Source organism: Quercus suber, unplaced genomic scaffold, assembly GCF_002906115.3.
Source record: "Quercus suber isolate HL8 unplaced genomic scaffold, Cork oak 2.0 scaffold_152, whole genome shotgun sequence".
Lineage (NCBI taxonomy): Eukaryota > Viridiplantae > Streptophyta > Magnoliopsida > Fagales > Fagaceae > Quercus > Quercus suber.
The window spans coordinates 369,809-425,599 of record NW_027069613.1 but is presented as its reverse complement, the minus strand read 5'-3'; the positions used below and the strand labels follow the sequence as shown (position 1 = coordinate 425,599).

The 55,791-nt window shown below is 30.5% G+C and overlaps 1 protein-coding gene and 2 long non-coding RNA genes across 4 annotated transcripts; 1 reads left to right on the top strand and 2 right to left on the bottom strand.

The window, feature by feature from the left end:
• Nucleotides 1-21,020: 21,020 nt before the first annotated feature.
• On the bottom strand, nt 21,021-24,169 carry LOC112003787 (BTB/POZ domain-containing protein At1g55760). Its single transcript, XM_024035996.2, has 4 exons — nt 23,353-24,169; nt 22,670-22,815; nt 22,060-22,178; nt 21,021-21,866 (listed from the first exon to the last, which is right to left on the bottom strand). The coding sequence occupies exons 1-4, from the start codon at nt 23,472-23,474 to the stop codon at nt 21,264-21,266; spliced, it is 990 nt and encodes a 329-aa protein (XP_023891764.2). The 5' UTR covers nt 23,475-24,169; the 3' UTR covers nt 21,021-21,263.
• Nucleotides 24,170-27,371: 3,202 nt separating this feature from the next.
• Nucleotides 27,372-28,394, bottom strand: LOC136069103 (uncharacterized). The gene is made up of 4 exons (XR_010630383.1): nt 28,195-28,394; nt 28,038-28,112; nt 27,859-27,942; nt 27,372-27,747 (listed from the first exon to the last, which is right to left on the bottom strand). It is a non-coding gene; the product is annotated as an uncharacterized LOC136069103 (long non-coding RNA).
• Nucleotides 28,395-31,596: 3,202 nt separating this feature from the next.
• On the top strand, nt 31,597-34,955 carry LOC111992161 (uncharacterized). 2 transcript variants are annotated; one of them, XR_010630389.1, is made up of 2 exons: nt 31,597-31,796; nt 33,458-34,955. It is a non-coding gene; the product is annotated as an uncharacterized LOC111992161 (long non-coding RNA). The 2 variants fall into 2 exon arrangements; XR_002880813.2 differs by having other exon boundaries at nt 33,388-34,955.
• Nucleotides 34,956-55,791: the final 20,836 nt, after the last annotated feature.

The window sequence follows — 55,791 nt, the reverse complement described above, 5'->3', positions numbered from 1 at the left end:
CCTATTACATTGGGCCAATATGTCTAATATATCTCTAACAATTATTATTATTCTTTTTTGTTAATATAGGTCTCGAGAGTTCTTGGAGCATCTACTCTTCTAGGCATGTGTAGTCTCACAAGATTATTACAAGGAGAAATTTCTTGAGCATGGTATAAAATGCTTGCTATATAGGAGTTTTGATCTTAGGACCTCATGGATCTCATGAGGCCTTGACTTAGGTTAGGTAATTTATTATAATGTAATAGGAAGGGTGGAGGTGAAATTTCATGCATGAAGCTATGTAAATGGGTAAATACTAGCCCTAGTCTATTTATTGTTAATTTGTTTATGCCATTTGACCACACAAATTTTTATTTTTATTTTTTCCTTCGATAAGCAGGCACAAATGGGGGTTGTACATAAAAATAAAGCCATGTAAACATTCTAAAAGGATTGGAGTGACCCACAAAATAAGTACCCTATACGTAGTTAATTTGGCTTTACAACTAACAACTAACAAACCGTACGTATGGGTTTGATCATTAGAAGTTCAGAGCTATACCATGTTGAAAGTTCAAATAGCGTTGAAAACAATATGAACGTTTTGACCCCCAATAAAAAAAATATCAATTCAAGCTTATTATCAAACAATTAACATGCAGAACATGAACATAAACTAAACACAGAATTGATAAATAATCTAAACCAATTATAATCACATCTACAACAGAAAATAAAAAGGCAAAGATAAAGAAAGAAAGATACAAACACAAGGACAACATGTGATGTGTTATCAAAGAGGAAACCGAAGCCCTCGGCGTAAAACCTCTCCGCTGCCCTCCAAGTGGTAAATAATCCATTAGAAAATGTAGTTGGATACATGAACAGCAATAGACCCTCAAGCTAATCCCTAGTACTCTCAACTTCTTCTCCAAGAGGTTGCACGAACCTTTTTCTTTTCTAGCTTACCGGATTTCGCTACAAACCATAGCATCAACCAATAGTCATTGGTTCCTTCCAAATTGCTTTCCTTAGCACCAAAAGAACATTCTCACAGACGTGGGTATGGTGAGAAAAGGATTTGGTCAATAACCTCTCAAGGATGTATCAATGGAGAGGAAGAGAGTAGAGAAATTTGAAGAGTCTCTTAGTGAAGATTAGAGATGAGGCAATCTTGTTTTTCTCTAGGTTTCTCTCACAAAATTCTCTCTAGAATCTCTCTACATTTCATGGGTATAAGGGTCTATATATAGTGGTGTGTGTTTGGAATACGAAGAGTCAGTTTTTCCAAACAAGGCTGGTTGGCGGCTTGGCCTCGCGGTTGGTTCAAGTCGCAAGTTCAAGTCGCGAGGTAACGGCTGGCCAGCCTGGGACTTTTGTCCTGTAGTGTGACAGCTGCATGACCCTTCACCTTCCCGCATGCTTCTCACATGCACATCATTTGGCGGCTTACAAGCTGCGAATCAGTCACGAGTCCTAGCCGTGAGTCCCTGCTTCTTTGCACACAGATGAACAATTCTTTACACTCTCTTCACACACTACCCTTACATGAATCCTACCTAAATACAGGGTTACTAAGTGCTAAATTACAAGCAAATTGGCACGAATAAAACTAACAAGATGGTTGATAAATTTCAATCTTTGTTGACACCCCATTTTGCAACCCGTATTTAACCATGCATGGAGGGTAAAAGGGTAATTTTGCCTTGGAAATATGCATCTTGATTCTAGCATTAGATCCTTGGATTCATTTCACCAAAATGATCTTGATGTTGTAACGATCAAATCAACTGGTCATAAGCCCTAATCGGACCACCAGATTGAAAGTTATCATCAAATCAATTTTTAATGGCTAAGATGTACTATCACAAATTGAGTCCGACTATATATGATTATGAACAATTGATTTCAATTTGTTATAGGAGTGATCAATTTGAGATCAATGATGTGTCATAATTTGATTGGTTAGGACTACATTTTATGGTGAGGTTGCATACACCTAATTAATTAGATAGTTAAACATTAATTATTCAATGAGTAATTTGTGTAATTATCTTTTAATTAGAGTAAATTTGGAACCAATTAATTCTGAAATGGGAGTGATTGGAGCCATTTAATGTTAATTGGGAGCTAATTTGGAACCTATTAATGTTAATTGTGCTGAAACCATTTTCTAACAAATGACCTCTGCTCACCATTTCATCAATATCTCTCAGAATATTTTGAATCTGTGAATGAGGTTAATTTTCCAGAAACTAGACATCGGGGCTTCGATTTGAGCACAAGAACGAGACAATTCTGATCAGAATTGGATCAGATATGATTTTTCGAATTGGCTCTACAAGCTGTTACAGCAGCTACGGGAAAACCGAATTTTGGCTTGCTCCCCACTCCCACCAATCTCTCCATTTAATGCACCAGATTTTCCCAAGGCTAAAATGAGGTCTAGGTTCATAATCCTTGTCAACCCCCATTAAATGCCTTCCATTCATATTCCCTCCACCACTACTATATAAACCCTCCTCTCCTTCATTCCAGAGCACCAAAAAAATCCCTCTCTTCTCCTCTCTTGAGTTCTAGTGAAGTTGAGTAGTCTTGTCATATCTTGGTCTTCCGGAGACTCAAGGTATTGAGTGAGACTCACTCTTCCTCCCCTAACTCTTCTTTTCCTCCACCCTAAGACCTCCCTCAAGAGTCTCCTCTTCCATCATATGGATCTTGCATGAAGGTATAATCTCTTTCCCTAATTGTTTCTTGTGTTGCTATGATGAGAATTTAAGATTAAAGTATGATAATGATCATTTAAATTCTTTGAATATGTTTGAATGTTCTTAATTGTTCTAATATGTTCTTCACATGTTCTTGGTTGTTCATCACATGTTCATGCATATCACTAGTTTTAATCTTAAATCCATATCAAAAATATGAAAAACATGTTTGTTTAATAATTCTTTCAAATCCTTGACTCTAGGTTATCACCATCCACACACATTCACTAGAATTTATTTTTCAATCCAAATGTAATGCTCAATAAATTGAATTAGGGTAGAATTTATTTTTCAATCCAAATGTAATGCTCAATAAATTGAATTAGGGTTTATCACATGCACACACCCATCAAATTCAACATGCAAATTGATTGAATATTGGATGATATGATATGATTGTTGGCCACCATAGTCTAGAAGACCAGTTTCACCGGGCAAGGTGCGTGCCTAACACCTTCCCACCTTGTAACATAGCCTCCGAATTAGATCAAGGGTTAGTAGATCAAATGCTTATCCTTGTAATTTTCAATTTCTAGATTGTAACTAGGAAACAAAGCATGTACTTTATCTTAGATTGTATCTAGGACCAAAGCCATGTAATTTTCCTATGATCAATGTAAATTCAAATTTCAAATTAATAAAATGAGGAATTTTTCAATTATGGTTTTCTTATTTTTCAACAATTAAATAAGTGGCGACTCCATTGTAAAACCCTCAATCTAAAGGGGAAAATATAACTAGTGAACCTCCATTTTGAGAGGCAACACACGACTCCACCCATTCACGTGGGTTTGGCCCAACATTCATAAAAATGGGCCGGGGGCACGGTCTCTCACAATCTTACAATCTCTCCCTTTGGCTATTCCGTGACAAAACCCTATAATAAACTCTAAACTTAACGCGTGAGTAAGGAACAATTGGAAAACTCACTCACACCTAACTCTAGAATCTGTGAAGCTTTTGAACCATAAGAACAAGAACTCCTGAAACACAACAACACAATAAGTTCATTATATGCAGAAAACTTGTAATGCATATGGAGCAAGCACAATGCGATCAAGCACAATGGAATAAAGCAATAAACCATGGCAAGACCAAAACAAGCAATCACTATAAACAAGTGATCACTATAAACAAGTGATCACAATACTCATTCACACTTGGAAAACTCACTCACACCTAACTCTAAAATCTGTGAAACTTTTGAACCATAAGAACAAGAACTTCTGACACAACAACAACAATAAGTTCATTATATGTAGAAAATTGTAATGCATATGAAGCAAGCACAATGATTTAGTGTAAAAATGAGGAATCTAATATAAATAAACCTAGGTAATATATATATATATATATATATTTAAAACCAAAGCTTAGAGAAAATTGGATTGGAATTAAAATTAGATTTTGTCTTTGTTAGCTTTTCATACAAATCAAATTGTTTAGTTTTTTTTCTTCTTTTTTTTTTTCCCGAACTAATGTGTGTTTTTTCTTTTATACTGTTTCTATTTACATATTTTGTCTGTGAAAATCTTGAACGTAACAAACTGTAATTGAGTTAAGCGATTTCATGCACTTGTTTCTATTCAATTTATGAGATACTATTGAACCAATTCATTCTGCATTGTATTTAGTAGAATTTCACGGACAGTGATAGTCAATTGATATTATATATATAGTGTCCAATAGTGATTTTAAAAATTATATACATAACAGCAGTATAATGAAAAACTTGGCGTAACCAATATCATTAAATTGCAAGGGAAAATTATTTTAATATCTCCAAATGTCCTGGTTGAACCAATGTCTTATATATTTAATGACATAAACTAACATCGATAATACCATTATAATTTATCATTTTTGTGTGTAAGCACGGGTAACATGCTAGTATATATAGTATAGATGGTTCGATTTTAGTGGTTATACAAAATATACTTTATAAATGTGATTACCATTTCTTTTCTAGAATATGATAGTGTAATTTACCTGCTTATTTCAAGTGTATGATCTTCTAATTTTTGTGCTTTGGAAACTATTTCAGGACAATAGTATTACTATATATATATATATATTGAGAACTTAGTATTACAATATTTACAAAACAAAACTACCATAAAATTTAAAATTTTATATTTGTTCTTGGTCACCTACCACTTAAGTCTTAAGAGAATATATAAGCTACAACATAATATGATAAAAAAATTTAACTAATACTAATGAAATAGTACTAGAGACCAAAAAAAATCATATTTAAGAAAATCTAGGGAAAATTACACTATACCACCTTAAATTATACATCAGATTACACTTTGTATTCCAAACTATTTGAATGCACACTCTGCACCCTAAACTATAATCTTTGTTACACTTTGCACCCAACGTTAGTTCTACTATTAAGTTAGACATAATTTTTTTTTTGGATAACCAAATAAACTTCCTTTTCATTACACTTTCTAACATGACTTGCACATAATTTTTGCTCAAGTGAAACACTTTTTAAGTCTTCTCCTCATTTTCATTGTTCAGTTGCTCATCTCCTCAAATCCTGCCGAACATGTAATCATTGTTAATGTATATTATGTTATGGGCTTTAAACCCAGCTAGTTTACTTGTATAGCACACTTGTACTTATACTACACTTTACTTGTGCCGCACACATATGTCTCCTATATAAAGGCACACATGTATATTTTTTGATTACGAAATACAATACAATCATTCAGTATTTCTAACAATCATAAATGCCCAAAACAAAATCATCAACGACACCACCACCGCGACCCCACCGCTCCACTGCTTTAATGAAATCCCTAAGCCCCAAAATCAAAATTTGTTCAAAGCCCTAAATTACATCCCCAAACCAAACCATCGTCAACACCACCATCCGTAGCTTTTTTTCATTGTAGTATCAACTGATTGGGCCATTTGGTTTTTCCCCACCTTTTGATTCTACTGTGATAGTTTACATTCATATAAATAGAGAATTTGGTTGATAATGACAGATTTTGTTGTGGGCTGTTGACTTCAATTGCTAGTTTTAACAATCATGTCCCAGCAGGAAAGCGACAAAGGAGGGAGAGAGAGAGAGAGAGAGAGAGAGAGAGAAATAAGCTACGCACGAGAGAGATAGAAAGAGCTGGAAAATAAAAATAAAAAGCTTTTGTTTTTAATGGTTTGTGAAAATGGGATTTTGGTTTTTAAATAATATGCCACTAAGTAAAATTATGTGCAAGTCATGAGTTATTAATTTTTATCTAACTTAACAGTAGAATTAACGTTGGGGTGTAAAATGTAACAAAGGTCATAGTTTATGGTGCAAAGCGTGCATTCGAATAATTTGAGAGACAAAGTGTAATCTGGTGTATAATTCAGGTGGTAAGTATAATTTCCCTTAAAATCTAAGACAGATGTCGTTCTATTTACCCAACAATACCATTCTATTTAATGAAGAACTGACAAATTAAGTGATGCGATGTCGTTTAAGTAGTAACAAATTAATTAAAACTGTACACTACGTAAGACACGTGTGAAAGTCAAACTAGTTGTTGGTGTAAAAAATTAATAAACATTTGTAACTAATTTCCGTTTTATATTTCTGTTAATTCCAAGTTAGAAAGACTTAGAAAGTGAAGAAGGTAAAATTTTTGTGAGAGAGAATTAAGAAATTGCACATGGTGCAATACCTACCTATCTCAATCCGTATGTGTGTATATAATTAATCCAGAATCAATGAATCATGACAAAGAGCGTTATCATTTTTCAAATTTTCGTTCTCACTTCATCTTCTCTTTTGCTTCTTTGTGTTGGTTTGCAACTTTCTGTTTCACGCATTTCACATGGGTTCATGGTTGGCACCATTTTATGTTCTTTTTATAGTTGTTATTTTTATTGTTCATCAATCATAACATTACACTTCAATGATTATGAAAAAAAAAAAGAATTGAACTTTTTTGTATCACTCTTATTGATATAAGAAATTTAAGAATTATTAATGGCAGCAAGTTATTTAAAAACATTTTTTGTAATTATTTCTTTCGATTAAAATCCCAAATTCATCAATGAAAGAAGAGATGGTATTATTTTCCTTTTAGGAATTAGAAATCCCACATTCAACAATGAACCACCAGAAATAGAAAATATTGTGATTCAATGCATAGTACTTAACAAAATCATTGATTAGGTCCCTTTCAAAGTGTGGATTGCTGTTAACTCAACTAATGAAGTCTCTTATCAATGAATTAGAGATTTGGAGAAAAAAGAAATCCCAAGTTGTACTTTAGAATAATTTACTATATTGGCATTCACACTTTTTTTGGGGATAAAAGCTTAGAAGAATATTTATAACATTTGATGTTATCAATGAACCCCCCAAGGTTCGAGTTTTGTTCAAATATTATAATTTCCAGTATTGTTTATGGTATCTGCTACTTGGCACTTGAAAAAGAGTAAAAAAAAGAAAAGAAAAAAAGTCTTGAATTGTATTTTGGGAACAATGTACCATATTGATGCTATAGTTTTCACCATTGAGGTTGTTAACTTATTCCACACTCTTAACAATTTTTTAGGCACTGAATTCACACTAGCAAATTCATTCGTTTCAATCAAATTATTCATCAAGAAGTAAATTTTAGTGACGTGTTTGATCATTCATACTAACTTTGCTTTTAAAAAATGCCATTTGAAGTAACCTGGGTTACACCACTTAATATGAGAGTAACACTTGTATTTATCAAAACTTGTTTTTATTGATTTTTAAAGTACATAGTGTGTGTGTTTAACATAAATGGTCTTTCCCCCTCCAAAAAAAAAAGAAAAGAAAACATAAATGGTCTTTGTCATGTTATACATTGATGTGAGAGGAACCTAATCCTTCGCATCAACCTTGCATAGGTACAGGAGCACTCTTTTATGAATTAGTATTATTTTCCTAGTTGCTTGACTAATATTTTGCTTGCAAATGTGTAATTTTCCGTTGTTATTAGCATCAAAGTCCAACATCCGTATTTTATATATATAACCTTAAAAAAATCAATGATATTTTGCTTTTAGTTGACCTTATAGTATTTTGCCACATAATTTTTTGTCCTTACAGTTGTACAAGTCTATATTCCAATATATATTTAATAGTATGATTACGCCTATAATGCACCTTTGTGTTAAAACCAATGTTTTAAAAACCAGATTGGAGGCAAAACCAGATTTGACTCCGGTTCTCAGTTTTTGATCGGTTTTACCCCAATTTTAGCCATTTTTTTTGGGCCAGACTAGCCTTTGATTCCTTGTTCAACCGGTTGGACCGGCCAGTACTATCTAGTTTTTAAAACCTTGGTTAAAACTCTATTCCCTCTCCCTTGTGTGTGTTTGTTTCTCAAAATATATACATATATATATATATATATTTAAACCCTCAATTAAGTGATAGGAATTTATAGTTCAATATACAAACATAATCATAATAAATATCTATTAATTATTACCATAATTATATATTTAATAGTTTCATCTTTCATATAAAAAAACACAATCACAATAAATGCCTATTCATAAATATCATAATGATCAAATTTCATGTATTTCATATACAAATACAATCAAATACTAATGATCTATTAATAATTATCATAATTATCAAGTTTCATTTTTCAATACAATTAGTTAGTAGGATGAATTTTTGGTAACTTAATAAAATCACTTAGGGCATGTTTGGTAAACTGTAATAAACGCTGTAATGTAATAGTTATTCCTATGGTTTAGTTATTCTTTAGTTTGGTTATGTTTTTATTACAAGGAATAATAATTCCTTATGAATAGCTATTCTTCAAAATGAAGAATAACTATTCATCTTTAAAATGTTGTATTAGCTATTCCTTAGTAAGAGCAATAATTTCAAAACTTAATATATTTCCAAATAAACAAACTTTCCATATACATCTAACAATTATAAAAATAAAAAATCATAAAAAATAACACATATCTCTCTTAAATTTAATAATAACAATTTTCAAGGGGATATAATTGTATGAGTAAGAAATTTTCTAAAATAAATGTTAAGTTTCATTCTAATATTATAACTCACAACCAAACTAATGAATAGATTTAATTATTACATTACAACACATTTTATTCCTAGTAATGAAGATTACAATTCCTATCGTAATTCTCATTCAGTGTACCAAACGTATCCTTAATATGAGTCCTGTTAAGGAAATACAATTTATTTCATAGCTTATTGAGATGTCAAGTTCTGAGTGGTGTAACATTACTTTTAGGTTATCACAATTACTTTTAGGTAACTCAATAATTATCGTTGTTCTTCATTGGATTTCAGAGGAACATATTTGTTAGAATTGAGGAATTGCTGCGATTATTAATAATTATGAAAAACTCTTTTCAACAAATATATATATATATATATATGTAGGGGTGATGGGCCCGATAGTATATATCTATGTTTGGGTCGGGGGCCCAATCCGAGGACATCAAGTAGTCTGAGGACGGAAAAACACTATCATAGGAGTCTGTGTTAGTGAGTGAAGAGATGAGGTTTGGTCATAAGAGTCCAGAAAGGTGGACGAGGAGGAATGCCTCATCGACTGAGCAAAGCCGAGGTCTGAAGGTGTGATCTGCCATCCAGGGCAGCGTTCTGGGAGATTCTATTGATAAGGATACGAATCATAGAAGCACAGGATAGTGGGGAAGCCATAAAATATCTAAAAGAAAGCTGCTACTATCGCATTGAATACTTTGTAGCTAATTCTCTGGCCGCATTAATGAGAAAGTGTTCAGCACAAATCCAAGACACCAGCCAGCGAGTCCTACACTTATGAGGAGGAATCCCATCGTAAGAGACAACGTAGAAGTCCATCACACGAGGACATGGAGAACGATGCCATGAACAGGGCTCTGAACCAGATATCTAAGTCGCCCTTCACGCGCAGGATAGAGGAGGCTAGACTCCCTCGGCGTTTTAACTAGCCAACGTTTACCATCTATAATGGTAAAACTGACCCTACAAGTATTATTTTCCTAGTTGCTTGACTAATATTTTGCTTGCAAATGTGTAATTTTCCGTTGTTATTAGCATCAAAGTCCAACATCCGTATTTTATATATATAACCTTAAAAAAATCAATGATATTTTGCTTTTAGTTGACCTTATAGTATTTTGCCACATAATTTTTTGTCTTTACAGTTGTACAAGTCTATATTCCAATATATATTTAATAGTATGATTACGCCTATAATGCACCTTTGTGTTAAAACCAATGTTTTAAAAACCAGATTGGAGGCAAAACCGGATTTGACTCCGGTTCTCAGTTTTTGACCGGTTTTACCCCAATTTTAGCCATTTTTTTTGGGCCAGACTAGCCTTCAATTCCTTGTTCAACCGATTGGACCGGCCAGTACTATCTAGTTTTTAAAACCTTGGTTAAAACTCTATTCCCTCTCCCTTGTGTGTGTTTGTTTCTCAAAATATATACATATATATATATATATATTTAAACCCTCAATTAAGTGATAGGAATTTATAGTTCAATATACAAACATAATCATAATAAATATCTATTAATTATTACCATAATTATATATTTAATAGTTTCATCTTTCATATAAAAAAACACAATCACAATAAATGCCTATTCATAAATATCATAATGATCAAATTTCATGTATTTCATATACAAATACAATCAAATACTAATGATCTATTAATAATTATCATAATTATCAAGTTTCATTTTTCAATACAATTAGTTAGTAGGATGAATTTTTGGTAACTTAATAAAATCACTTAGGGCATGTTTGGTAAACTGTAATAAACGCTGTAATGTAATAGTTATTCCTATGGTTTAGTTATTCTTTAGTTTGGTTATGTTTTTATTACAAGGAATAATAATTCCTTATGAATAGCTATTCTTCAAAATGAAGAATAACTATTCATCTTTAAAATGTTGTATTAGCTATTCCTTAGTAAGAGCAATAATTTCAAAACTTAATATATTTCCAAATAAACAAACTTTCCATATACATCTAACAATTATAAAAATAAAAAATCATAAAAAATAACACATATCTCTCTTAAATTTAATAATAACAATTTTCAAGGGGATATAATTGTATGAGTAAGAAATTTTCTAAAATAAATGTTAAGTTTCATTCTAATATTATAACTCACAACCAAACTAATGAATAGATTTAATTATTACATTACAACACATTTTATTCCTAGTAATGAAGATTACAATTCCTATCGTAATTCTCATTCAGTGTACCAAACGTATCCTTAATATGAGTCCTGTTAAGGAAATACAATTTATTTCATAGCTTATTGAGATGTCAAGTTCTGAGTGGTGTAACATTACTTTTAGGTTATCACAATTACTTTTAGGTAACTCAATAATTATCGTTGTTCTTCATTGGATTTCAGAGGAACATATTTGTTAGAATTGAGGAATTGCTGCGATTATTAATAATTATGAAAAACTCTTTTCAACAAATATATATATATATATATATGTAGGGGTGATGGGCCCGATAGTATATATCTATGTTTGGGTCGGGGGCCCAATCCGAGGACATCAAGTAGTCTGAGGACGGAAAAACACTATCATAGGAGTCTGTGTTAGTGAGTGAAGAGATGAGGTTTGGTCATAAGAGTCCAGAAAGGTGGACGAGGAGGAATGCCTCATCGACTGAGCAAAGCCGAGGTCTGAAGGTGTGATCTGCCATCCAGGGCAGCGTTCTGGGAGATTCTATTGATAAGGATACGAATCATAGAAGCACAGGATAGTGGGGAAGCCATAAAATATCTAAAAGAAAGCTGCTACTATCGCATTGAATACTTTGTAGCTAATTCTCTGGCCGCATTAATGAGAAAGTGATACCTGAACGATAATTTTTAGCCTTACAGCTACTCCCAAAGACTTCAGGAATGTGCTGATGGGATAAGGATCAACACCAACAATCTAATCTACACGTGGAGGGTAGAGATGAAAGAAGGAAGATAGTATCAAATAGAAAGAAGACCCTAGGTAAAAGGGATCGGAGAATTAAGAGAAAAATACTATAGTAACAAGAACTGTGCTTGTAATCAAATTCAAGAGATATGTACAAAGACTGATCTCCTCGGATTGTGTCGAGAACAATTTTTTTTAGATAAAACCAGTTTATCTTTACTTTATTGTCATTTGGATCCATTATAATCAAGGTTGTCAAAATCGGGATTCTACGTAGGATCGTGAGAGCTAGGTAGGATCGTGGATTGTAGGATTGAATCGTGAATCGTAAGATCCTATCTATTTTCAGATTTTAAGCAAAAAACCTATTGATAGTGACTTTGTATGTTATATAATCACTTAAAATATGAATCTATCATTTTAAAAAAAGTTTGTATCATAAAATGTAATTTGCACGCACTATATTGTTCTTATGTCATTCTAACAAAATAAAATATATTTAACTTTTGACATAATGTATCTAAAAAGTCCAGTATATGTTTAATTAGTAACTAAGTACCAAAATATTATCTACACATATGGAAAATGTTTTTCAAATTCTAAGTTCCAAATCCAAAATAAGTTAGGCTAGTTAGCATATAAAAACTAGCTAACTGCAAATTTACAATATGTAATCCAAAAGAGAATTCTCAATTTAAGGTAAAACTAGCTAATTACAAATATGAAATCCAAAAGAGAATTCCCATTCTAAGGTTCTTCTAATCTAATCACTGTCATTGTCATATCTCATTTCATCATCTATATCCTTCATAGTATCAACATCCAAAACATTAAACTTAAGTACTATAGTTTTTTTGAGATTTTATGTTGACATAGGGGTAAATTTGGGATTTCAATTCATTATTGGGCTTCTGATAACCCATTGGGCTTGTGAGTTTAGGTGGATTATCTTACCCAAATGAATCCCACTTTTAAAAAAAAAAAAAAAAAAAATCAAGCCAAATGGTAGGATTGGTAGGATCCCATACGATCCTACGATCCTATACGATCCTACACAATCCTACATACGATCCTACTATTTTTGCGATCCTGCTACAATTTTAAACTTTTTGGTGAGGTGGGATTGTAAAATCGTGCGATTTTACGATTCGAATCACGATTTTACGATCCGGATCGCGATTTTGACAACCATAATTATAATTGTTACCCAATTCATTAAAGCCTAATTTTCTAACCTACTCTTTACAAATTCATTGTATTGGGCTCTTTACTCCTAGATCCTTTTACCCTTTGGGCTTAGGAACCAAACTGTGTCCTTACAATATATATATATATATGATAAACTATGATTTTTTTTTTTTTTATCATTAAAATCATTCAATATTGATTACCAATGCCAATTATGTTTCAAACTGATTTTTCCTTTGTCTTTTTTTCTTCCCTCACCTATTTTAATTAAGTTTTAACTACAGGCATCTATCATCTATGTTTATGCCCATACATGGTTACACATTCAATGTGTTTGTTTGAGTTCACTTCTCTATCCAAACAAAATTTTAATTAATTTTTTTTTTTTTTAGTTTTACACTCAATTTATTTCAATGAAAAACCTTATGTGAAAATAACTTTTCGTATTTTCTTGTGTTTGGTAGTATTAGAAAAAAAAGGTTAAAATGAAAATTATCTATTAAATTCACTTATTTAGCTTGGCATGAGATAGAGTTATTTTTCGCCAATTTTTTTTTTGAAAAAACAAATTTATCTTATGCAAAGCTAAATATGAAAAACAATTCTATCTCGTATGAAGTTAAAATAAAGAAAGTCAAAATATAGTTTTCCAACTCATTTTAAGGTTGCTTCCAAAATTTTTTTTAAAAATGATATAATTTTTTAGATTTTGAAACATAATTCATTTTCCAAAAAATATTAATGTTGAAACAAATTGAGCGATAATTATAATAAAACTTTAGGAATTATCTTAAACATTTTGTAACTCTATAAAACTGTTGTACTGATGTTATTTAAACTGAATGTAATTTTCAATACAATGGCAATATGGTGGACAATTTGCCTACAGATTTTTTTTTGGTAGAAAAAAAAAAAAAAACAAAAACAAAAACGTTAAAGGAGAAAGGGTGACGTCTCTTACAACACTGTGTGAGCGAGCTACAAGGATATTTTGAATCTCCAATTTAGGCCTACCCACCCCACCTATTGGTGAGACTCAACCACAAGTGCTTATGGTAAGGAATCCGAGCTCATAACACTCTATTGACAAGCTTTTGTGGTTTTGCCTATAGAATTTACTATCATATAAATCTTACATGAATTAAAGATTTGGCCTAAAAAAAAAACTCCTGTTACACTTTCGTAACGTACCCGATTCTTAGGTGTTAGGTCTCAACATGTTTCTTAAAGTTCATTCGCTAATTCCTTTAGTTGAGTATAGGGAAACCTAGGATACAAAAGATCAAGGAATAAAGCTTGTCGCTTGAGATGACCAATGCAAGACCCAACTACATAATCAAGACAATTGCACACTTTGCATGAGATGGAGTGCCCCTCAGGGCCTCAGGCAGATTCGTTAAATTACTCAATACAGCCCGAGAAGAGTTGGGCCAAGGCTCTTAAAAATGAATTTTTTTTCCTAACCTGGATGTCTCTCATAAAGTACTTGACTAATCTCTCGATTGAGTTTTATCTCTCGTTCCATATACATTGGGTAGATGACTAATTTGAAGGTGGACTTAAAATTCTAAATTGCTAATTAACACTATGTTTGGTTTGAGGGGGAAGAGGAGGGAAAAGAAGGGAAATTAAGCATTTTTCTCTATTTGGATAGCCTGAGGGAACAAAGAATGAACTAAATTTGATGAAAAATCTACTTGATCCCACATTTTTCCATTCCCCCTTATTCTTTTTCTTTTCTCTTCCATTCCCTTCTCTCAAACCAAACATAGGGTAAGTTATTTAAACCCAAGATGTAAAACGATGGTCAATAGGGTTGATTAATCTATACTACTATTTAAAGGACTACACTTATTTGGACTTGATTTTTTTAATTCCAAAGTACCCCTATTTTCCTAGGTTTTAAGTAGAGACAAAACTAAAAGATAATTTGATAAAATAGACAAACAGAGCACTCCTAAAATTTGGGATTTTTTTTCTTCACGTTCATCCTTTTATTCCCTAAAATTTAGCATTTTTTAGAAGTAGGCTCAATGTCAAACACTACCAAATTTCAAAAAAACCGAAATTCTTGCTAATAATAACAAACATTCCACCAAAAACCCACTGCATCACGTATAAAAGTTAAAAAAAAAAACGAAAAAGAAAAAGGCTGTTCGCCTTAATAGTATTCAAATGTCTGCTATATACTATCCGAAAAAAATAATAATAATAATTAAAACTTCTCCGTTTCCCTCTCTTTTATCCTACTAATCCATTTATCCATTTCCCTCTCTTTCACCTCCCACTAAACTCAGTAGTTATTATTTACGATAACTACTAAAAACTGACCATTTATATTCATCATTTTTTCAACAGAAAGTGCCAAAACTGATTAATTTGAAAAAAGAGAAAAATGGTACTCCATAGTTAATCCACCCTCTCACAAATCACAGTTAGGTAACTCTCTCTCCTCTTGCACTCTCTTACTTTCAATTTCATTTTCAGGTTTTTTTTTTTTTTTTTTCTTTAGTCATTTTGATAAAATTTTCTGATATTTATTTTTGGTTGATACATTTTTCTCAAGGATATTTTTTATTGATGCATTTTGACAGGGAGAAGACACATTTTGAAAGAGATTAAATGGTACTCTACAATTAATCCACCCTCTAACAAATCACAATTAGGTAACTCTCTTTCCTCTCACGCTCTCTTACTTTTAATTCATTTTTAGTTTTTTTTTTAATATTTATTTCTTGAGTCATATTGATATAATTTTTTAAAGCTTTTTTTTTTTTTTTTTTAATGTATTTTGATAGAGAGAAGTCGCATATTGAAAGAGATTGTCATTGATTGATTAGGTTGATTGCAGNTTGTTAAAATTAGGAAAAATAAACTAATTGATAGTCTTAATATCAAACAATTTTTTTCTTTTTCTTTTTGAAGTTCCAAGAACAAAGACAAACAACAAATCAATGTCAAGAGCAATCAGGTTTCCAACATCCATAAGAATAAAGAAAAAGGAAAAATGAAGGACGAAGCTGATCTCTAACACTCATGCAACAGAGACAAACAGAGAATTAAAATCAAGGACAATGTGATTTCCAACATCCATGAGAAAAAAAAGAAACGAACAAAAAAACTAAAGGACAATGCAATTTTCAACATCCAAAACAGTAAAGACAAACAAAAATGAGAGTGAAGGACGATGCAATAATAAAGCAGGTACATATCATTACAACATCTACTTTTTTAAATAAAAAAAAAAATACTTCATTACATAGTTTGGATATTATTTTTTTTTATTTTTTTAAAATTGGTAATTAAATGATAGTTCTTCAAGTCCCAAGCTGAAGTAGACCATTTCACGTACATGGAGCTATGCAATATCATCACAAGGTCAGTTTAAATATTCATTTCACAAGTTTATGCTTGATGTTTATTGTATTTATCATTATTGTGTACGTTTTAAAGTCTCTATTAATAACACTGACATACACATTTTGTTTCATAGGTTTATGGCAAATGCTGCTGGAAAGCAATTAGAATGTGAAACAAATGACATTGCTCCACCAACTTCTCCACCGTAGCCGGCATAATATTAATAACTTCACATATTCTATGTTTCAGATGTAATGACTTATTTTATAGTTTTACCTGATGTAAATATTTCACTTTTCTACATTGATCCATCATCTTTTCACAATAGCTTTTGTAAAGGTCACCTCATTTATTTTGTAAATAGTTTTATTGTTACAATTTCATTATGCATTTTCATTATATGCACTATTTATAAGATTTATTCAATGGATCTTTTTTTCCTCCCCCTATAGGTTAATACTAAATTATAGCATTATCTTCCAATTAATAACACGTTGATTACTACATAAACAAAATTGGCAAAAAAAGGATAGTAATTACGGAATACTAGCCTCTGAGCACGCGCTCACGCGCGTGCTCAGAGGCTCTTCTATTTTTTGGATAAAGGTTAATTTAGGGTATTTATTATAATTTGGGATTACTACATTTTCTAATCACAAAAAAAAAAAAAAAAAAACCTTGGTGTGATGAAAAAATTATTTCACCACTCATAATACTCATCACACCCTAGGTTTTTTTTTTTTTTTTTTTGGTGATTAGAAAATGTAGTAATCCCAAATTATAATAAATACCCTAAATTAACCTTTACCCAAAAAATAGAAGAGCCTCTGAGCACGCGCGTGAGCGCGTGCTCAGAGGCTAGTAATAATTAAAACTTCTCCGTTTCCCTCTCTTTTATCCTACTAATCCATTTATCCATTTCCCTCTCTTTCACCTCCCACTAAACTCAGTAGTTATTATTTACGATAACTACTAAAAACTGACCATTTATATTCATCATTTTTTCAACAGAAAGTGCCAAAACTGATTAATTTGAAAAAAGAGAAAAATGGTACTCCATAGTTAATCCACCCTCTCACAAATCACAATTAGGTAACTCTCTCTCCTCTTGCACTCTCTTACTTTCAATTTCATTTTCAGGTTTTTTTTTTTTTTTTTTCTTTAGTCATTTTGATAAAATTTTCTGATATTTATTTTTGGTTGATACATTTTTCTCAAGGATATTTTTTATTGATGCATTTTGACAGGGAGAAGACACATTTTGAAAGAGATTAAATGGTACTCTACAATTAATCCACCCTCTAACAAATCACAATTAGGTAACTCTCTTTCCTCTCACGCTCTCTTACTTTTAATTCCATTTTTAGTTTTTTTTTTAATATTTATTTCTTGAGTCATATTGATATAATTTTTTAAAGCTTTTTTTTTTTTTTTTTTTTAATGTATTTTGATAGAGAGAAGTCGCATATTGAAAGAGATTGTCATTGATTGATTAGGTTGATTGCAGAATAGTTGACGATGGTGAAGAATCGAAGACACAATATTACATAAGCCCTTATTAAAGAGCCCCGATGAGTGCAAAGGAGTATGAGACATCTAATTTATTTATTTTTTATTTTATGTTATTTTTATATATATATCTTCATCTATTGTTGGATTTCGTGGGGAAAAAATTGTAATTCTTTTTTTTTTATATTTTTTTTTTAAATTTCTATCAGGTTGATCTAAAAGATTGAGAAGAATGATTTGGATGTATAAGTTACAAGTTGTAACTGTGTATATATTTCAATTTTCAAAATAAGGCAACATGCTAGGGATCCCAAATTTTTTTTCTTTCAATATGAATTTGGCAATATTGTTAGGGCTCCACTAGATTACCAACTAAATGCGTCTTCTTCTTCTTCTTTTTTTCCCCTCAAATGGAGTTGTTGAAAACTTGGATTTGGGTGATAATACACAATTGTATAGGATAAGTCTTCGCGTGTAGAGAGTTAGAAAGTTTTTGTTTTTGTTTTTTTTTTTTTTTTTTTTGTATTTTTTGTTTTTGTTTTTGTTTTTTTGTTTTTTTTTTTTTTGGAGAGATTTAGGAAGTTAATCATGAAAGGTAAATATTTTTTTTAAAAAAATTTATTTTATAGTGCCCGTTTGAGAATTGCTTATTTTGGATATATAGTTTATTTGCATATGTGAGACAAAAAAAAATAAAAAAATAAAAACTAGTAATTTAATTTTTAAAGTAATATTCCAAGTGAATTTGCATCCAAAACTCTTTTGCATCCAAGTGAATTTGCATCCAAGTGAATTTGTAAAGTAATATTCCAAGTGTTATGTATGAGAGGAGATTATTTCAATAGCTAAGTCATTAAAGTAATATTCCAAGCGAATTTGCATCCCAAGCGCATTTGCATCTGAGTGAATTTGCATCCAAGTGAATTTGTAAAGTAATATTCCAAGTGTTATGTATAAGAGGAGATTATTTTATTAGCTAAGTCAAGAGATGTGATAGTATTTAACAAATTAAATTGTATTGAATACAAAATTTTATCAATAAAACATTAAATTGTCCGGCACAACTATGCAAAGTAAATATTGATAATGAATTGTATCAAGATTGCATGGGTTAAAGACTTAAAGGTAAAAATTAATTTTAGTAATGCACCAAAAAAGTGCAATGATTCAAGTTAATTAAGAAAACTAGAGCGCGTGCTCCAAGGATCTTCTATTTTTTGGATAAAATTTAATAATTTGATCCATTAACTTCTTCATGATAGCTTTTGTAAAAGTCATTGCATGTATTTTGTAAGTAGTTTTATTGTTACAATTTCATTATGCATTTTCAATATAGGTATTATTTATAAGATTTATTCAGAGGATCTTTTTTTTCCTCCCAAAAGGTTAATACTAAATTATAGCATCATCTTCCAATCAATAACATGTTGATTACTGCATAATCAAAATGGACAAAAATGGATAATAATTACGGAATACTAGCCTCTGAGCGCGTGCTCAAAGGCTCTTCTATTTTTTAGGTAAGGGCTAATTTAAAGCATTTATTATAATTTGGGATTATACATTTTCCAATTACAAAAAAAAAAAAAAAAAAAAACTAGGAGTGTGATGAGTATTATATGTGGTGAAATAATTTTTCATTACATCCTTAGGTTTTTTTTTTTTTTTTTTTTTGTGATTAGAAAATGTAATAATTTCAAATTATAATAAATGTTCTAAATTAACTTTTACTCAAAAAATAGAAGAGCTTCTGAGCGCAGAGGCTAGTTAATAATTATAAATGTGAGAATGAAATTTATGCGTTTGAGTATTATTGGGCTGCTACAAGCTATCGAAGTGGGATATATCTTGTTTGGTGCTCATTAAAGTGGATCTGGGCTTTTAAAAATTTTGTGGGTTCACTCAATATGATCCTAGAATGAGCGAAAGAAACTTCAAAATTTCAGTTTTCTGGCAAGATAGAATAACAATTGGATCCATCTATCTTGAAAGGCCTGAGGCTATTCATAGTCTAAACTCTAGGCCTGTACTTTACAGGCTTTACACCAATCATGTGGGTACTTTTTCTTTCTTGAGGTGGTGGCCTACCTTTACTATCCAATAAAAGGGGAAAAAAAAAAATGAAACAAGAAAAATGAAAAAGATCCCAAATAATATTCCCTCCATATTCTCAATAACCATTGCTTTTTCTGTTTTCTCTCTCAATTCCACATATAAGTATTCTGTTTTGAATAGACAATTCAAGTATGCATACTTAAATAGAAACTTCACTTTTGGAATTGTCTTTCAACTTGAATATGTATAAAAACAGAAGACCCTTCAAAGATTTCCTATTAAAGCGGAGTTTGTTATTAGTTTTCCAGTGAGAGGTGAGTTTGTAATTCTTCTCATAACAGAAACTTTTGTAAAGTTGTTCTGGAACACACCCAGTTGAATATGGTGCTTTGACCAAGCTTTAGGCCATTATATGGTCTTGTTTTTCATTCTTTGGAAGGAAAAACATTTTTTTTGTTGTTGTTGTGAAGTCCATATTTAGTCATGTTTCTTTAGCTTGTCAATTAGTTGTGATTATGAGTTCTGAATAATTGGAATATATCTGAATATGATAATTGGAAATGTATTCCAGATGTATATTATGTTTGGAACATATTTGGTTCTGAATATGATAATTGGAAATTTAATCTAGATGTTTAGAAAATATTTGGTTCTAGAAAGGAATTTGACTAATGAAACAAACACGAGAATTATATATTCCTGATTGTAGGAATCCAAGATTCCGTGGAAAATGAATTCTCATGCAGTAAGATTTTGCAAACCAAAGGGTTCTCTAAGAATATGTTTGGAACATAGATTAGATTATGCTGTTTATAAGGTTTATTATCAGTTACAAGAGGTAGGCATTGCGGTGAGAGTGCCTTTCAACAATTAGTTTTCTGTTTATTGAATGATTAGGATGTGAATCAGGTCAAGAGGGTTGTGGCTCAGTGCACAGTCCAATTTGAGAAGAACCTAGGTTTGAATACTCCTCGTTTATTGTAAGAATAAAAGGAAGAAGAAAAGATTAGGATATAGTTAAGATTCTTTGCTAGCCAAATGATGAGCTAGAGGAATTCATTGTCATTTCAGACTTGTTTCTATAATGATAATTTTCTACTCTGGCCATTCAATTCTCATTCTGCTCATGCAGGCATTATGCATGTTGAGGACATGGATTCCTTCACAACAATGAACTAGTGTATTCAATCAGAACAATCTTCTCAAATCTGAATTTATATTATCAAATCAATTGCATATCAATAAGAATACAAGAATGCGTTCCTCCATATTGAAGACCAATATTTATATATACAATTAGACAAACAAATTCCATTTGGACAAAAGAATAATCTTCATGACATAAGATTCTGCACAATTGTCTAACAATCCATTTTCAAGGTCACAACAACATACAGCTGACTAAACAAGCTTTTTCTTCCCTATCTTTTGTAGGCAGAGTTTTAGAAACCTTTCCACACATTGAGAATTTCATGGAAGATTTCTGCTATTAGGTCTCTATCTGCATGTTGCAAGAAGGCATTCAAATCATCTCGTATGTCAAATATCTTGCCAAACTTCACAAGATAACGCATGCAGCTGCTCTTCAGTTTTGGTAATTGATATAGAGATGCATTCTGGAGCCTCTCGAGTACATTTCTTGCATCAATATCCTCCAGAAGACTCTCATGGCAAGCCTCTTTTAAGTCGGAGATGTCATATTTATCAGCTGCACGGAGAAGTGCCAGCCGGTGGGTCAAAAAATCTTCATGTTGAATGTTACCATAAATGTAGTTGAGAAAAGCCTGGCAAGCTTCAATTGACATGTCAGAGATATCTATGGTAGACATTTCTTTCTCCTTCAAGTTATGCAAGAACATGTTACGAAAAACAGGTGATTGTGCACCAAGAACAGCACGATGAGCCCCAATGCTTCCATCAGAGGCATTAATTATAATATCCGTGTGGATGCTTTCTGTCAACATTCGACTGAGGGATGCAAGAGCTGTTGCATGAGATCGTTTGTGTGTTAATTCGTTAACCCAGATAGAGCAAGGTTCTCCTCCCTGCACAATCAATGTCATTTTGTAGGTAAGGCAGTGGCAACACTTAGATTCCAAATTCCTATGATTTACATTAATCAGTGAAAGTTTCTAAACAACCCGAGGAATTTATGTTCATTTTCTTTTAGGGCAATTATCCTTTTCAATCAATACAATAGAATGGTAGTCAAAAATCAAATAATAAATAGATGCTTACGCCTGGAGACGCAGTCTTCAAATCAAGGAATTCAACGTCGATGATAAATTTCCCAGTTAATGGAACCTCTATTGCCCAAACAAAATCATCGTTGTTCTTGATTTGCTTGTCTGTTATTTCTGTATGTACATGGAAGACAAGTTATTTTAATGTATTTTAAAGGGAAAAAATAGAGTCCAAGAAAAATTAGGGAGGTTTGAAGATACAACAAATAATGACATCCCATATCTTATCCATCAAACTTTAAAGTACTTAATGTATCAATTCTACCTGTTAGTTTTATTATTATTTTAGAAGCATTAGTTTTTGTCTAAACTAGGGGACCTAAATTTCTGCAGTCTTTTTGAGAATAGGTCATAATAAGAATTGAAACAATAGGTCAGTTCTGACTTTGTTCCAATTACATGTATGGGATTTTGTGTTTCAAATTAAACCAAGCTTTGTCACTTGAGTCTCAATTCCTAAAAAGATTGATAAACATTAGCTTGTTCCCAAAGGCATAAGCTGATAGATCAAAGTAATTGATCAAGGTGTCAAAGACGTCAACCTCAAAGCTCTTCCTCTCTTCTAGAAATTTATAAATTCAAAAAGAAAACTAAATTGTTATTACCTGGATGAGTCAAGGGCTTCCGATCTCCTGCAGAACTGACAACTCGAATGATGAAAGATGCAATCGGGGGATTGTCTCTTGTTAGATTTGATATCTCCGGGTACAATTTAACAAACAGCAATCTATTCTTCTCCAGAGATAAATGCCTTCAATTCAAATACAAAAAAATAAAAAATAAAAAAACTACACCAACTTGTAATAGCACAAAAGACACAGAAGCTTTCCCTCCCTTCCCTCAAAAATTTTCAGATACCAAACAAGGGGGTGACCTTCCACTTTCTCAATTACAAGTTCATTGGGTAGGTAAAGGACCAGAATCTTTTATTTTCTTTTGGGCTTCACTTCAGTTATACATCTTTAAATTTTAACTGCCTAATTCTAAATCTAAGCTAATTGCATATGCATTTGTTTGATGCAGACAATTTTACTTTCTTTCCTTTCTTCACAAAAATTCTTAGCTACCAAACACAAGGAATTATAACTTTTTCACTTTCCTCAATTACATGCTCACTAGACAGGTAAGGGGTCAGCTTCTTTTACCTTCTTTTGTGTTTCAATTCAACTATAGACCATCAAAATGCCTCAAAGAAAACTAAATTTAAACAAATATTACATGCTTTTGATGAAATAACAAAATTCTATTACCATGCAAAAAAGAAATTCTGAGAGTCTCTGACTCTTACCAATTCCACTTTCCCATTTTGAAAGGATCTGACTTGCGGTATGTGCAGGAAGCCAAGTTTTCTATCCTCCATTGAGCCAAACGTGAAGTGCTTTCAACTCTATAAGCTGAAGAATCACTCATTCTAGCAAAAGCAAGTGCCACAGTGATCTCATGGATGCAATCGAAAATACCTTCCAAGAAAAACTCTCCAGGCTTTCCCAGGTTTACTTTTTCCACAGTTATCAATCATATGGAAGAAGAACCAGACAACCAAACACGCACAGACACACACACAAACACACTGAAACACAGTTAGACAGACCCTTTGTCTCTTTGTACTAACTGCTAAAGTAACAGTCTTGGAAGTTAGAACAATATAGGAATAGACAGTCTTTTTTTTTCTTTCTTTCTTGTGTTAAAGACTATGTTTTTATTTAGTTTTGGAAAAGTAGTTTTATTGGTTTCGGGAAAGCAAGGATTTTGGTGTTGGTTGGTGTTGCTTTAAGCCAATGACTGTGGAGTCTTTATAATTGGCTGACGTTTTTATTTGTTTGATTGTTTGAGATATGTGATGGTATGGTGGTGGTTTGTTGGCTTACACTGCACTACAGGGCATGGGGATTGATTTGATTGGGATAGTAGTAATGGGGAGGAATTGGTTTGGTTTTGGTGCTTTGGTTTCATAGTAATTGTTTTTATTCATGTTGTGGAGGACTAGGGGTGGTGGTGTAGCTTGGAAAGGAAAATAATTTTCCTTTTCAGTCTTTGGTGCTTTGAAGCAAAGTATCTAGTTTGAGCTAATTCTTTAGGTCAGCTAATTCTTTAGGTGAGAAAAGAAACAAAAGACATTAAACTCCAGAAAAAGAAAGAGAGGAAAGAGAAAAGTATCTATGTTGTTTGTAATGACCAAATTTATAATTTATCTAATATAAATTTTATTTTAATTTCTCATAAGGAATGGCCCTTGTGGAACTCACCTGCATGGGACCCTTATGTGTGATGTGTCATTAGAATTGTGTTTGTTTAGATCATAGAAGCATGATGATAAATATCTATTGATTGCTACATTGAATCATGGAATTCAATTAATAGGTGTCAAGTTTTAAATAAAATATTTATGATGTATAAATAATTGGTAGATAATATTTAACTGTCACATGCTCTAAAAGCACTTTAATGATATTTTGCACACACTCTTACAATCGGCTTTTCTTCTTGAGTTTTTGAAAAGGAATTAATGAATGTGAGTCAAATTATGAGCAATAATGAAGGTACATAATTATTTTTAGGAATATCAAAGTTATTAATGAATGAGAATTGAATTGATGAGATCCCACACATCATCATCATCCATCAAATTTCACTTTTTAAAGGTTTAATATTTTTTTGATTATATGGTGAGATCAATTGACCAAACACTGCCTCCAAGTTTGGCCACATATCCACTAGATGGACTTAAAATATTTTTGCCATTAGAAAGGGTTTAACTCACAATTTTTATTTTTATTAAAATATTAACATCATTAAAAGGAAAGAAAAGAAAAAATCATAGTGTAGTCTAGGAAGTAAAGCAATTTGTCTTGGAGGTATTGATTAGGAAGGATTGGAATCTTAGAGTTCGTTTGCTTCCCTTAAACAAATGAAACTAAGCGATTAGATTGGGATACAAAATGACAAGAAAGGAATCACTTTGTGGGACAGACCAACTAGAATCTAATTAGATTTAACATTTAAGTATCCCAAATTTCAAGTAACCCATTCATCTTTCCAACATAATGACATTTTTTTATTATTATTATATATAATTCAACATAATATAATGACATCCTATCTTAGGGGTGAGTGGCCCCAATGATAAAAGACATATGCATAGACAGTCAAAATAGGAGGCTCCACTAAGGAGAGTTGGTTTTTCTTGTAATCAATAAACACTTCTTTAGGGTATCATTTTCTCTTTTCCATCATAAAACACACTCAATTCCTAAGAGAGTGTATATAGGACACTTATTGGGTAGCATAGGTGCTCTTATGAGACATTGGGTATCTGTCTGTGAGCAGCACTATCAAAAAGTGCTTTTTAAGAGCCTTTAAAGCCTTTCTTAGCATAAATTCTCAAACATTTGGCAATTTTGTTAGCTACATAAATTTAAAGTTGAAATTTACTGTTGTTTTTTTCTAATAAAAATAGAGCTTTAAAAATCTATTCACTGTAATTTACCAGATGCTTAAAATGCTAAGGGCTTTTCAATCAAGAGTACTATATGCAAAAGTTCTATCACTAAAAATTCTACAGCAAAATGGGATTATCTTACAAACAATGCCAAACTTGAACATAATTGTCTAGCCGTTGCTTTCTAAGTATTAATGGTGTGACCTGTTGGGTCTTTTGAGCCTAGTTAGCGTAGGAGTTTTCCAAAGCCTGTTACTCCACAGTATGGCCCAAAATGGTGCACTCAGTGACTGATTTCAAAATTGGGCTAGTTCAATACGAGTTGCTAATTGAGGTTTGTGGGCTAGATGATAGAAGACCACTGGGCTAATTTTAACTTTTAGATGCTGAGGCATAAGGAAAAGATGCTCAGCCCAACTCTAGCCCAATTCACTGAGGCATAAGTACTGGGTGAGCCTATCTCTCTAATGAAAAGAGAAAGAGAAAGAGAGAGATATGTGAGTAGATTAGATTTAAGATTTGGAAGGTGAAGTAAACAATGCTATCTGCTTTTAAACAAAGAGGGTTGATTTCATGGTTAAGACTTGAGATTTAATGTTTCATAAATTTTTAAGGTGAATATGATGTCTCTTGTCAACCATAAAAATCATCCATTGCCAACGTTGTGGGACACTTATTGTGTGAAATTCGTTTGGGCTAAAGTAACAAAAAAAGAACCTAGATATATTTTGTTCTTCCTCATTTGGTCATGTTTATTTAATTTTATTTAAAGATATGATGTGTTGCCTTAATTTTAGACAAAAATATAAATGAAAATATTTTATCCCACTCTTAGTTTTGCACTTAAAATGAGGCAAATTACTTATACTTCATTATTGTCAAGTCAGTATCTATGTAGTGTTTGAATTGAAGATGTCCAAATTATCCAAGCTTTAGTTCTTCTTGTAGTTAATTTTAAGTGTTAATTTTAAGTTTCTTATCAAACAACAACTAATCAAAAAAGATGTTTCATTAGAAAATAGCATCACAGGAGAAGAAAAAACAAATCGACAGTCCTAACCTTTCATATTGTATTCCTGTCCATGATGGCTGTAAACTATCAACCAATCATTGTGACAACATACAACTCCAAATAAATTTTATGTTAGACTTTGTATTATTAAAAGAGAAAGTCCATATATAGATGCAACAAATTTGACAAAATATTTAAGTAGCATATTATTAGTGGTAGATAAAAAAAGTGATTTTAGTAATGGATTCAAATGAAAATTAGTAGAAATTTTGCCAACTTAATTGGTGTGAAAAATGTTACCAAACTTTTTGTGCATGTAACATTACTCTTTCTATAACTTTGAAAATTTTTAGAATTACATTTCAATGATAGTATTACCTTAAATTTAACAATGTGCCTTATGTTCAATGTCGTTTTAACAGTATAAGTCATTGATGCAATTAGTCATAATATGTAGCCATTAAGTCTGCATCCATAACAAAAGTTTCAAATGTCTAAAAAAAAATTAAATAGTTTTAATTTAAATATTTTAATAAGATTGTGATTATGGGAAGTCTCCCATGCAAGCAATAATTTCATTTAATTTTTAAAATGTATTTTCTTGAAAAAAATGAAAAGAAGTTGTAGTGAAAGGCACAAAAATTGTTAGGGATAATTAATTAATTTCATATGGAAGAGATGTGATTGAGAAAAATAAAGCTAAACTGTACATTAATATTTCAAAAAACAATAAATTGAATCCAACATATAATTACACAAATTGATAAATATAGGCATAGGTAGGATAAATAGTTTTTCTTATATACAAAAAGGAGTCATTAACAACCACTTGATAGATGACCAAAATGTAATCTTTCGATTTCATCATACTTTCTATCACAGAGGTTAAAGATATGCATCAATCAAAATGTAATATTTCAATTACATCATACATTCTTTCACAGAGGTTAAAGATATGCATCAATCAAAATGTAATCTTTCGATTACATGATTTACTTTCAATCTATAATAATTGTCATTAGCCAACTTTGTATTAGCAACTAAAACAATATTACATGTCAAAGTGTTTCATGGATGTAATGTTTCTCACATGTTTTATATATCCACGGGTTAATAAAAACCACAATTAAAAACTACTCTATAAAAATAAAAATAAAAACCTTGTCTGCCTTTTTCATCTTCCTCTCCAAGTCTTTTTCTTTAATAATTTCCGCGTTTGTCTCCGAAACCGCCTGAGAATGATAGAAATAAAAAAAGAGGTGAAACAGTGATAGAATCAAACAGTCAATCGGCTTTAAGTTTAGCAAACAAAAAAAGAAAAAAAGAAAAAAGCAGTCACTCACATGTCGTTGGACCTAGAAGAAAATGGTGTTTCCATTCTCCCTGGGTGAGAATTTTCTTTAGAATCGTAGCCTTTAAGGTTTAGACTTTAGAGAATAATAATTTTTTGTGTTAGTAAATATCAGATCAAATCGTGAAACATAATTCAACAACGTAAAATGAGAAGAAAAAAAATACCAACCATTCATATGAGGATTCTCTCAATGATTGTTTGGTTAAATTCCTTTGCATTTACTTCAACTTCACCATCTCATCGCTATATAGAAAATAAAGAATCAATTGTGTTAGAATATAGTTGCAAAATACGAAATAAAATGCGAAGGAAAAAAAATGCCAACCATTCATGAGGATTCTGTAAGCAATTATATGCCAATTTTGAAAAAGAAAAATGATACTTGGGGGAGTTATCTTTAAAGATAAAATTATAAAGTTATGGATAAAACTGCTTCTAAATAATAGGCTAACTTTTAGGAGAAAAACCCAAAACGTGAGTTTTTCTTCTTCTTCTTTCCTTTAAAAATAAAATTATAGAATCATGGAGATAAATACTTCAAAATACTAATAGACAGTTCCAAAAAAAAAAAAAATACTAATAGGCTAACTTTTAGGGGGTGGGGGGGGGGGACCTAAAACGTGTGTTTTTTTAAAAAAGGATTTTTTTTTTTGAAAAACCGTGCTAGTTAGTAGTCTATCATAGAAAAAAAAAATTATAAAATCATGAAGATAATTGCTTTTTTTTTGAAAGGGAAGATAATTGCTTTTAAATACTAATAGGCACTTCCTAAAAATACTAATAAGTCTTTCTNCTGGGCTAATTTTAACTTTTAGATGCTGAGGCATAAGGAAAAGATGCTCCGCCCAACTCTAGCCCAATTCACTGAGGCATAAGTACTGGGTGGGCCTATCTCTCTAATGAAAAGAGAAAGAGAAAGAGAGAGATATGTGAGTAGATTAGATTTAAGATTTGGAAGGTGAAGTAAACAATGCTATCTGCTTTTAAACAAAGAGGGTTGATTTCATGGTTAAGACTTGAGATTTAATGTTTCATAAATTTTTAAGGTGAATATGATGTCTCTTGTCAACCATAAAAATCATCCATTGCCAACGTTGTGGGACACTTATTGTGTGAAATTCGTTTGGGCTAAAGTAACAAAAAAAGAACCTAGATATATTTTGTTCTTCCTCATTTGGTCATGTTTATTTAATTTTATTTAAAGATATGATGTGTTGCCTTAATTTTAGACAAAAATATAAATGAAAATATTTTATCCCACTCTTAGTTTTGCACTTAAAATGAGGCAAATTACTTATACTTCATTATTGTCAAGTCAGTATCTATGTAGTGTTTGAATTGAAGATGTCCAAATTATCCAAGCTTTAGTTCTTCTTTTAGTTAATTTTAAGTGTTAATTTTAAGTTTCTTATCAAACAACAACTAATCAAAAAAGATGTTTCATTAGAAAATAGCATCACAGGAGAAGAAAAAACAAATCGACAGTCCTAACCTTTCATATTGTATTCCTGTCCATGATGGCTGTAAACTATCGACCAATCATTGTGACAACATACAACTCCAAATAAATTTTATGTTAGACTTTGTATTATTAAAAGAGAAAGTCCATATATAGATGCAACAAATTTGACAAAATATTTAAGTAGCATATTATTAGTGGTAGATAAAAAAAGTGATTTTAGTAATGGATTCAAATGAAAATTAGTAGAAATTTTGCCAACTTAATTGGTGTGAAAAATGTTACCAAACTTTTTGTGCATGTAACATTACTCTTTCTATAACTTTGAAAATTTTTAGAATTACATTTCAATGATAGTATTACCTTAAATTTAACAATGTGCCTTATGTTCAATGTCGTTTTAACAGTATAAGTCATTGATGCAATCGTCTAAGGCCTTGAGTATAAAAAATGCCCCAAATTTTAATTTAATTAAACCCAAATATTAGCCTATAAATAAAATATATATATATATATATATATATATATTTCAAATGAAAAACAAGAAAAAAAAAAGATAAATAGAAATGCTATGTTCATAATATTTTTCATAACAAATTTTAAGTAGCGGTTGTTATTGATAGCAAAAAAATAATTTCAGTGATGAGTTTAAATTAGAATCAATAATAAAACTTAACACCTAGAATTTGCTGTAAAAATAATGTGAATGTAGCACTTCTCAAAAGAAAAGAAAAGAGCAATACACAAAATAATATACAACTTTTTTCACAATAGTTGAGTTGGCAAAGTGTCAAATTTTTTTGTGTTTATAGACTTTCTAAGAAATTAATTCTATGTGGTTCATGTTGATTAGTAATAATTTTGCATCTAAAACAAGATAATAGAGTTTAAATAATATTTAATTTTTTAAAAAATCATATTTAAATAAAAAATACTAATAGACAGTTCCAAAAAAAAAAAAAAAAAATACTAATAGGCTAACTTTTAGGGGGTGGGGGGGACCTAAAACGTGTGTTTTTTTAAAAAAGGATTTTTTTTTTTGAAAAACCGTGCTAGTTAGTAGTCTATCATAGAAAAAAAAAATTATAAAATCATGAAGATAATTGCTTTTTTTTTGAAAGGGAAGATAATTGCTTTTAAATACTAATAGGCACTTCCTAAAAATACTAATAAGTCTTTCTTCAAAAAAAAAAAAAACTAATAGGCTAACTTTTAGGGGGAGGTGGAAATACCTAAAACGTGTGTTTATTTAAAATAAATAAATAAATAAATTGAAAAACCGTGATAGTCTATCATAGCATCTATATAGGATTCTAAAATCCTAAAATTTAGGAATTTTTTTATTTGAAATTGTAAAAAAGAAAAAAAATTTGATGTTCAGTTTGAATTTGAAAACTAAAATCGAGTGGTCCTATTTTATAGGCAATGTTTTTGCAAGAGTTAAAAGACGTAGTTTTTCTAAATTATCCTTTAGTTTTATCTCTACTTAAACCTAGGGAAATAGGGGTATTTTGGAACACAAAAAAAAAATCCAGTCCAAACAGGTGCAGCCCCTTAAATAGTAGTATAGATACTTAAACCTAGGGAAATAGGGGTATTTTGGAACACAAAAAAAAAATCCAGTCCAAACAGGTGCAGCCCCTTAAATAGTAGTATAGATAAGAGAATTCGTTAGTTGAACTAACTAAAATTTACCAAGTACATATAAGGTTAATTGTCACATAGGAATCAAATCATAAAGCGATTCAACATATCTAATGATAATGGGAGAAAGTGCAATTTTTTCTCATCATTTAATCATCAAATTAAGAATGAAAATCATAAAATAGATTTAACAAATCTAATGGTTATGAATCCTTGAATTTACTCAATTCCATGGATACATGGCACATTCAAACTCACCAAGATACATAAACGATTGTTGGTTTTGTTTTCTTTTGTTTATTATGTTTATTATTATTCTTATTTTCCTGTTGATTTAAATGCCTTTCAGTTTAGTTGTTCAACTTACCGTTTCACTTATTTTACATTAACTGTCGCATCCTGATAATAATAGGGATGACCATACCCATTGGATAATGAATATCTAACCCTATTTAATCTAAATATTTCGAGTAATACATAGTTCTTCATGAGTAGAACTTAACTGAGTAGGGTATAAATATTACCCAAATTATTCAGGTAGGGCAGGGATCTTACCCAAACTTGACCCGTATTTAAAATAATAATAATAATAATAATAATAATAAAACCTCTCTCACCGTCACTCACAAGTCACATTCTCTTTGCCTCTCCTCGGTCCTCACCAACACTGTCTTTCTCTCTCTCTCAAAGCTCTCCATTCTCCACCTCTCCTCATCGTCTCTCTCTCTCTCTCTCTCTCTCTCTCTCTCTCTTTGTTTTGCGCTTGATTCTCGTTCCTCGTTCTCTGCGAATCAACTGGGTCTTTCTACCATCTCTTTCCTCAGGTAAATGACTCATTCTTTTTCCCTCTTTTGCTAGTTTGGTTTCAAAAGAAAAATCTTTTCTGTGGGTATCTGGGTTTGACATTTTGGGAGGGTTCTGTTGATTATTAGCTTTTGTTTCCTTTTCTAGATTGAATTTGTCAACTGGGAGCTTTTTGTTCTTTGCTTGTTGTTTACTTGTGTTGTCTTATTGAATTTATCGTCTGGGTGTGTGTTAGATTTTGGTTTTAGAGTTTGAATTCAGCTGGGTATGTGTTGAATTTGGGTTTTGATTGAATTTTATCAACTGGGTATTTGTTAGATTTGGTTTTTGATTGCATTAAGGTGTTTGATTCTATATGGGGATATGTTTATTTTTAGAGAGGAGTGAATCTGTCTAAGTTTTTTCACAAACGGAGCACGTAAGACTTGGTAATTCATGAGCCTTCAATGTTTAATTTCCAAGGAAGATTAAATCCTTGGGAATGTGGAAATTAGTAAGAATATTCACATTGGAAATTATTAGTAAGGAAGATTAATTCCTTTGGATCAAACTTGATTTATGAATCTAAGCATTCAAATTCAAAATAATGCTATCAGATTTATGAATGAGGAAACAACTTGTGGCGATCTAACTTTTTGATGTACAATAATGAGTTAAGGAGTGATAAATTGTAGAGTCTTTATGCTCTGTTTTATGGTATTGATTTTAAATTTGACATGAAAATTTTCAATCCTTTTCGTTACAAAATGAAGTGTTACCGCAGTTGTACTTATTGGATGGTTGGTGCTGAAGTACAATGGTGAGTTGAGTAATGGGTTGGAGAATGTTTGTGTTTTGTTTTCTTGTTACTACAGGTCTTATGCTGTTGAAATTTAATCTTGTTACTACTGGTCTTATGCTGTTGAAATTTAACTGGAAATATACATAAAGAGTTGGGAGTTACTTCTAAATTTGGTCATACTGCTCTTAATATAGATATTAAGCAAAACCATCATAGTGCTGCATTGGAAGGTTTTGATAGTCCACCAACTTGAGTTTTTTCTGTTTTTGTAGTAGTATTTGATTTCTTGTTTTGCTGTTGACTAATCTTGTCATTATTGATAATGGTTTTTACTTGTTTCGCCCAATATGTTTGTCTAAAAAAGTGTGGGTACAATATTCATGCATTGCATTTAAGTTATAAAGATGCATGACTACTAGTACTTGAACAAGTTACATAAGAACTTAATGTTTGTTGTATTAAACATAGTATCCTGCATGATCTATTTGTATGTTTATCCTCTGGCATTATCTATTTCTGTGGGTGGTTCAATAGAATTTGGCACTGAGGTTGGAAATTATTACTGATAGCAAGATTGCCTAAAGCTACTGGTTATTTTTCTTTGGTTTATCAAGTCCTATGTGTAGTATCATTGGTTCACATGTGATGTTTCATTGGGTAGTTGGTCATTGTTTTCTTTGCTGCCTTTTGTTTTAGAGCTCTTTATGGTGTTTGACTGAGGATGATGCTTGGTGTTCTTTGCTCTCTTATTTTTCTTGGTGTTCCCTTCCTTTACTGTTTCTTGAGTAGTGTTTTTTTTTTTTTAATATTATTTATGTTTGTTTTGACAGGTCCTGCGCTGTTAGAGTTCATGATGAGTGATTTTTCACCTGTTTCATTTGTTTTTATAAATATGTGCAGGCAACCGCTAGAGGGGAGGAGGGCATGATGCTCTTTTCTGTCTATTGCAATCCAAACTGTGGCCATTGATAGAGAGATTGAGAATCTAAGTTTTGATGATAGTAGTATTTTGTGATGAGAGTGTGTCATATGGACTTTAGAAGACTTTTATTACTGATCCATAGACCTTCATGTTAGTTGAAAACATTTTTTCAATATTTGTTGCTTTTCAAATAGTTTTATATACCATGGTTACTAGTTGAGTGTTGGCATATGTTTTGATATGCTACTTTATTTTTTGGTGACCAAAATCTCCACCAATTTCTTGGTCATACCATTGTTATTGATTTCGTTCTGAAAATTTTTGTACCAATCTCTTCACCAGCACAAAGCACCCCCTTGTTCCACCTCGAGTTGAATTCTGGTTGATTTCGGCCTGTTTCGGTCATTCCAGTTAATTTCAGTGAGTTTCGGCCAGTATACCAATTCCAGCCGGTATTGAAATCAAACCCGATCAACCCATCTTGTCACAGTGCCGATCACCTGAAGAAATGCATCCCATCACAACAGTCTTCTTTTTCTTCTTCTTCAATTTTTCTGTGTGTTTCATCCTCTGCAACTCTTCTTTCTAATTCTTGTTGTGGCTATTTTCTTCCCAGTTCAACCTTTTATTATGCTTAGTTTTGTTTTTTGTAATATTATTTTTAGTTTTGTGAGCCTTCACGCGACTAGCCTGACTAGTATTTAAAAGGGAAGCTTTAATTTAGCTTTTTATGTTGACTTGTTAGCCCCCCGCCCTCCTCCACTCCACGTTGTCATCTAGCTTTTTTATAAAAACAAATTTCAGCTTTTTATTTTTGATCTTTCATTATTTATATATGTTAGGTTCTAAAGATTTAGGAATTTATGTACTTAGAACTCTAATGTGTAATGTTAGCAAATCATGATCAAAACAGATTGTTTAGTCTTGTTTAGGCTTGCTTAAAGTTGTGTCTTTTATGTGAAGTTGGAATTAAGCTGATGCAGAAGTTACTATGCATTTTGGCTTGGCTCGATCGATCGAAATTTAAGCTCGATTAATCAAAAATTGGGCAGAATGTGTTTTTATGCAGAATTCTAACTCAGCCTTATCTCATTTAAAACGTTTAGGGTTTTATGTTTTTCCCTAGGTATATAAGGCAAACTCTAGCCACGTTTTAGATGTTGCTCGTATTGCGGTTTGTGTAAATCTCTTATGGGACTGTGAGGAGCTTTCCTTTACACAAGTTTAGGATTATCAAGAAGGAGATCTGTTCAAGAACTTGATGATCATTCAGTTGTTGCCATAAAAGATTAAAGATACACAAGCGGGTGTGCTTGTACTTACTGGAGAATTCAAGAAAGAAGGAGTTCGTGGTCTCAGAACTTGCACGTGATCGTGTCAGTAAGTTTCTATTTGTGGGTAGTAATAGAATGTTAGTGATCTAAATTTTATTGTAAAACTTCAATGCTTTCTATAGTGGATTCAAATTTACCTTGAGGATAGTTAGGTTAAATCTTTCCTAGGTTTTTTACCGGTTTAGTTTTCTTAGGTCATCGTATCATTGTGTTATTTATTTTTCCGCTGCTATGCATAATATAATTGTTTGATTGTGATAACCTAGATCTGGAATTTGGATTAAGTAATAACTTGGTTTGTTAATTAAGCTAATCCAATTGTGTTTTAAGGGGCCTAAAAACATACAATATACATTTTAATCTTATAATATTCTAAAAAATTGTTAATAATAGTTTATTTAGGAAGCTGAAAAATGGGAAAAAACTGAAAAAGTAGTCAATAGGAAGGTTATTGGAAGCTCACTTATGTACAATTACCCAAAATGTGAGTTTTATTTACCAAAAAAAAAAAAAAACATAAATAAATATATTTTAAAATAATAATCCCACTTTTTTTTAATATAAAACTATATTAAATTCATTATTTTATATAATAGTAATAATAATATATAAATATATATTTTTTGCAACAATTTCGAAACGGTTTTCGAAACGGTACTTGAAATTGACCAGTACCGAAATATTTCATTCCAATGAACAAACCGAAACAGGTTTTGAAACAGTATTCATAACATTAGGTCATACTTGATAGTTGATACTTAATACTTGATAATGCTGATGAATTTTATTTTGGATTATATTTCATTGGTAAATTGAAATATTATGTATGAGGTTTGTTTTGAGTTGAGTGATATATATTTTCAATTTGTTAAAGATAAATTTATTGTTATTTTTTAGTTAAAATGTTTTGGATTAAAAAAAAAAAAAGGGTATCAGGTCGGGTATGGATATCTATGGATAATAAATCCGGATAGATGTTGGGTATGGATATTAATAGATATAGCTATCCGGGTATCCATAAGCAAATATTTCGGGTAGGGTATGGATATACCCGATCCATACCCTACCCATGGTCATCCTTTCCTAAAGAACATACCTTTAATGGGATTAAGATAACACAAAATATTGGTTCAAAATTTCAGAGAGAGGAAGGACAATTAATTAAAGCTATATCAATTATAAAGAAAAAAATAATTTTTAATGGGCTTTTCTATTAAGATCTTGGTGTAACATTAGCATTTCCGAGGTCCACTTTCCAATTTCCATACATAAGATTACGAACATCACTCAAATAAGTGATATTAATTGAACTCTATAGGAATATCATTTTAATATATATATATACACACACACTAATTCTGATACCATGATAAATTAGCAATTGTTTTATAAGTTTAAATTATTAGAAAATAGCATTTAATTACTTAATTATAATTCTAACTATGTAAGGATGAGAGAGAAACATGGATGAAGAGAGAAAATAGGGAGAGAGTAGGATAGATGGAGGAAATAAGGGAAGACAAAGAAACTAGGAGAGAGAAAGAGTGTGTGAGAACACGCAAAAGAAATGAGCTAATTTTGAGGAGTCTTGACTCTTAAGTCTAATCTAGAATCCAATTTTAGTTGACAAGTGGTTTTCGATTTTACTAAAAACCTGAAGATACATTGAACACATGAGAATTGAATGGAAGACACTTGTTTTTTGTTTTCACTACAAAAAAACTCGTCTTATACCAGCGTTTTTTTTTTTTTTTTTTTTTTTTTTTCAAAACCACCTTAATAGGTCAACCTATAGCAACTCTTTAGAGACTGCTGGTATAGGTTAACCTATTATGGTAGGTTAAAGCCGGTGCTTTCAAAACTATTGGGTGAGGTTTGGGTCCAATGCCTAGTTGTACTGGACCCGTTGAGATAATGACATGTGTCCACTTTTAAACATGTGACACTATTTCAATGGATCCAGTGCAATGGATGCACTAGACCTAATCCTCATCCTTTGGTTTTTGATTTTACAGCTATATGTAATGGCAGCTTCCAATACACATAGTCAGTCAATATTTTTTTTAATGTTAATTTTGCTTTTGTTTATTATTAATTTTTGCTTTTGTTTATTTATTACAAGTCGCTAATTTGTGTGATGTACAAGAAATATTTGCATAATTGTTTAATTTAATTGTTTTTAAATCAAACTGAAACAAATTAACTCTGATAACTCTTGCATCAACGTGAATATCACGGCAGTAGAAATAATAGAGCTGATGTGTTGTATATATATTTTTGTAAGTCATGGTTTCTTTAATAAATAAATTAGTTTAGTGAGTTGTACCTGGTTTGTAACTCTTTAATAAATAAATAAATCAATAACAAAATGATGTGAAATTGTGNAAACATGGATGAAGAGAGAAAATAGGGTGAGAGTAGGATAGATGGAGGAAATAAGGGAAGACAAAGAAACTAGGAGAGAGAAAGAGTGTGTGAGAACACGCAAAAGAAATGAGCTAATTTTGAGGAGTCTTGACTCTTAAGTCTAATCTAGAATCCAATTTTAGTTGACAAGTGGTTTTCGATTTTACTAAAAACCTGAAGATACATTGAACACATGAGAATTGAATGGAAGACACTTGTTTTTTGTTTTCACTACAAAAAAACTCGTCTTATACCAGCGTTTTTTTTTTTTTTTTTTTTTTTTTTTCAAAACCACCTTAATAGGTCAACCTATAGCAACTCTTTAGAGACTGCTGGTATAGGTTAACCTATTATGGTAGGTTAAAGCCGGTGCTTTCAAAACTATTGGGTGAGGTTTGGGTCCAATGCCTAGTTGTACTGGACCCGTTGAGATAATGACATGTGTCCACTTTTAAACATGTGACACTATTTCAATGGATCCAGTGCAATGGATGCACTAGACCTAATCCTCATCCTTTGGTTTTTGATTTTACAGCTATATGTAATGGCAGCTTCCAATACACATAGTCAGTCAATATTTTTTTTAATGTTAATTTTGCTTTTGTTTATTATTAATTTTTGCTTTTGTTTATTTATTACAAGTCGCTAATTTGTGTGATGTACAAGAAATATTTGCATAATTGTTTAATTTAATTGTTTTTAAATCAAACTGAAACAAATTAACTCTGATAACTCTTGCATCAACGTGAATATCACGGCAGTAGAAATAATAGAGCTGATGTGTTGTATATATATTTTTGTAAGTCATGGTTTCTTTAATAAATAAATTAGTTTAGTGAGTTGTACCTGGTTTGTAACTCTTTAATAAATAAATAAATCAATAACAAAATGATGTGAAATTGTGAGTCTTGCAAAACTGATGTGTCAAAATTTTGAAAAGTCAACAAAATATTAAAGGCTTTTGGTTTTATATAAATAAATAAATATATATATATATATATATATTTTTTTTTTTTTTTGTGGAGAAAACAATAGAGATTAAGATTTAGCAAACACCTTGAGTCCTAAGAACACTTAAACTAGTGCTTATATAATAGAAAATGTGTCACATTTTAGCCAACCAAGCCCAAATGATAAAATGGAGTTTGTTGTGTGTGAAGAAAGAGAAATAATTTTTAAAAACTTAAGAAAAAAGATTATTTTAATGAAATTTAGTATAAAATAGATAATTTGATGTGAGGTAATTTGAAATGTGAGTATGTAAAATATAAAAAGCAAGTCTCATGCTAAAATAGATAAGAATTTTTATTGCACGAACTGATGTAAATGTCCTAATCAAATAGTCCTACATTAGAACATATCAGCCAATGACATCCTTTCTTAAATGGCCTAATCAATCTCAAATAAGTTTTTTTTTTTTTTTTTTTTTTTATAGATAACATAATATTTCAAACTTATGGTATTCGTGACATGATATAGGCAGGATTGAAACATGGTTCTTATAGTAACCGTATAAATTTAAACTGGTATTATTCATTTTGCATTAAGTTTTTCTTATTCTTATTCTTTATTCTTTACGTATTTCCCGATGATGAAGGAAGAGAGTTAGAGAAACAATTTTAAAATAATGAAAAATTGATATTTTAATGAAATGCAGTATAAAATAGATAATTTGATGTAGTGTGTTTTGAAAAGTGAGTATGTAAAATAGAAAAAAAAAATTCTTATACTAAAATAAAAATGAATTTTTGGACAATCTGATGTGAATGCTTAACCGAAATGTGTATGGTCATAAGCGTGGTGCACCTAGGCTCGATGTCTTTAGAATTAGTGACCAAATCTTATACAGATCAAGTGGGTCATGGTCCATCCTAAAATTTTATATTCTTTATAAAAATAGTAGATTTAGAGTTATAAGAGCAATCATATCAGTCCATGAATAATCTTGTAAAAAACAATAAGTAGCTCATTTTACACATTTTGACCCAAAAAACACTCACATCAGTGGACGTAAAATTGTGCATAAATGCACAAGTGTTACAGTAACCGTACATATATGCACGGTTACTATAACTTTTCTATACAATATTTTAATAATTTCTAACTTCGCTCATTTTTTTCTCTCTCTTCTCCATCTGCAAAACCAATGCCCTCATCATCTTCTTCTTCCTCTAATATGCACACTTCCACAGACACAAAATCAAAAATCAACCACTAAATCAACCACAAAAATCAAAAAGTCAACCACAAAATCAACAACAAAATCAACCACAGACACCACAAAACCAAACACACCCACACACAGACACACCAACAAAGACAAAGAGAGTGGATCGGTGCTTGGATCAGTGAGTGGATTGGTGAGAAGAACAAGGTGTTGAAGAAGAAGAAGTAGCAGCAGCAGCAGTCAATGGAGAGCCCCAAAATCACCATCCATGTAGGGGAAAAATTTGCCTAAAATCACCACCAAAATTGCAAACACAAAATCACTAGCCATAATCAACTCAAATAGAAAAAGAAAAAGAAGAAGAATGAGAATGAGATTGAGAATGAGAAGAAGAAGATGAAGATGCCGAAGATGTAAGAAGGAGAAGGAAAAGAAAAAAAAAAAAGAAGAAGAAATAAGAAACAAGAAACAAGAAGAAGGTGGAAAATAAAGAGATAGAGAGTGTCAGAGATATTTTGGAGAGTTTGGAAAGGTGGTGGGACCAGTGGGAAATAATAAAAAAAGTGAGAAAAATAATTATTAAAATAAAATAGATGATAGAATAGACAAATTGATGTGGGTGTTTTGTAAAAATGAGTGTGTAAAATAAAAAAAGTAGGTTTTTCTTGCAAAATAGACAAAAAATTTGCATAGACTGATGTAGTTGCTCTAAGATTTTAACATATGGATAAAACAAAAAATTGACCCCTACAAAAGATGGAAAAGGGGCCCATTTAATCCATTCTGGTGGTAGAAAAGTATTGTTATTGCTATCAACATGTTTGAATTCAAATTATTGTGTTTAACCTTTTGTTTTCTTATTCAAATGTCTTTGTTTGGGATGACACTTACCTGTTTGATGTTTGAGATATGTACAAAGTAAAAATTTAGACTCTGGCATTTGAATGTTGTTTGTTTCTATTTGATTCCATTTAAACAATCTGTTTGAGTATGTTAGGTTTTAAGGTTTTAGGAACTAAATGTATTAGAATTTCACTTTGTATATGTTGGCAAATCATAATCAAAATAATGAGTCTAGGTTTAGGTTTGTTCAAAGTTTATTTGTTATAGTTTGAATCGAGTTGAATGCAGAAACTTACTATGAAAAATTGCAAAGCTCGATCGATCAAAAGTAAGGCTCGATCGATCAAGAATCGTATTTGCAGAATTTGAATTAAGTCCAAACAGCAGTTCAAGCCCATAAAAGATTAGGGTTTCAGATCTACTTCTCCTAGTATATAAAAGAAACTCTAAGCATGTTTTTTATAAGGCTTTTCAGAGAGAGATTAGAGTGCATCTTGTGTCTTTTTTGTAGATCTATGGTTTTGTACCCAAAAGCTCTCTAAGGTCTTTGTTGAGTTATGTGTTAAATCTTTTGTGAGATCTGAGAGATGTTTACCTTCATACATACACATAGAGCTATCAAGATCAAGATTTACATCAAAAACTTGATGGTGGTTTCAATTACTGCATAAAGAACTTTCAAGAAAATCCAAAACCTTTGAGTGGAGTCTTAAAGTCACAAGTAGGAGAACTTGTGGTTGCAGTAGATCAAAGAAAGAAGTAATCCGTGGACTCGGAGCTGCCACGTGGTCGTGGTAGTAAATTTTCTACACGAGGTAGTAATAGGATGTTAGTAGTCTAAGTTCAATTGTACAAACTTCAATTCTTTCATAATGGATTTGTTTTACCTTGAGGATAGCTAGCTTAAATCCTACTCAGGTTTTTTACCGGTTTGGTTTTTCTAGGTGATCATATCATTCTGTTATTTATTTTCTATTGCTTTACATAATATTTTTTTTATTGTTTAAATCTAGATCTAAATAATAAACTTAAGTATTCATTTGGTTAATTAATTAGGTTAAACAATCTAGTTTACATGGGTCTAAAAATGTACAGAGTTCTTTCAAAACTTTTTTTAATTTTTTTACTTGGAAACATTTTAGAAGAATTTTAGATATATTATAGAATATAAAGTTAAGAGAATGAGGATAAGTATTCGAAGTTTTGTTTTTGTGTTTGGATTTAAATTATTATTATTATTATTATTTTTTTTTGGTTACTGGCAATGTAATTAAATTCTTAGTTATAAGAACATTAAACATAATGTAAAAATTAATTATAATATTTTACCGTTTTAGTCATGAATATTGTCAAAAATAATTTTCACAATAGATGATCGATTTGAAATGATAAGAAAATTATTTCAAAATTTAATACAAAATAAATCATAGATAATTTTAAAATTGAAAAGAACATCAAGTTTCATTTTAATATATGATCGAATCGAAATGAATTAAGAAATAGTTATTATTTGTCTTTAGTTTATATTTTGTTAATATTGATGCTAATTTGGATTTGCACATATTAATTTAGTTTTGAGTTTTTGTATTTTTTTTTTAAATTTTTTATTCTTGAATGGTGAAAATATTTTTGTTAATACTTTCAGCCTTTAAAGATAAAATCTTGGTTCTGTCCTTGTTTAGTCTCTAGACAACAAAGTTACTTCTCATTGCAAGTTGGTAAATAATAATAATAATAATAAAATCCTTGTAGCAGATGAATCATGAGCATCAAACTTGTCTATCAATCATTTTGTTGTACACAAAGTGCAAGGAAACTGAAAAAAAGAAGAAGAAGAAGAAGAAGAAGAAGATACAAAAGTACTAATATTACAGCAGCCATAGCAACAAAAGCAAACAAGGGAACCAGTATGAGAGCTGAGAGTTTGGGAGACCATTTGTTCATAAAGGAGGAGACAGCCACGTTTGCATAATGCTGCATTGTTAGAAACATTGACGTCGCTTATCAGAGCATCCATTACCCAATTGTTAGTCCCGTTGCCATTGCCAATCTACCTTGTGAAGACCGGTATGCCTTGCACAGATACATTCCTTTAGAAATTAAGCAAGCACCATTAAATCTCCCTTGATCCAAGGCATATATGTTTAATAAGAATATATCAGCTGCTTATTTATTGTTCTAGCAATTGCTCAGAAGATCAACCTAGTGAGAAACATCCATAATTTAACACATCCCAACCTAACAACAGGGCCAGCCCTAGGCCTAGGCCACTTAGGCCACTGCCTAGGGCCCCCTACTAGAGGAAGACCCAAAATTTCGAGGCAAAAATTGATATATTTAAAAAAAAATTTGGGGATATAGGAAAAAAAATTAGTTTTATAATTTTCCTCTACTTTTAAGAAATCCCTAAGAATTGAGTAATGCCAAAGATAATACAACTTCAAATACATGAGCCTTACAGATAGAGTAATGCTACAGTTACAAAGTCAACTTCTTACTGGTTCTTATCTAGACTTACCGATAACATCACTTTTTTATTTATTTATAATCATTCACTATATCATTAGTTTGTAAAAATTTTTGTTAAAGAATTTGTATCTCTAGCTTTTTCCCTTACAAATATATGTCTCACTAATTGCAAGAAATAATTTAGATAGGAAAATGCTAGATATATTATTAATTTTACTTGAAAACTTTACAAATTGACGTGACAATTAATATGATATGTGGACGTCAATAACCTATTAAATGCATTTTTGAATTATTTTTTGTGATTAGTGATACATCTTTGTAAAATTTATAATATCCCTAACATCATTCATTTAAACACTTGTTTATTATCTTCTTGAAGTGTCACTAATTGTATTCATTTATACATCTTTTGAAAGTTTTTTTTAATAAAATTTGTCATAGCGTTATCATTTTTCCCAAAAAAAAAAGGCATATTACAAAATAAAAAGAATAGATTTTTGTTATAAAAAATTTATGATATTAAATACTAGTTAAATATTATTCAAATGATAACAAAAATGCCACATTTAAATATATCGTCTTAAACCTCCAAATTTGTTGGACCGCTCTGCCTAACAAGAATGTTAGGAATATAACAATTTTCAAAACTACCAAATTGGCATATTGTAATTTGAACAACGTCACTGGTCTGAATTCACCATTATTGATACTATATTTTTAATATGCATTAATCATATCATGCCCTAATGGTACATGTGAAAATTAATTGTTTTGTCCAAAACTTACTTTAGAAAACGTTGGATATCACAGGATGGGGCAGTAACTTGGAGTACTCGAAGTATAATCATAGACTCTTGCTTCATATAACATGGGATATGGTGCATATTGAGGGCAGATGGGTAACTGAGGACAGCCACAAGAACATGTTGAAGATGTACTTTCGGGTTTGTTTGGCCTCTGAACTTCCGGTATTGGTTTCTCTTCTGGTTTTTTATCTGCCTTCACTTCGTCCACGCTCCATAAAGCAGCATAGCAAAGCTTCTTCCTTAACGAGCAGGTCCAGTTAGCAGAGTCAACACCTTCACCAATCACCACCAACTGATCTCTATCAGACCCTTCTAGTGCCACCGAGTTCACACCTGTAAAATTAATGAACATTGAAAGTACCGTCTCCATATATAGTTTCTTAAAAGCCAATCTCTCTCTCTCTCTCTCTCTCTCTCTCGTGGTTGATGCAAACCATTTGCTTTGCAGGCAATCTTCATGGCCTTTCTTGTGCATTTGTCAGAGTCATTTCGCACCTTCACCACTATTTTTTGCTGTAACATAAGATAAAAAGAAAAGAATTTAGTTCTAAATTTATAACACACATACAAACACACTTTATACTAAAAACTTTTGCTGTTTCTTAAAGACTAGAGATAAAAGTAAAATCAAGTTTCAGAACTCGCTTGTTTTGCGTTTTAGGTGTAACGAGGTTTAATTTACCTTCACGTTTTAGAGGAAGCAATAACAGGCGGATTTTGTGAGAGAGCTTTTATGACTAATGAATTTAACCTGTTTCTTTGGAGAAAGAAATATATTGTAAGTCTATTTATAAACGTGAGCTTAGCGGAGTATACTTTGACTAATCTAGCACACCAAAAAGTATAATTGTTATCTTTTTATTTATTTATTTATTTTGGAGTGAAGGATAATTGTTGTCCATCTAGGACTACATTTCCGTACATTGCATTTATGATTTTGATAATTACTTATTTCCATATATATGTTAGAAGCTATGTTTGATTAGCTTCTAAATTGCTGTTGAAAATACGAACAACTGACGACAAATGGTAATTTTCACAATTAATTATGTGTTTTCCTGTTTAAAAGAAAAGGTTTTATCAGCTTATAATAAGCCATCACATTATACAAAAATATTACGAAATTTTCAATCAAGACTTCATGTGCATAATCACTTCTTGAAGACAGTTATCTCTCAAAAAAAAAAAAAAAAAAAATTCTTGAAGATGGTTGAAGCCTATCAATAAGGTGTAAATGATAAAAACAAATGGCAGTACATTTATTAATTCAACATTGTGTCTAGAGCACTGTTATGATTACCATTTAGGTTTTACTTATTGGAACGGAATGTTTCGGTATTGGTCTATTTTGGCATACCGTTGCATACTGTTTTGGTTTCAGAGTTACCACTATATATATATATATATATTAGTGATAAAAAAAAATCATATAATAAATTATTAAGGGTTTTAAAGTTATAAGTAAATATTTCAACTAATATGTAATCTTTAAGCTCAAATATAAGTTTAATAATAATAATAATAATAATAATAATAATAATAATAATAACTAGTCGCTAATCCGTACTATGCACGAGAACCTACTTATTTGTGAGGTAGACTAAAATAATTTTATAAAATCCTAAATTGATTGAAGAACTACACCATTGTATGATTTGTTCTTGTATAACTTCAATTTGTGTTGCAATTTGATGAAGAAGTCATTGCTTGAACATTCGATGACTTACAAAAAATTTGCAAAATAACATAAAGATTTTAATATATTGCACGGATTTACATTAATTACTCAGGAATACCGTATAAAAATGCACATTTGAACATTAAGAGAAAAAAAAAAATCCTAGATTTTACTCACCTAAAGTAAGTCCATATTCAGGAATACTAGCCTAATTTATAAATTTTTAATATTATAGAACATTAACTTTTATTTTAATATTTGCATGGATTTTTTTATTTTCAAGGATGAAATTTCAAATATTAAAAATTTTGAAAGACCAAAAAATATTAAAGAATCAAATGATTCATTGTTTAAAAATTATTAAAACAAAACAAAATATATATGATCAAACAATAGAGAAATATAAGAGGAAGATGGGTTACATTCAAAAGAATAATCTATAGCTATAACTATTGAAAGGAATTAAAAGATTTAAAACCTGCAAATTATAGAAAATATGTGTGTGTGTGTGTGTGACTATACAACAGAGAAATATAAGAGAAAGATGTATTACTCTCAAAAGAATAATTCAAATGTCAAAACTTTTGAAAGGTCAAAAAATATTAAAGAATCATAAGATTTACTTCCTATAAATTTTTGAAACAAAACAAAATGAATATGATTACACTTTAGAGAAATATAAAAGAAAAATTGATTACCTTCAAAAGAATAATACATGATAGTCATTGAAATCTGCTAAACATGTTTAAATATTGCAAAAACTAAAGCAAATTCAGATGTTAAAACTTCCAAAAATGCCAAAAAAAATATATAATTAAAGAATAAGTTATTGAAATAATTCAAAAAATATAAGACTATTCAAAAGAGAAATAAAAGAAAAAGAAAAAAGCACATGAACCCATAAAGTGATATTTTTTAAATTTTAACGGGTCTAAACTTTAAACGAAATCATATACGGTCACAGACATAGGGTTTGGTGGTTTATGTACGAAAATCACTATTTCAAAAACACATAAAAAACCATAATATATATATATATATATTTAACAAAATAGAAGAGAAGAAAATATTGGGGTGACAGAGAAGAGAATGGGATGATAAATTATTCATATAATAAATTTAAGATTTGCTAGAAAGTAGACAAATCTTAATATATGAAAAATCTAAACAAATAATCAATTACTTAAAAAAAATAATAATAACGATCAATTGTTTTGCTTAGCCCAAAAAAATCACGTTATATTTCTATTTCTTTTATATATTATATGATGTATAATAGTTTAATAATAGTTTATATATATATATATATATTGGATTTTACTAATGTGTGCCCTAATAGCACACAATAATAAACCAATTTTGCAAAAAATTTATCAGAAATTGAAAAAATTTTGACAATTTTTTTAATTCTCAATAATGTAGTATAATATATATATATATATATAATTTTAATAAGAAATAATGAAGAAAAAGGAGTCATACCTAGCCATCACTTCAATTGATGAAAACATCAAATTTTAACCACACGCATGGTCACGTTCTCTTGAAAATTGGAGCAATGCAGACAAGTTGTTTGCTTCATAACCGGCTAATGAGTAATGAGTAAAGAAAAGGGGAAAAAGAATAGTAAATCAAACTTAACTTTAACATAGTGATTAGTGTGTTTGAAGTTGGAATGCAGAGAGAGGAAGAAACTGAGAATAGAGTCACAGATGGTAATAAACCAATTTTGCAAAAAATTTATCAGAAATTGAAAAAATTTTGACAATTTTTTTAATTCTCAATAATGTAGTATAATATATATATATATATATAATTTTAATAAGAAATAATGAAGAAAAAGGAGTCATACCTAGCCATCACTTCAATTGATGAAAACATCAAATTTTAACCACACGCATGGTCACGTTCTCTTGAAAATTGGAGCAATGCAGACAAGTTGTTTGCTTCATAACCGGCTAATGAGTAATGAGTAAAGAAAAGGGGAAAAAGAATAGTAAATCAAACTTAACTTTAACATAGTGATTAGTGTGTTTGAAGTTGGAATGCAGAGAGAGGAAGAAACTGAGAATAGAGTCACAGATGGCTAGAGCTAATTGTAGATGCATGATATTGTAATTTTTTAAGGATAAAAAGAAAAGTTACGTTGCTTTGAAGATTGTTGCACATAAGCCCCTTCTTCAGTTCAGTCCAAAGTAAGTCCTAGAAGTTTTGTAAGGATGAAGGAGGAAAAATTAGAGAAGAGAGAGGATAGAGAGAAATAGTTTTTTTTTTTTTTGGTGATTTTGTGTTGATTTTAGGGTTGGGTTAAAAAAAATATTGGGATTTGTATTGTTTTTTATAATGTTCATGATTAATCTCGCAAATTTAGAAATAAATTATCAACGTTTGAATTTGAGTTTAAGTTAGATTTGTTAGATAGATAAAGTTTTACTCTTTGTTAATTTTGTTTTTAAAAAATAATAATGATGTGGCAAACTCTGAAGAGGTCAACAAAAAGTCAAGACTTCGGTTTAATATATATATTAATCGCTAACCCGTATATGCACGAGAAAAGCAACATTATGAGTTTTGAAGAAAATATCATTTTATTTGAATTCAATGCGTAAAAAGCTTTTAAATAAGAGATGATATGAATAATATACTATATATTGCATGTCAATTTTCGAATCTCCTATGACAAAACTAAAATTAAAATGAAATAAAATCTTAAACAACATAGAACAAAGTGAATGAAACATATAAGAGACGCTAACCTTTATTTTTGAGTGATTTTGAATAAGGTCAATATGTGAAGTACGTAAAATGATGAGTAGATTTTTTTTTTTTGGTATAACTGAAGGTTCAATAGAAGGGTCTCTTTTTTTTTTTTTTCAATTTTTTTTCAATTGTAGGACTGCATTATTTTTTAATCTTTAAAATTTGTTAAGTGGCTTTACTTGTGAATTGACAAAAGATTGTACCATTTCATCTTAATATCACAAATTGCACTTCAAAAACCCATGAGATATTTTTTTTTTGCATTCGACACATACCCACATGGCCACATCTACTTCAGGTCAAACTCAAGATGTAATCGGTGAAACCTATCACCTAACAATTATTGATATTTGCCAATACAATTAGTGTGATACAAGAAACATAAAGCACATAGTGATATGTGCCAAAGCTGTTCCCCAACATGTCCATGTGCTTTCTCATAATTTCAATTATGAAATTAGTTTGTCTCATAATTTCATAATTGAAATTATGAGACAAACTTGACATCAGAATAAATACAGAGCAATTGTAATCATCCTCAACAATTAAACTCTCTAATGTGAAGCCATATCCAAAGCAAAGCAGAAAAAGCTAGAAAAATAAAACCGATTAAAAAAAAAAAAAAAAAAGTAAAGCAGAGCGAGGAATAGCAAAATAAAAGGCAAAACCCAACACACCTTATTGTCTTCCAAAGCCCAGTGATTCTGGCCAATCCACTAAGCGGAAATGCCGTATCATCTCCCAACGAAGCCGTCTCACCCCCAAAACTTCATCTGTCCCAACTGCCATTTCTTTGGTCTACCTAACATACAGACACGACTAATACCAGGAACTTGTAAATGCCATATATAATTGGCAGACTGTTGGGAATGGAAAAAAGGTGGTGGTGGGGAAAGTTTAGGAACGATGATGCAGAGGAAGGAATTGAGTAGGGAAAGGGGGCATATCAGAACGAGAAATAATTGAAGAGAAATTTTTTTTTTTTTAGTTGATAGTTGCTTTGCTAATTTATGGAGTTTGTCAAACAATTCTGTATATTTGAAGTGTATCAATAGTTCAGTCCTTCAAATATTTTTATTCTATAATTTTTTTTTACTTTGCTGATTTGTTAAAGTTGAATTATTACATATTCTATGTAACATAATAAGAATGTTTTGTTAGCAACTGCAATACAGAAAAAATGAGCACCTCATCAAAAAAAAAAAAAAAAAATGTAGTAATTAAAACATAATAATAATAATAATAATAATAATAATAAGACGTGGGTTTTATTTTAACTCTACAGTTGGATAATAAAGTGGATGATGGTGATTTTTCAATATACTTTTGAAGTCATTTGACGTGAGTTTTTTTTTTTTTTTTCTATTTTTTTCCTATTTTTATATTTTGACACAATTTTTTTTCGATCTACAGTTTTTTAGTTTGTTTTCTTGGTTTATTGCTTGGGTTTACTCCTATGGCAGCTGAATATTGATTAGGAAGCCTTAGGTGATAGTTGCTTTGCTAATTTATGGAGTTTTTCAAACGATTCTATATATTTGGAGTGTGTCAACAGTTCAGTCCTTTAAATTTTGTTAATTTGTTATTCTACAATTGTTTTTCCTTTGCTAAGTTGTTAAAGTTGAGTTGGAGCTAAAGCTCATTAGCATCTATGTTTTATGCAACTTAAACTTCCTGGATTTGTATATTTTTCTAAGCCTTATATATGTTTTTTTTTTTTTCCTTTTCAAATATCCAAAGATACTTCTCCCTTACAGTTTAGCTTTACCTATTGATAGGGAGGGGCAACCAGGTTTTTTCTCTGTCTTTTGTTGGGGTGAAAGTTAGGAGGAGGAAGAAAGAGAGAAATATCTTTCTGGTAGAGAATATAAAATTCCATTGATTTCTTCCTTGCAATGAGGATTTTGATTTTTGATAATAAAAAAAAATGAAATGAAAGTGTTCAAACTTCTTTATGTTTCTATTTTCCCTTCTTACCTGATATTAATTGATAAGTATAATTCCTGAAGCCCAAGTAATAGCGGACTACCTTGTAGTAGCTGACGACTTTGCTTATATTCTCGTGACTGACTTCAGAAAGCTGACGATCCATATTGAGGATGATGGGAGCACCTGAAGGTCGTCAATGCATGGGTTAGAGACGACCAAAATGGCATTCATGGAAGGAGAAGTTGACGGGTCCAACATGTCTTTTGCTTCGTTTACACGCATAGGTATATAAGGAAATATCTTGTGCCACACACTTAATCCTATTTGAGAAAGACTCTTACAAGGAAAGGATTCTACAAGATACGTGAATTAAGGAGGTTCGCCCCTACAAGGAAAGATCTTCTAGGTCAAGAAGCGGATGTCAACCCTATGCTACTATAAAAACCCCAAAACCCTCACAAACCAAGGTACGCATAATTCATCCCAGCTCTGGCACTCTAGAGTTGTGAAAAAAGGTTCTCTAACTTAACCTTCAGGGGGTTTTTGGCTGATACCACTCCAGTACTCTCCTAGGGTTTCTCTTCGTTGTTATTTCGTAGGTCATGTTTCGAGCACATAAGTATTGTGCAGCTTACTGACAATTTTCGACATCATCATTAATTTTTTATTTTTTGAGTGAATTACACAATTTCAGTGTTTTGATATGTTATAATTTGAATTTGAAGACAAATTTCTAAGTCGTACAGAAATTAGGAGATTACTATAACTATGATTCTCTTAAGCTTTTAAATGATTCACTTAAGCACGTGAAAGCTTTTTTCTACTAACATATGAAGCTCATCTTGCAATATATATGTTATTCAACATATCATAGCAAAAATTCCTTCAGAAATATATTATTGATTATCAATAGCTTTTCCATTACCTCATGTATTTATTAAAAAATGTTACTAAAATTAAAATGTATAAGGTTTAAGAAAAATAATAATTGGAAAAAACATTTTATTAATCTCAAATCTAAATCCAAATCCAAATTTAGGTATCCAAGTATGGCATTCTATTTTGGAAGCATAATGTAATCATGTTATTGATGATGACAGGTCACACGACTCATACCAGCTACTTGGCAAAGAAGTGTGAAAAACATTAAAAAAAAAAAAATTAGTAGAAGTAAATAATTAAACTTTTATTAAATTTTAAACAAAATTGTTAATAGTGTTAACTGGAAGATAATTTTAATTAATTGGGGGTATTTTGGTCATTTTAGAGAAAATTGGGTGTATTTTGGTCATTTTAATGTTTCAAGGGTATTTCAATCCTTTTCTCGGTTTCAAGATCATTTCAGTCATTTTTTAGTTGTATTTTGGTTATTTTTTAAGTTTCTAAGGATATTTCAAACATTCTATACATAATGAGGGCATTGCGCTCATTTTTTTGTTCTAAGGGTATTTTAGTCATTTTTTAGGTTTCAAGGGTATTTCAATCATTTCCAAAGTTTTCGGAGTCATTTCAGTCACATGTGATGTAGGTACTACCCAATGTGATGATGGAACTATCAAATGTGAGTAAAAATTAAAGTAACACTGAATGTGAGAAAAATACGATCAAATAAGATGTTAGTACCGCCCAATATGACAATAGAATCATCAAATGTGAAAAAAAAAAAAAAAATCACTAAATGTGACAAAAGTACAGTTACATGTGATATTGGTACTACATAATTTGAGGATGGTATTATCAAATGTGAGAAAAAAAAACTATGAGTACAACTAAATGTGGCAAAAGTACGATCAAATGTGAAGATAATACTGTCCAATGTGACAATGGAACCATCAAATAGGAAAAAAAAAATAAGGAAACCACCAAATATGATAAAAGTACAATCACATGTAATGTTAGTACTGTACAATACGAGGATAGTACTATCAAATGTGATCTTTTGATAACCTGATATAATAGGTTGCTTACTAATGGATACGGTACCCAAAAAAAAAAAAAAAAGGATAGGGTAGAATTACGCTTACGCCACTATGTATTGTTAACTTCTTTTCAATCGATTATCAAAAAAAAAAAAAATTTCTCTTCAATTATTTCTCGTTCTGATATGCCCCCTTTCCCTACTCAATTCCTTCCTCTGCATCATCGTTCCTAAACTTTCCCCACCACCACCTTTTTTCCATTCCCAACAGTCTGCCAATTATATATGGCATTTACAAGTTCCTGGTATTAGTCGTGTCTGTATGTTAGGTAGACCAAAGAAATGGCAGTTGGGACAGATGAAGTTTTGGGGGTGAGACGGCTTCGTTGGGAGATGATACGGCATTTCCGCTTAGTGGATTGGCCAGAATCACTGGGCTTTGGAAGACAATAAGGTGTGTTGGGTTTTGCCTTTTATTTTGCTATTCCTCGCTCTGCTTTACTTTTTTTTTTTTTTTTTTAATCGGTTTTATTTTTCTAGCTTTTTCTGCTTTGCTTTGGATATGGCTTCACATTAGAGAGTTTAATTGTTGAGGATGATTACAATTGCTCTGTATTTATTCTGATGTCAAGTTTGTCTCATAATTTCAATTATGAAATTATGAGACAAACTAATTTCATAATTGAAATTATGAGAAAGCACATGGACATGTTGGGGAACAGCTTTGGCACATATCACTATGTGCTTTATGTTTCTTGTATCACACTAATTGTATTGGCAAATATCAATAATTGTTAGGTGATAGGTTTCACCGATTACATCTTGAGTTTGACCTGAAGTAGATGTGGCCATGTGGGTATGTGTCGAATGCAAAAAAAAAATATCTCATGGGTTTTTGAAGTGCAATTTGTGATATTAAGATGAAATGGTACAATCTTTTGTCAATTCACAAGTAAAGCCACTTAACAAATTTTAAAGATTAAAAAATAATGCAGTCCTACAATTGAAAAAAAATTGAAAAAAAAAAAAAAGAGACCCTTCTATTGAACCTTCAGTTATACCAAAAAAAAAAAATCTACTCATCATTTTACGTACTTCACATATTGACCTTATTCAAAATCACTCAAAAATAAAGGTTAGCGTCTCTTATATGTTTCATTCACTTTGTTCTATGTTGTTTAAGATTTTATTTCATTTTAATTTTAGTTTTGTCATAGGAGATTCGAAAATTGACATGCAATATATAGTATATTATTCATATCATCTCTTATTTAAAAGCTTTTTACGCATTGAATTCAAATAAAATGATATTTTCTTCAAAACTCATAATGTTGCTTTTCTCGTGCATATACGGGTTAGCGATTAATATATATATTAAACCGAAGTCTTGACTTTTTGTTGACCTCTTCAGAGTTTGCCACATCATTATTATTTTTTAAAAACAAAATTAACAAAGAGTAAAACTTTATCTATCTAACAAATCTAACTTAAACTCAAATTCAAACGTTGATAATTTATTTCTAAATTTGCGAGATTAATCATGAACATTATAAAAAACAATACAAATCCCAATATTTTTTTTAACCCAACCCTAAAATCAACACAAAATCACCAAAAAAAAAAAACTATTTCTCTCTATCCTCTCTCTTCTCTAATTTTTCCTCCTTCATCCTTACAAAACTTCTAGGACTTACTTTGGACTGAACTGAAGAAGGGGATTATGTGCAACAATCTTCAAAGCAACGTAACTTTTCTTTTTATCCTTAAAAAATTACAATATCATGCATCTACAATTAGCTCTACCCATCTGTGACTCTATTCTCAGTTTCTTCCTCTCTCTGCATTCCAACTTCAAACACACTAATCACTATGTTAAAGTTAAGTTTGATTTACTATTCTTTTTCCCCTTTTCTTTACTCATTACTCATTAGCCGGTTATGAAGCAAACAACTTGTCTGCATTGCTCCAATTTTCAAGAGAACGTGACCATGCGTGTGGTTAAAATTTGATGTTTTCATCAATTGAAGTGATGGCTAGGTATGACTCCTTTTTCTTCATTATTTCTTATTAAAATTATATATATATATATATATTATACTACATTATTGAGAATTAAAAAAATTGTCAAAATTTTTTCAATTTCTGATAAAATTTTTGCAAAATTGGTTTATTATTGTGTGCTATTAGGGCACACATTAGTAAAATCCAATATATATATATATATATATAAACTATTATTAAACTATTATACATCATATAATATATAAAAGAAATAGAAATATAACGTGATTTTTTTGGGCTAAGCAAAACAATTGATCGTTATTATTATTATTTTTAAGTAATTGATTATTTGTTTAGATTTTTCATATATTAAGATTTGTCTACTTTCTAGCAAATCTTAAATTTATTATATGAATAATTTATCATCCCATTCTCTTCTCTGTCACCCCAATATTTTCTTCTCTTCTATTTTGTTAAATATATATATATATATTATGGTTTTTTATGTATTTTTGAAATAGTGATTTTCGTACATAAACCACCAAACCCTATGTCTGTGACCGTATATGATTTCGTTTAAAGTTTAGACCCGTTAAAATTTAAAAAATATCACTTTATGGGTTCATGTGCTTTTTTCTTTTTCTTTTATTTCTCTTTTGAATAGTCTTATATTTTTTGAATTATTTCAATAACTTATTCTTTAATTATATATTTTTTTTGGCATTTTGGAAGTTTTAACATCTGAATTTGCTTTAGTTTTTGCAATATTTAAACATGTTTAGCAAATTTCAATGACTATCATGTATTATTCTTTTGAAGGTAATCAATTTTTCTTTTATATTTCTCTAAAGTGTAATCATATTCATTTTGTTTTGTTTCAAAAATTTATAGGAAGTAAATCTTATGATTCTTTAATATTTTTTGACCTTTCAAAAGTTTTGACATTTGAATTATTCTTTTGAGAGTAATACATCTTTCTCTTATATTTCTCTGTTGTATAGTCACACACACACACACACATATTTTCTATAATTTGCAGGTTTTAAATCTTTTAATTCCTTTCAATAGTTATAGCTATAGATTATTCTTTTGAATGTAACCCATCTTCCTCTTATATTTCTCTATTGTTTGATCATATATATTTTGTTTTGTTTTAATAATTTTTAAACAATGAATCATTTGATTCTTTAATATTTTTTGGTCTTTCAAAATTTTTAATATTTGAAATTTCATCCTTGAAAATAAAAAAATCCATGCAAATATTAAAATAAAAGTTAATGTTCTATAATATTAAAAATTTATAAATTAGGCTAGTATTCCTGAATATGGACTTACTTTAGGTGAGTAAAATCTAGGATTTTTTTTTTTCTCTTAATGTTCAAATGTGCATTTTTATACGGTATTCCTGAGTAATTAATGTAAATCCGTGCAATATATTAAAATCTTTATGTTATTTTGCAAATTTTTTGTAAGTCATCGAATGTTCAAGCAATGACTTCTTCATCAAATTGCAACACAAATTGAAGTTATACAAGAACAAATCATACAATGGTGTAGTTCTTCAATCAATTTAGGATTTTATAAAATTATTTTAGTCTACCTCACAAATAAGTAGGTTCTCGTGCATAGTACGGATTAGCGACTAGTTATTATTATTATTATTATTATTATTATTATTATTATTATTAAACTTATATTTGAGCTTAAAGATTACATATTAGTTGAAATATTTACTTATAACTTTAAAACCCTTAATAATTTATTATATGATTTTTTTTTATCACTAATATATATATATATATATAGTGGTAACTCTGAAACCAAAACAGTATGCAACGGTATGCCAAAATAGACCAATACCGAAACATTCCGTTCCAATAAGTAAAACCTAAATGGTAATCATAACAGTGCTCTAGACACAATGTTGAATTAATAAATGTACTGCCATTTGTTTTTATCATTTACACCTTATTGATAGGCTTCAACCATCTTCAAGAA

Bases quoted from the DNA above. Each gene is read 5' to 3' on its own strand.
- LOC112003787 (XM_024035996.2), bottom strand. From the start codon at position 23,474: ATGAGTGATTCTTCAGCTTATAGAGTTGAAAGCACTTCACGTTTGGCT. The intron at 22,179-22,669 runs GTAATAACAATT...ATGTACATACAG, and splicing joins GAAGCCCTTGACTCATCCAG to AAATAACAGACAAGCAAATC. The intron at 21,867-22,059 runs GTAAGCATCTAT...TTGATTGTGCAG, and splicing joins TGAAGACTGCGTCTCCAGGC to GGAGGAGAACCTTGCTCTAT.